This window comes from Quercus lobata, chromosome 8 (genome assembly GCF_001633185.2).
Source record: "Quercus lobata isolate SW786 chromosome 8, ValleyOak3.0 Primary Assembly, whole genome shotgun sequence".
Lineage (NCBI taxonomy): Eukaryota > Viridiplantae > Streptophyta > Magnoliopsida > Fagales > Fagaceae > Quercus > Quercus lobata.
Window position 1 is genome coordinate 14417428 of NC_044911.1, and position 54350 is coordinate 14471777.

A 54350-nucleotide genomic window follows, 5' to 3' on the forward strand; every position below is an offset into this window, starting at 1 on the left:
GAATCCTAATTGACAAATCCCCAAGGCCCAAAGTTAAATCCCTACAAAACCCAATTGATCTAACACTATCATGATACCACTACACTATCTATTGCGGCATTTTTAAAGTACTGTAATATCTCGTCCTTTAAAAAAAAAAAATTTGGTCCTCAATTTTAGACCAATTGTGGTGCTTCCAAACCACTGTAATAGGTTTTTATTTTCCAAATACCTACTGCGGCATTTTAGAACCACCATAATAGCTCTTTTAAAAAAAAAAATTTCTTTTTCTCAATTTTGGAGCTATAATTTGTGGCGCTTTTGAACCGCTATAATAGGTCTTTATAACCCAATTACCTATTGCAGTGTTTTTGAAGCGCCATAATAGGCCCTGTTTTAAAAAATATAAATTAAACAAAAAAAAGACCAAGACAGGCGTTTTCAAACATCCTCAATAGATACATCCAACTAAAGCGTCGCTTTAGGTGACATATAGCGGCGGTTTTAGGAAACTCCGTGAAAAAAACGTTGGGATAGATCTAAATCTCATATCCTAAACTCCCAACAGGGGCAGAGCCAGGAGGGGTCCGGGGGGGGGGGGGGGGGCAATCGCCCCTCATGGCCCACCCAAAAAATACCTTAAATTATTAAAATACCCCTATCTATTTTTTGTTTTTAGGTTTTTTAAATGCCACTTTGTTTCTTTAACCTTGAAATAGAGCATAATTTCTAAATGAACTATTGAGGAATCTTAAGTCCTCCACTAGCATGTTTTGCACTGAAATTTTTTTAGTTTGTTCCTACCATATTATAATTTGAACATTTTATGGAAACACATTAACCAAAATAATGGAAATTCACATATATTGTACTCAGTATCTATATAACTACTAATAGTTGCATTCATGACTTGAGTTTTGGCTCTTAAAAAAAAAAAAAAAAATAGATCACTCATGTTAGAAATATTTCAAATACAATATTATGAGTAAGCTTTTTTTGTTTGTAGATTTTTTTTTTTTTTTGGTATAATTACATTAAATATTACTTAGTATTTAAATGAATAGCTTTTAATTTTTCAAATTGTTCTCAAATATTATATATTCACATAAAAATTTATATAAGTGCATATATTATATATAAATTTTGCCCCCCTCAACTTAAATCCTAGCTCTGCCATTAACACCCAACCACCCAATAAATTTGAACTCAAAACACCTCGTTCCAAATCCTCATGGATTGGTGTCAAAAATCAAAATCCAATACGCTTAAACCCAAACAAACCCCAAACCACCTTCACAACCAACCTTTCTCTCGGTTCTCAACAAGAAACCCCATTGCACTACTACAAACACTATCTTGCGGATGTGGTGAAGATTCTCGTGCACAATGCTTCCCTCTCATGATCTTGAAGGTCTTGAAGCGAGCGAAACCACAAGGTCCACAACTAAAGGTCTTGGGGCAAGTGTCTATGATCATGTTAGTCCTCATCAAGTTTGATTTGAAGCTTCATGATGTCATCACAAGCAAGTGCACTGAATAGACTCGTGCTTATCGTCAAATATGATTAAAAAAAAAACTAAAGAATAAAAATGAAGACTTGGTGGCAAACGGAATGAAGGATTATCAGTTGTACAATGATCACATCAGTGGCGGCTTTGAAGATTCATGATGTCATCACAAGCAAGTGCACTGAATAGACTCGTGCTTATCGTCAAATATGATTAAAAAAAAAACTAAAGATGTAGACTTGGCAAACGGAATGAAGGATCACCAGTTGTACAATGATCACATCAGTGGCGGCTCCAAGATATATTTTGAGAGTAGTCAATAACAAAATGCATTTTGAGTAAAAATAAAGTGAATCTCGCCGTCTATGTGATTTTTTTATTACAAAAAATTTTGTTGTACGTACTAGCAAGAGAATAAAAGATGAGAAATATTACATTTACAATATTTTTATAATACTTTTTTAACAAATTTTAGGTTATAAATTATTATTAGTTCTAATTTAAATTCATTACTGAAATTACTTTTTTTCTCATCAATAACAGTGAGTAACAGTCTGCCACTTAGACTTTATTAATTATGAGCACATTATGAACATAGTGTTTTTCGTATAAGATAAACTATAAATTCATTGCATATTATTTATTAATACGATGAATATACTAATTATTGTTGTTAAGATTAAATATTGGAAATCATCTATTGTTTTTAAATACAATCAACATATGAATTATTATTGTTAATTGAATTCCAAGTGAGATCTCAATACAATAAACTTTTATGTATTAGTTTGTTTCAAATTTTTTAAGATCTAAATGATTTTTTTTTAAGATTTAAGATGAACAAATTTATACTTTTGTTTTTAGGCTTACTATATTTTCCCCATATTTTAGATCAAATTGGTTTGTTAATGGTTTTTTTATTTTATTTTATTTTTTGTGTTTAAAAAGACCAAGATATTGTCAAGATGATCATATTCAAATTCATTTTAGCTAAGCTTAAAACTTAGGTCTAGGCGGTCCAAAATTTATTTTAGGAGGGTCAAATAAAAAAATTATATATAAATTTTTTTTTTTTTTTTGGCTTAGCTCAGGGGGTTCATTTGAACCCCCTGGACTATACCTAGAGCCGCCCATGGATCGCACTCATTTGATTTCTCTAGACCTATGCCAAACAGAGAGAGAATAAAAAGACAAAAGAATAAAAAATACTGTATAAATTTAATGATATAAATTAATAAATAAAAAATATGTCAGGGTTGTTTAGGTGTATTGAGAGATAAAAAGGGCAGTTTAGCAAAAAGCAAAAATCTTGATATTTTAAGCTAACACAACATAGTTTTGAACAGAAAAAACTATGACATTTTAAACTAAGTATGTGTTTGGATAGGACTTATTGTGCGTCTACGTTTTCTATTTCACGTTTCCTTAATCTTTTTTCTTTTTTCTTTTTTTTTAGCACATGAACAGTAAAATCACATGGATTTACTGTACAGGAGACAATTATCACTGTTCACGTATTGTAGCAGCACTGTTCATGCATTTAAAAATATTAAAAATGGGTCCTACGGTACTATTTACACATTTAAAAATTATTTTGCTACAATGTTTTCAGTTTTCAGTTTCAGCAAAAATAAGTTGTATCTAAACGGACCCTAATAACCATTTCAGTTATAGATGGAAGAGCTTTTTCTCAAATGAGATATAAGTTAAGAGCATTCACATTAATTTGTCTAAAAATTTATCTATATTCTAATATAAAAAAATTACTTTTTCTATTCCACACAACAACTTTTCAAAAACACCTATATCAGATTATCAACTTTTATTACTATCTGTATATATGAGTAAATAAGTATTAAAAAATGGAATGTGAATAGTAATCGTGTATATTTACATAGTTATTGTAACAATAATGTAAATTTACACACTTTTAAATTGACTGATGTGGGTGATTTTTAGGCTTAAATATGCAAAATTAACACTTATCCTATTTTACACACACTAATGGAAGTGGTCAAGGGTATGAATCTAAAACTTAAAACTTTGGAAGACAAATTTAAAATAATTCAAACTTTAATTATATAAATTACAATTAAGCCGGTTAATAAATGGAGACTAGAGAGCAAGACCACCACATCATTCGGGCGAGTCAATACATCCTAAGCCTGGCTTAGAAAAGCAGGCAGAGATCGAGCATGGGTTCTAGCTGCGGGTAGATTATATTTAGTCTATAAGTATTTCTAACCATCTAAGAAAATGGATTGCATGATTGAGAGATTTTTATTTTATTTTTATTTTTGTTAAAGTGCAGATTACATAGCTCAAGTTTGAGAATCTTTAGATTTTACATCTAAAGTTTCAAAATTTGGATTTATCTTGTGAAGTATATTCTGTTTGCATCCATAATTCCTCCATCCATATTTCTCATTAAGAACCACATAAATTTGCTACTCGTGATTAGTTCTTCTAAAGACATTTTCGTAACCTACAAAAAACTTTAAATTATTAAAATTATTAATTATTTAAAAAAAAATCAGACTACAAAAAGGACTTGACATAGTGAAAGTAACGTGATATCATTATATTGGATAAACTAAAAACTTGTGCCAGGTTTATGTAGTAGCACTTAATATAAAAATAAAATAAAATAAAAACATGAACATAAAGACTATTGATATAAAAATATATATATATAACTTCAGTGAATAAAATTTAAATTTTAAAATTATAGGGTGTAGGCCTATTTGGTAAAGGAGTTTGAGTAATATTATTTGGGTGTTTTTATTATATGTGCGGATGAAAAAGTATGTGATAATATATGTAATGTTATTTAAAATACTCAAAAATGTGTTTGAATTTACCTACCAAACACCCTCCTTACAATTTCAAAACATAAGTTTTGAGGGATGTAGTTTACGCTATACCTTTTTATTTTTAATTGAAATGATAGGGCATGCTTGAGAGATAAAAGGTTTAAAAGTGGTTACTTACCACCAGTAACCAAAAAAAAAATAATAATAATAAATAAAAATGGGATAAAGCTAGTTTGAAACAACGTGTGGCAAAGTGTCAAAAGTCCAGGAGAAAATATAGTAGAGCCAGTATAAAATACCTAAGAAGATGATGACAAATTCATCAAAAAAAGAAGATGATGACAAGAGTCCCACCAACGTGGAAACACAATTTACTTTAGAAATTCCAAGTCTCAATGTAGCCTCCCAAAACCAATAGATTCCAAGAACATTCCTCTTTCACCTTTAACCTTTAAACCATGCCAATCAACGTCTAATCTTGCCCCAAATCCAACGGCTCTAATACTGTAATACCTCCACGTGTCCAATCTAAATTCAATAAGCCACCACCACCACAAGTGTATATATATTAATAGTCCGAAGAAACAACAAAGTACCACAGTAGAAATGGCGGACACGACAGCCTCATCTGATCCCAGGGACGTGAACTCGGAGCTCCGATCGCCACTTCTGGAGCCGGGTAAGAAATCATCAGAACCCGAGAAGCTCTGCATCGACGAGATGCTCCGGATGTATTGCGGCGAGTTTGGGTGGTGGCAATTGAAGCACTTCGTGTTGACGAGCCTCGCTTGGGCTCTGGAGGCTTTCCACACCATGGTCATGATCTTCGCGGACCGTGAACCCGGTTGGAGCTGCGTTTCTGGGTCGGGTTGTGATGCCACGGCAAAGACCGTCTGTGGGTTCGAACCGGGCTCGTGGGAGTGGACCGGCGGCTCGTCTAGCTCGACTATTTCGGAGTGGGGTTTGGTTTGTGGATACAAGTATAGAGTTGGGCTCGCCCAAGCCTTCTTTTTTGGCGGCTGCATGATAGGTCAGTTTTTTCCACTTCTCTCTTATTTTGTTAATATTAATCACTGCTTTAAAATTTTAAAGAATAATACAATGGTTTTTCAAACAAGTTGCAGTAAGAAGTTGTGAGTGTTAAAGAATAAAACAGTATTAGTTGTGAGCCACGTGAAAATATGTCCAGCCACTTACATTTTTGTGGGTAGGGTTCTTTTATTTTTATTTTTTTATAGTTTGTGAATGGGTTTAATTGAAGAGGAAAGAGTTCCGTTTTTGACCAGCAAGTGTGATAACGATTGATTGTGTGTGTTTTTGTTTTGTGACATGTTTTTTTTTTTTTTTTTGATTGGATTTTTGTGACATGTTAAGTGCATGCTAGATGGGATTTGATTTAGATGCATGAACAGTATATTATAATAGTTGTGTTTTGTGTGTATTATTAATAAATGGCTAACTAGAGGAAAAAGATAATATAAAGAAAGAAATGGGAAAAGGGTATAGATTGTCTTGTTCTGCATAATTAAGTGAGTTCACGTTCTTGCACACGCATATCAATGCGGAAATGGAATCTATGGCCTTTTATTGTTGTTTTTAACTTAGTATAGTTAGTCAGAACATGCGGCTAAGGTTTTAATGTTTTTTTATGCTGCTAATTGAGTGGTACCAAGTTGAGTTACGAATAATCACCATCACCAGTTGGCAGATTTTTTTTTTTTTTTTTTTTTAATGGAAAATTAGTTGGCAAATTATTTTGCCTTTTGGGAATTTATAAGAGATAATGAGGTTTGGTTTCATTTATGGAATTCAGATCGTATTCACTATCAAGAAGAAAAAGGTGTTTGGTGCACATAAAGTATTGTAACTACCTTATCATCAGATGTGTTTAGTGCTAGCTATTTGTTAGAATAAAGCTTTGGTTAATGATTTCATACATATGAAATTTCAAAGAATTGCTTAATCAATAGCAATAATGATGATAAAAACAAAAGCAACTAAAATACAAAGTCAAAAGATATGGTAGGACAGACGCGTATTTTAGGAGACCAAGGAAAGTGATACGCATGTCTGAAGAGGGCGGGGGGGAAAGATCCTGTTCTTTTGGATAAAGCTAGAACTTATAGAAAAATATTTATTGAATTTGTTGTCGGTATGCCTATAGTCTTAGCATCTGTCCCTTTACCTAAAGAATATTGAATAAGAAATGACCTCTAGATGGTAGATAGCTCATGTTCTGCTACACAAAAGACATAGTAATAATATCTTATATTATAATCAATGTGGTTTGAATTTCCATAGTTGTGGATAAGGAGTAAGGCTTTTTGTATCTGGTAGATAATTTTGCAGAGTGTAGCTATTGACAAACCTCCAGGAACTGTATTCTTGCCTGTTTGCATTTATATTTCTCGGAGCCTCTATCCTATTACCTTAACTTTCCCTACAAATTTCATTGTCAAAATTTCAACACCAGGCATGAATATTTGCAGGAATTTATGTCCATTATTTGTAGTTTCATGTTCTTTAATCTTGTATACTATATGTTATTTGAAGGGTGAGGCTTAAGTCCAGTGCATGTAATGTACTGAACCCATTAAAGATGATGACATGTATTCAAAAGTGGACATGTATTATAATCTTAACTTGTGCAATTAGACACTATACCCAAACCTCACCCTTATTTGAATGTCAAAAAAGGTGGTGACAACCACTACTGTGTTCCGCAGCATGGGCCAAAATGTGTTTGAGCCCCATGAAAATTTGCCTGTCTTTTAACATGTGAACTTTAAATATCACTTTTACCAAAAAAAAAAAAAAAAAAAAGAACTTAAAATATCACATGTGAAAAGCCCCCATGACCTTTTTATGTTGTCTTTTTAGCTTGAATAAGTCTTGTGCCACTTTATGTGGCACTAGGAGGACTCTTTTAGCTGTGCTCATTTCAAGGATAAAATGGTAGAAAGAACAAATGAGATAAATCACTTATGTTAAAGCGCATAAACAACGAATATGTGGATAAATGATCACTAAAGTCATTGTTATTGTTATTGTTATTTTAATTGCTTATGCGCCTCCATACATTTTCTCTAGCTGAGACTGAAAGTAGCCTTGCTGTGGTAGTTTGTGCACTTTTCTCTTCTTTTCTGCTTTTCCTTTTGCCACTACTTTTCATCATATCCATACTGAAAGTAACTAAATAAATTTGATGATAACTTCTGTTCCAATTTAGGATAAAGCTTACCATTTGTTTGTGGCTTCATCTTAAAAGAGTGAGGCAATATAATTCCTTTTCAGCCAAGGAATGTGCCCACACTATATTGTTATTGGAATTTTGTAAAGAGGTTTTATCATGGATTTAAGTCTGGGACCAAATTTGAGTTGGACGTTCACAGGGCATCCCAACTTTTTGAATGAAATTGATCTATAAGTCCTTTTCAGCCATGAAATATGCCCACACTATCTTGTTATTAAACTTTTGTACCGAGGTTTTATCTTGGCTTTAAGTCTGGGACCAAATTTGAGTTGCACTTTTCGCGGGGCACCCCAACTATTTGAATGAAATTGAATTGCAGGATTTTTCACCAAGCATCAGACTTGGTCATATATATAAATTATTGGCTAGATTGTTGATATAGCTTTGTTTCCTACCAAAAAGAAAAAGTTGATAGATATGTGGGTTTGCTTCTCATCAAGAACATATGATGGTCCTCCATTTAAAAAGATTATTTGAACTTTTTGATTTTGCTTTATCAAATGCCTCACAAAACCACAAATTCTTTTAGTCCCTTTGTATTATGCTAGGACAATAATGACTCTTTGTGCAGGCTGGATCCAAAAAAATGCTAGCAATAGATCATATATGGGACATTAGGACATTGAATGAAACTCTTGCTATTGAAAAAAAAAAAAAAAAAAAAAAGCCCCCCCACAAGATTCATAAAAGAAACTAACACTTATAGGTTCTTTGCATGTATGTACGTATAAACATTCTTGTATGTGTATTAGGCATTAGCCCCCATCCACGAGTTAGAACCCAATTATTTGGCACGATTATTGCTTGAATTTGTCTTAAGATAATTCAATTAAAATCATGGCTAACATATTTATATTCTATTTTCAGGTGCCGGAATATTTGGTCATCTCTCAGACTCCAAATTAGGAAGAAAAGGCTCCCTAACAGTAGTTTGTATCTTAAACGCTCTCTTTGGTTGCTTGACAGCATTTTCCCCAGACTACTGGACTTATGTCCTACTTCGCGTACTAACTGGTTTCAGCACAGGCGGTGTTGGCCTTTGTGCTTTCGTCCTTGCCACCGAACCTGTTGGCCCCACAAAGCGCGGCGTTGCTGGTATGTCCACATTCTACTTCTTCTCAACCGGAATTGCATTACTCTCTGGCATAGCCTATATTTTCCGGTCATGGCGTACCCTTTATATCGCTTCTTCCATTCCCTCCCTTCTCTTTCTTGTCATTGTCCTTCCTTTTATCTCTGAGTCTCCAAGATGGTACCTTGTTCGAGGAAAAGTAAAGGAAGCCATGACACTTATGCACAACATAGCTAAAACCAATGGAAAACACCTTCCTGATGGAGTTGTGTTGGCACTTGATGAAGAAACAAATAAAGATTCAAACTATGAACAGCCTTGCAAGGAGCAATTGGAAATTAAAGAAGCAATAAGTGGTTCTCTCATAGATGTTGTTCGATCACCAATCACTCGTACCCGTCTAGTTCTAGCTGTGGCCATTAACTTCTTGTGCTCGGTTGTATACTATGGTCTTAGCCTAAATGTTGTCAACCTTGAAACCAACCTTTATCTCAACGTGCTCCTTAATGCAGTGGCTGAAATGCCAGCTTTTACAATCACAGCAGTTTTGTTGGACAAGTTTGGCAGGAAGCCATTGGCAATAGGGACATTATGGTTTAGTGGATTTTTCTGCTTTTTGGGAAGCTTAATGACCAGTGTTGGAATATGGAAGATAGTGAGGATGGCCTGTGGGATTTTGGGAATTTTTGGGATGGCTGGGACTTACAACTTGTTGTTTATTTATACAGCTGAACTGTTTCCAACAGTGGTTAGAAATGCAGCACTAGGATGTGCAACACAGGCAGCGCAAATGGGAGCAATATTAGCACCATTTGTTGTGGTTTTGGGTGGTGGGTTGCCATTTGTAGTGTTTGGAGTGTGTGGGACTTTGGGAGGGATACTTGCCTTTTACCTGCCAGAGACATTACATAAGCCATTGTATGACACTATGGGAGGAATGGAGGATGGAGAAAGTGCTTGCAGAGTTGTGTGAAGATGTTCACAGTGTGTGTACTTTTTGCTTCTTTTTTTGTACTTTCTACGTTCATCAGAATATGCATGTAAGCTTCTAATGATAGGTTTTGTGTGTGTGTGTGTGTGTGTGTAATATAGCATGTTTCACATACCTAACTCTTGAAATGAAAGATGAAATATAAAAAAAAAAATTTGTAGAAAGATAAAGTAGATGTAGGAAAATTGTAGAGTGAAAGCATAAGAGAAAGAACACGAAGAGAATTACTGGTTTGGCTTGTGAGCCTACGATATTGTGTAAAGCCTTAGAGGTTACATTTTTACTTGATATTTTTATATATTTTCTGTGTTATAATGAATCCTAAACTGGTAGATATAAAAATTAGGGTATACATTAATGAAGGAGATGAGGAGATACATTAATAAGAAAAGATATAGTATCTTTAACATTAACCATGAGTGTTGATAAGCATTCTACAGCAAAGTTCCTCTACTTGAAAAGGCAGGGCAGCAATTTAATGGCTATCACATGGTAACTGAAGCTGCAATCATGTCTTAATTATCCAACCAAAAATCAAAGAACAAACATGAGGCTAGTCTTTTACAAATCAAACATCCAGTCACCAATATAATATAAGCAAATGCAGGTGATGATCCAATACAATTCATGCAACCTTTTTTTTTTTTTTTTTTTGAAAGCAATTCATGCACATATTATAGGGGTACCCCATGAATGTTAGCATTGATTATAGGCAACCTTCTTTCAAGCATTCACTCCTATTAATTCTCAAGCCTAGTAAAAGCATTTGCTGCACTTCTTGCAATATATTTAGAACTTCAGAATATTTTTATAATGCAATGTAGTATTGGATACAGGCATCTTTTCAAAGCCTTGATTTTGCAAAAAGATTTACTGAAAATAGTTTAATCAGATTCCGAAAAACTACTCAAACGCATATTTATCAGCATCCACATAATTCTAATGAGAAATCTATCAAATGCAACTTGGGATTACCTTTTCATGCCCCCCAGAGCTGGTTCAGGCTAGCATTATGGTCCTGTTGATTCATGGTTCTAACTTTAACCATTTTTTGCCATTTTACCAAAGAACATAGTTGATTTTTGGAGAATTTGAAAGAACCAGAATGAAGAATTGGTTAATGGAAGTCAGCAGACCCCATGGCAAGGTTTACTGGTTTTCTTCTGAGCTGTACATGAAAGACAAAATTTGATAGGTTTAGATTATAAGTTGGTTTTATTTTCTGAGAGTCATATTCAACTTTTCCTTGGCACCTCAAAAAAATAAAATAAAATAAAATCACATTCGACTTTCTAAAGCCTTACTCTTTTTCTCAGTACGACTATTTTTTTTTTTAATCTAGTTCTTTCAAAACCAAATAAACTAATGATTTTGTAATTTTGTTTCTCAAAGGAAAAAAAAAAATATATATATATATATATATATATATATATAAAAACTAATGATTTTAGGCTATCTCAAACGGAGACTAAGCCTGCGTTTGGATTGCGCTGAAAACCAACGCATTTGCGTTTTTCAGCTTTTTTTTTTTTTTTTTTTCACGTGTTTTTTAGATTTGCGGTTACTGTTTATGTACTATTCAATGAACAGTAACCACAAATTTTGACTTTTAAAACTTTTTTCAGTCAATCAGTGTACATCGTGTACTGTTTATGGACCCACAAATTTCACTTTTCAGCAACTTTTTCATTAAAAATGGGTCCCACGGTACTATTCACACATTTAAAAATTATTTTGCTACAGTATTTTTCAGTTTTCAGTTTCAGTTTTCAGTTTTCAGCGGTATCCAAACGGACCCTAAAAATAAGGCAGTAAGCAACCAATTGCTAATTTGCTATAGGCTGAGAATGGCTTTGGACATGTTGCTTGCTGGACCAAGCACGATACTAATCCTGTTATTCTCTTGGGCTATTCTTAAAGTTAAACCTAATTCTGTGACAGACTGTGGTCCATTTTGTCCGATTTCAAGAATCACATGGCCTAACGTTGTGCATATTGCACTGAACCAAATTACCATAACCCGCCAAAAAAACTTACAGTTCACTCTAGTATTTTCAATAGTAACGTTCAGGTTCAAATTCCTCACCTCTAACTCTCAAGAACAGGGAAAAAAAAAAAAACAACAACAACCACAACCCCTGCTCTGCGCTGCATAAGCCTGCCACTCATATGTGCTTTCATAAGCATTGCAATTTCTTATCTGAAAAAAATGTAATAATAAACATGTGTTCAATCGAATCAGTGATCAATCCTACCACGGGTCAATGGAGAAAACACGAAACTATACCTTATCCCACTTGGACAACACCTAGTACAAACAATTTATAATTGTTTGGTGGTTCTGTTTTTTGGGGGAGGCTTATTCCACTTCCAATAGCTACTGCTGAGGGTGCAACAATTTACGTCATATGTGATTCAAAGTCACTTTATTTGAGCTGACCCAGCTGGGCTACACGGAAAAACACACTAATTTGTACTTTGTAATATGCAACACTAACTAGCATTATCCACTATAATATTCAACCCAAAATCCAATCCCATTTGAGTTTTACAAGAGTTCACTTAATTTCTCAATTATCCTGAGTCCCCACAGTTAACGTACATTAGGAAGCAAAAGAATGCAGAAACTTGTCAATTACTACAATGAAACTTTACCCCCCCAGTACCCACTAGATTTGCCACAATAATTGAACTCTTCCAATTAGCAAACCACCACTAAAGACCACGATCATAGTCCTACATTATTATATGGGATACTATAAAAGATTTTCTTTTACTTTTCAATGCAAATTGGGTCCAATATAATATTCATGGGCTTATCGGGTTTTATTTCAAGTCTCTTTTATTCTTTTTCTTTAAAAATTTCCAGTTACAAGATTCTTACTTTGTCACCCCCAACCTAATCAATTCTGACTCATCAAGTCATTGTCATTTATAAATGGTTTTACATTCTTAAAAGAAAAGGTAGATGATGGACCATTAGACAGCATGAAACATGGCCAGAAATCCTATCACCGATCACTTGCGATTTTTGCATCAGCAATGCAATGTCATGAAGACCTTGTTCCATATGAATCAATCTTTGTATATACGCATTTTAGGCCCTATCTATCTGCAGTATTAGAATTTAGAATCATGAAGGAAGAACAAGACAAGAATATTTGGGTTTGTGAGAAAGAACCATACGAGTGTGGTCAATGCAATTTTACCAAAGATTGTTTTGAGTTCAGACTTGTTCTTAGTTCTTTCACTTTCAAAAACTAGGATTTGTTGTTTTTGATAAGCTATATAATAAAATAAATCGTATTTAAACAGATGACTTGGTTAATTGTATATCGTTTAATTGGTTTATGAAGAATACTGCATAACTCGAAGTATGCCCGATTAATTAATAAAAGAGTGTAAAAAAATTAAATGAAACTGTGGGGGTCAAAAACATAAAAACCAAAGAACTAGTCTTGCGTTTAAGATCAACACAACTAATTTCATAGGAATGAGAGGTAGAAATCTACAATGAGAAGATCAAAAAGATAGTTGGAGACAAATATCACTGAATTACAACTTTATATGAGTGGAAAAGCATTTTCCCAATGTACATACAAGAATTCTAAAGGAAAAATACAAGTAAAGACTCATCTCACTTTCCCTCTCATATTCTTCCCTCAATTTTTCTGGATCCGCTTTCTTGTTGTTTTCCTCTTCCAGTTGTCCTGCTATTAGTTGAATTTAGGGGATACTTCTCTCATGAGCAACTTCTCCTACCACTTCTTGATTATAAAGATAGACTTTTAGGGGTGTTTCCAATATTCAGACCAGTCATTCAACATTCAATGTAACTAACATTAGGTAAGGAGAGTTCATTAATGCAAAGGTGACTGTTACATTAGACTCTACTTTTTCTTTGACATGTTTTCCAAGAAAGTAGGTGAAAAAGGGTGTTTTCGATTAAGCAAATAACCACTTCTCAATTGTGTTATATTTCCTTGGGATGATGGGTTTCTCGGATTACCTCAATAATGGGCCCAAATGATCTCTTCTCGACCAGGGGGTGGGGGCAATCATCTCGTGCTGGCACATGGGCCAGACCCATTCCACGGGTAGGGCTTTGTGGAACGTTTTCTTCATTTTAAGGTCTTCAGCGCAAATTCAATCTACTCCCCCACATAAACATTTATTAAATTTCTTTAAAAATGTAGTGATGGGACTGATGGCATTTCATCTAGAATAATTTTTAAAATTTAGTAATAGAGATTCATTTCAATAAAATTATCTTAATAATTTTAATTAATGAGTGTTGGAAAGAAAAACCATAAGCCAAGTTGTGGTAGTAAAAGAACAATGAAAAGAAATAAAAAATTATTGTTAAGAAACTTGTTTTTGTTGTTGACATAATTTATAAATCTGAAATTTTAATATATTATATTAGAAAAAGAAAATGTAATTAGGGTAAAGCGGTATAGTACCTTAGGTCTCAATTAAACTAATCCATGTGGTCATTTAATCCACATTAGCACAGACGTATTAAAATCATTTTAACCCTAATTTTCTTTTTTTTCTTTTTTGGTCCAATTAAAAAAAAAAACCTGCCATGTTAAGTTCTCAATTGGGAGGCGGCTTTGGAACCCTTTCATCAGAGGTGATAAAATTGACCTCTCTGCCAGTTACCCCTTCACCACCAAGCCACAAAATGGCCAGCCTCCGACGACCTTATGTCGACAAACTCTTTGGGTTTGTGCACAACAAAGATCTGACTCCAGTAAAGAGAACGACGCCAAAATGAGATTCACAAGGAATGGCAATTTTGAGACCACAGGTAAACCATCTTTGGCTATGGGAGTATTATTTCTAGTGAAGGGAAGATTCCACCATTTGATTTGTTTTGTTACTGGACACCGATTGAAATGGTTGGTGTTGTTGTAGAACAGATTACTAATGGTGGTCTTTAAATTACTTCGAAGGTGATTTCTTACTAACAGAAGATCTTACAGCCTACTAATTATGCTCTAAATGTCTCAATTACAAATATTAAAAGATGTTAATCAATTGAGTTACAAAGATTTTGACTGATAAAGAAAACCCTACAAGCCTGAACATCAAATCCATACTAAAGAATAGATAGTAAGAGCACATACAAAAAATTATTTGCCATATATATACATGATAAAATTGATCTATGACTAACATAAGTATTCAAAAGTCTTCGAGCACCTAACTATTAACAGAGTGTGTATAATCCCATAAGATCTCAAAAAATCTTAAGAACCATCAATCAATCCCTTAAGGTTGATAAGTTTTATTTAAATATAACACATTCTTTCACTAATAATTATTCGCATAAAAATTGCTATCATATAAATGTATTTCTGTTGAAGACTACCGCATTTTATAAAATGCAAAAACTGGTTTAAAGCACTACTATTAAATAATAATAGCATTTATTTCCAGAATTTGCACTTAGATTCATAAAATACGATTAACTTATGTACACTCTCGTATAACGAGAAAGCTCAGGTGAACGCCATCAGAAGATTCAGAACATGAATGGTGCCGGAGCAAATGTTGGAATAATCGTCGGCATGTGATTTCTCCTGAAAATTTTTCCACAAAAAATTATATCCAATTTAACCAATCATCACCAAACATGTCTAAGATTTTAGTATTTAAAAATCGCAATTTCAAAAATTCTTTTTCAATAAGGCATAAGTTCTCTTTATCCAGATTGTAATATTTATATATATATATATATATATATAATTCCAATCCATAAAAATTAATGATCAGTAAAATATAACTAAATCTTGTTTATAATTAGTAAATTATAATTAATCTAACTGATAAAATCTCTAATAATTAAATAAGAGAAGACAATTAGGATTTGAGATTATACCATCTTAATAAGTTATAACAACAAAACCTTAATCCTAAAATTTGGTGTCTTTAACCTTTTATCCTATTAAAAAATATTGCTTGTAATTATCCACACCTATTATATATATATAATTTTTTTATTAAGTCAAGATATTTGTTTGCTTATATAATAAAATCACGAAAATTTCAAAAAAAAATTAATTAAAAAAATAGAATAAAGTTAAAGCTAAACTCTTTTAAAATATTTTTACAATGATATAATAACTCACTACATCATCGTCCACTGTTTATTGTAAAATAGTTTGTAACACGTGTAGTTTGGAAACATACTCGTAGTCATCGCTATAGCTACGAACGAGAACACGGGCTCGAGACGGAGCAGTACTAGTCTTCCTCTTGGAGTTGGCGACCCTTTCAGAACTCGCCCTCTTCTCCTCCTCCTCTTCCTTTTTCTTCTTCTTTTCTATCATCACCATGTCCTCCGATATCGCGCACAGACTTGGCTTCCACTCCGCCTCACCCGCCGAGGCTCGCCGCACCCTCCTCCGCCTCGGAGCCGGAAACAGCGGCGCCAGCCTCGTAGTCTCCCCTTCCTCCTCCTCCTCCTCCTGCTCCTGCTCCTCAACCTCACTTTTCACCACCCTGTCAGGGCGCATGACCCCCCAACACAATAGAAACTTCATCCGTATATGAGAGACACTAAAACACTATGATGTTATTTGTTGTTGTTGTTGAAATCTGGGCTTAGGGTTGCGAGTAATCACGAATACTGCCATTACTGTGCAGCTTTCCTGGCCTTCTCATTTCTAATTTCTTTCTTTCTTTCTGTTGAGACATGGAAGAGAGAGTAATAGTATTCCAGTTTTTATAGAGGCGAATAACTAATTCGATGTGTGTCAGTGTGTGGTGGATTTTGTCTCTATCTATAACGGTATAAGATCGCCCATGCTTTTCTCATTTATTACCAAAATGTCCCACTACGCCCAACTCAAATCAAATCATGGGCGGCTATTTCCGTAGGTACTCCAACTTTTTTTTTCTTTTAACTTAAAAGTAATTTTCAAAAGGTAATGCTGTTTTTGCAAACTGTTTATAACATTATTATTCGTTACAAAAATTTCGTTATAAGTCCTACCTACGTAGTCAGTCGTGGGCCAGATTAAGATTTGTTGTAAATTTGTTAAATATGTAACATTATTCTTCACAAATAAGTTGAATTTATATTTATAGAAACTCTTTTTATAGGTAAATGTAACTCACATCACAAGTTCATGGTATGAAACACCTCAACGTTCAGTCAAAAAAAAACACCTCATCGTTTAATATTTATCCTTATTTACGCAAAGAGTGGATATAGTGAGAAATTATTTTTCATTTATTGGTCATAACTCAGTAGTAGTATTAAACCAAACTATAATTTTGGTAAATTTACCTTTGTCACGGTTTCAACTTAATTGAATCAATTTTATCCTTCAAATTTTACTCCTTTGATTATTAATTTTGTCAATTTTGTTTCTCAACTTTAAAATCAAGTTAGTTTTATCCATAAAAGAAGACTTGACTAAGGATTAGATTAACTTGATTTTAGAAGTTAAGTATGCACTTGGTATCAGCTTATTTATCTTTTTGTTAAAAGTGTGCCAAAGTATAATTGTACTTTGAAAAAATGAGAAAAAACGAAGTTTTAAAATGTTGTACATAAAAACTAAAAACTAAAAGAAAAAGAATTTGAAGTCAAACGGACACTAAGAGACGAAACTTACATGATTTATGTATATAGAAGAAATTGAACTTATCCCCTTTATTGAAGGACCAAAATGTAGTTCAACAAAAATTTTAATTTTAGATATTTATTAAAATGAAAAATGAGAGCATTATTTATTACTTTACAAGCCTGCTCGAGTGAGACCACGATGAGAGCATTATTGCATCGTGGTCTCACTCGAGCAGGCTTGTACCCTAAAGAAAAATTTTCTTGTAAAGCATTTGCAAACTCTTGTGTGAGGAATATTATCTTAAAGCTTGCAACTTCATTTGTGTCTCTAATTCAATAAAGTTTTCTTGTTTCTTTCCATGTCACCCCATGAATTGCAATATTAACAAATCCCATAACTAATTCCATGGGGAGGATTTCACCCACCACCTCTTAGAGCACTAGTATCATGTGTGTTAAATGCTAAATTTCTAACATTTAACACACCAAACATTAAAAAACCACCTATATGAGATGTGTCGAATGCCAAAATAATTATTTGGCACAAGCTACAGTGCAATTCTAATTTTAGCACGGTATGATGATCAGAAATTGTATTATTATTTGGTTATATTTTTTATTCCAACATTCTCACTCTTCGTGATTGTTGGAATTAATTTATATTAATTATTTTAACTTTCTCTCTCTTAATATGTCTTCAATGCATTTGGGAACAACAAAAAAAGAAAAAAATTGATTATAAAAAAAAAAGAATAAAGAAAGAATATTTAATTAAAATTGTAACAAAATAGAATATGTGATATAGGGTATATTGTAAAGTGGTGTGTTAAAATAGATAAAATAACTTTTTGATGTGCAAAATAGCATTTTTTTTTTTTTTAAAATGCCTGATACTAATGCTCTTATAGAAGACTATAAAAGCCATTCTCATTGAAAGAAGATGTATTCATTCTTTGCTAAAACTCTATTATTTAGTCTTCATCCTTCTTCATTTTTTTTTTTTTTTGATTTCTTTCACTAACTTATTAAACTAAAGACCAACTCCACTAGTTGGTCTTTAGTTTAATAAGTAGGTCATTCTTATTTTTCATACTTTTCACCGATGATCCCTAAAATGTCTAGCCTCCATGTTCATCATAATCTTTATATTTATTTCTATATTCATTCTTCCCACTTACAGGTCGAAAATGGAGTTTGTTTTTATCTATATATATATATATATATATTATGGATTCCCAAAAATCATATTTAACTCCTTTTTTTCTACCCAATACATTATAATTATATGAAAAAAATGCACTTGAGGCTATATATATTAGCACGACCATCTTATAAGGTCCAACAAGCCTATAAGAAACCTGATCTATCGATGATTTTCGCCATACATTATAATACGTACTGTATGAAATAATTTTAAACATCATAGACACGTACGTAGTAGGGTTGAATTCTATATATAACTAATACATGTATGTGTGTGACTGTGTGTTGAGATTACACCTATCCTTTGTTATAATTACTCATAAAACCGGTAGGTTGTTTGTGTAAAGCCAATTCGTCTTTAATGAGTTCTATATTTATTTCTCACCCAATTACGTGTGATTTATGTCAATTTGGTGTTGACAACCTTGATGAAGACCACGCAAAATACTTGAAACGCCTTGAAAATATAAAAATTAAATAAATAAATAAGAGAGAGGGAGTGAGGGTGTATTGTGGGATCCATATTTTGTGAGTGAGGAGATGCATATATTGGATGCATTCTCCTAGTGTAGTAGTTCTTAATTAGAACATAAGTAAATAAAGTATTATGTGTGTATGAAAAATTTAAATTCGTTAACTTATTTTACTTAAATAAAAAAAAAAGTTAAGAAAAGCATTATCGTATATATTTTTAAAATAAAAAAAAAATTAAAAAGAAAAAAGATAAAAATTCAGAAGACCGTATATAACTATATATGATGATTTAACAAATAAGTCAACTGTTAATGATCGTGTTGGTCTAATAGCACCTTCTTAGATGCTAAGAACATAGGGGTTGAAGCCTTGAAGTGGAGGAGAAAGATTCCTATAGTAATGTAGGAGATTTCTAACAAAAATAAAAATCAAAATAATAAAACAAAAAACAAAAAATTCAGCTTATAAATTAACCAAACAGGTCCTAGGGAAGGTGGCCAATTCAATTGCTGCATGAATGAGGAGATGCCTAATAAAGAGGTTGTTGATAGAGTTAGGTTAAGAAATTGCCATTGGTATGTGGGAGGTGGGACCTTTAGCATGACCCTCCACCTATGATTATTAAATTAAGAAAGAGATATATTGATTGCAGAACGAATTAGACAACTACTAATTAATATTGTTTTCAGAGTCACGCTTGACACTGTAGAAGAACGCAAAATGTGTCTAGAGAACAAAAATCAATTACTGAAAGTGTGCAGATTTATAAAGTGAGATATCATATTATCTTTTGCAACTATGGTGGCATGAGCCGCATGAGACTCCATTATTATTGGCCCTTTACTTAAAATATATGCAGGTAAATTGCAAGTGTCATATATTTAAGCAACTTAGGTGAAGTGTGTTGTCAAGGTTCCATCAGTTGAACTTTTAATACATTAATATAGCTGACCTTTTTTTCCGAGGGGAAATCTGCTCAACAACTTAAACATCAGAATTTCAAATTCAAAAAAAGACCCAAGAATTTCACTAAAAAAAAAGGTCTTTAAGGTAAACTTATTGACACCATATTTCGGGATGAAAAAGATAATACCACGTGTACCACTGAGACCTTGATGAGTCTACCAAACCAGTCAACTTCTGCTAAATATCATGTAAAGTAAGATGAGAATTCCTACCATCAATCCACATTCCGTTATGATTTTACTATTTTATTTTAACATTGTTTATGCTTGTAAATTAACCGTGTGCCTCGATATATATTTTGATGGCAGTATTTCCTATTTAGTCAATATATGTGATGTGTGGTTTACAACAGGCAACTTGCTGTCATTCATGGCAAGGTTCTCATTCTTTTATTTTTTCTTTATCAGTAGGAAAAAAAAATTACATTAACAAATTCAACCATCCATTCAACAAGGCTCTATCAACCCCAGGAGAGAGAGCTGTAGAGTAACATTAATCTATTGATAAGAGACATCAACCATTTTATGGCTAAACGATTCAAGAGTACTAGAGTAAAGTCATTTGCGTCTTTGTTACTCTAATCCATCCAAGCACTGCACATATTTGTCATTGTTGGACAACCATTTACTCAATAGTCAATTCCCAATAATGTTACTTTGCCACCAATGGTGCCTTCCCACACCATTACCTAACCAGCTTAATAATTCTATGTTAATTGCCCATGAAGTCCATTCTCAAACCTTTTTATTTTCTTTCGGTAATTGTGATTATCAAACCTAATCATGTTAAAATTCAGTAAACTTAGCTTTGAGGCTACATATACCCCACCAAGGAGTGTCTGGCCACCATTTGAAAGTGAATTCACAACATATAAAGGCAAAATCCACCTTTGGGAAAGAATGGTGCTTATCAATCATCAATCCAACTTCATTTTCACCCAATGAAGCCTCCTGATTTTACTGGCTTCATCCAGAAAACAAACTCGATAAAACTAGTAAAATTGACAGGACTAATCGATCATCTCCTGTATAGTCAAGTTTCGAGAATGCTAGCTATAGCTTTTGAGTGTCGGGGATGTTAACCAAAATGCATTTAGTTTGATCGACTTCAATTCCCTCCTACCAATTCCAACTAACTAAAACGATTTCTTTGTCCTAGCATGGTGACAATGCACCTCAAATTCAAAATATCAACTGTTGAGTTATTTTCAATGTTATAAATTTGCTTCGTTTGCTTCAAAAGGAAGGCAAAGCTGTCCTTCAGCAATTGGCTCATTGGGAAAAATAATAGACACGGCATTATATGGTCTTGGACCACATGTAAAGAGCAATTAATATAGTCAGATAAACAGCTGTAGGGAACGAGAATTGTGACTCACAACGTCGTTATGTATCATGTGGCACAAATGTCCAATCAAAGTAACATTGGCTCAAAATGAAACCTAAACCAAATGCAACACTACATTAAAATACATGTGGTCTGGAGAAAATTGTGGCAAAGGTTAACTCGTTTTGCAGAAAGGAAGATATGAATTCTGTGGTGAAATGTGAAGAGCTTTGAATAAAAGGTTAACTCACATATTTGAGCTCCGAGTTCAAACTATTTTGTTTTGAAATTACTAGAACTTTAACTTTAGTAGTGATGGTACCTGTCACTACGGTTTAGGATATTGGCATATTGGGAGTGAATCAAAATCCTTTACTCCATTGGACTTGGGCCACTTTCAGTTCCATCAATCAATACTAAACATGGTTTTTTTTTTTTTTTTAATTATAATATAACTAAAATTGATTCCATTGGTTCCTCATGGACCACTCCTAAAGTCCCAAGTTTCTCTTTCAATCTTCCTCACACACTAATTAGCCAAAACAAAATTCTCACCTACAGTGAGTTTGAATGGAACAGAGGGAAGTTGATGAAAAGAGATGGGGTAGTTTAATTAGGGTCTCTTTGGCTTGCTGTGTCTTGGTTTTGTGATTTCAACCAAAAAAATAAAAATAAAAAATAAAGACCAGGTGTTTTGAGAATTTCAAAACTAGTGTTTTCCTACTAAAAAAAAAATTTGATGAATATTTTTGGCATAATCTTTTCTATAATTCTAGTTCCCTATCCGCCTCCTCAAACCATCACAAGACCTATCAAACTCACCACCATTGCCGTGGCCACCCGTCCACCCAACCTAGCAATCCCAACAAAAATTAACAATATATACATATTAAAAATTGTCTGAAAATTTTATTTAGTTTAAGCATACAACAAAATGTATTCTTTGTCCACTAAGAAATAAGTATTGAAATCTTATAAATAGACAACACCATAAAGAGTTTGGTAATATAGGTCCAAAAGTCCGTCCACATGTAAAGAGACTTTGGATTAGTTTGAGAGAGCCCTAGAGAGATTTTGTGAGGCCTCTTAAACAAATTTCTCCATTCTTTTTTTTTTATTTTAAGATCTTTCTAAAATCTAACATATTTTTTCTTCATTCCTTTTTTTTTTTTTTAATCTTTCTAAAATCTAACATATTTTCACATTCAATTTTGGTGTTTGAGCTTCCCTCTGTTTACAAGTTACAACATAACAAACCACCATTTGCACTTTACAACAAACAATTGTACCATAGACGACTCTTTAGGTGTTTATGCCATACTTGCCACAAAGTCTTTGGCTTCGAATTTCCTCCCGACCTCCATGTCAGTCTCTCAGCCAACTTACCCATAGACCTCAACTTTCTCAAATGGCAAGCACCTAGTGTTTAGTGCTACCTTCGCTTGCCACTTGACCTTTCTACTGTCGCGATTGCATTCCAGATCGCTCGGAATAAGCATGAAAAAAATGATGGATGCATTCCAAATACTCCCAACTGTTTCACTAGAGTTTCTTTTACCTGTCCTTGTTGCCTTGGTTTTTCGTCGGCATCGAATATGTAAAGAGGGAAATTTTTTTTTTTTTTTTGGTGATAAATATTAAGAAAGAGACGAGAATAATATGTGAGATTTAATGAAATGGTTTAAAAGATATTTTTTCAAACTAGTTTGAAGAAAAACTTTATTATTAACAAAAGTCAAAATGTTTGGTTCCAAACAAGTTTAGAGCATTAAGTTCCAACCATCAATAAAAAGATAACATGTGTCTAATGTTTAGTTAAATTAAGTGAGTCATATTCATTACATAATAAGAACATGTTTAAAGCCAATTTTTGTCTTTGTTGTAAGGAATGGAACATGAAGGGGGAGGAAAATGCATGGAACAGAATTTTTGGTTCGAATTGGAGCAGCCACCACAAAACTTTCTTTTGAATTCCAAAACTACACCATCCAAATTGATGGCTAAATGAATTTAACATGCATCATTGAAAATCTAGCCACAAAATAAGTTCTCAAACAAGAAGCCTGCTGTTCTAGATCAGCAAGAGATTCTAACAATAAAAAATAATAGGATCAAACTAAATGAATTTTACATTGATGGGGGGTTCTATAGAATGTATGCATGTTACCTGCAACTTGGTAACATGCAATTCCTACAATATGTCACATTTGATCCAACAAAAATTAGTCACTCAAATTAAAAATTCAAGTCAGATTCACGCTAGTAAAATTTATTAAACTATATCTTCTCTTCGTCATTCATCCAACTTTCTTTCCTTGAAGCTGATATGCTCCCTAAGAAATTTGGGCCATTGATAAATTTCTTATTTAATTACAGCATCCACCCTAGCTAACTATAGTAACGGAAGCATTTGTAACATGCATATTAAACCCTTTTTTTTTAGATACATGCATATCATATATAATATATTAAAATGGAGACTCAATCAAGAATCCGATCATAATTTAATAGAACTCTAATTTTTTTGTCAAGTGTCAGTTGAAGACTTAACAATTGCCTAGATTTGTCTCTCTAAAAAAAAAAATTAAAAAAAAAAAAAACCCCTAGATTTTGCCTTTTATGCACAGAAGGATTTGGAGGTTCAGTCCAAAAGTTTAGATGTGGGTGGGCTCTTGATTATACCTCAGTAGTATTAAGACTTGAATACTGAGGATGGTCCAAATTATCTTTGGTTCATACTGAAGGTTTTGCCTTGCTGTTTTAAATAAGAAATCATGTTCCTTCTTAATTGAGTTTTACCACATGTTTGGGTTAGGAGACAGGAGATACTGTTTTAAACAAGAAATCATGTTCCTTCTTAATACCGTTTTACCATATGTTTGGTTAGGAGATAGGAGATTAGAGGGAAGAGGGGAATCCTTTTCTCCTCGGAAAAGGACCATCTACATTTAAAATGGATGTATTTTATTTTAATAATTATGAACTTTATAGTTAAACAAGTTTTAGCTACCAAAAAAACTTGGTTAATGTTTGCACACATGCTTAGCTATTGACTAAATATATTTTAAATGTAGATGATCCTTTTCCAAGGAGAAAAGGATCCCCCTCTTCTCTCTAATCTCCTATCTCCTAATCCAAAGATATGGTAAAACTCTGTTAAGAATCATGATTCCTTATTTAAAACAAAAAAGGCAAAACCTACAGTATGAGGCAAAGACAATTTAGACCATCCTCAATATTCGAGTCTTAATACCAGTGGATGACTCAAACTGCATATGAAGGTATTATACCAGTCCCAAACTGCAACTAAACTACTGTGGTATAATCAAGAGCCCATCCACATCCAAACTTTTGGACCGAACTTCCAAATCCTTCTGTGCATAAAAGACAATCTAGGCAATTTTTTTTTTAGAAACAAATCCAGGCAATTGTTAACTTCAAGTCTTCAACTGATATTTTTTTAACAAAGAATATGACAACAAATCCAAATGCACCATAAACAATTCCATTTATGGTGCAAAGATTAAAAAAGATTTCACAAAATTATTAATAATGGAAGTTTGACAAAAATTATCATAGATGGCAAACCCAAATCTTGCACATTAGAGTTGCAACATACAACAATTAAAGATCCATATATTTCTCAGTTCAATCTGCTGATCGGCTCACATATAAGGCTAAATATCCCACCACCACATGAAAACTTCTAGGCAATGGAAGAGAAACCATGCTGTCACTTTAGAAACATAGAGAACTATGACCCACAAATGCTACTTGTAGACCAGGCAGTTCAGTGGATCACAAACTTGTTCCCTTTAGTAGAGGAGTCACTGATGGCCATATGGAGGATACATATTGTTCTCAGGTGGGGTAGGTGGTTGTCTGGGTCTTGCATACTCCGCGAATATAACCCAACCATCCAGAAACTATTCAACACAAAGAAAAATAATGAAATAAATGAATATAAAAATATAAAATAAAATTTAAAGAACCAAAAGAAAAGACCAAAGTTGAATAAAAATCACCACCGTCACTCAGTTGCCATGTTGGCAAGGACCCTTTTTGTTAATTAAGTAATAGGAATTTTGTTGAAAAGAAAAATATGGAGAATGTACGTAGGATGCATACAACAACGAGACATGGACATCTAGAAAAAGAAAGAGAACATAGATATTGGAAAGCTACAAGTAAATTTTGGCCCCAAGTAGAGGGGCAAGGGAAGATTTAAACTAGTGACCTCCACTTCATGAGAAGACCAGGGTTTATGAAGGCCTTTTTTCTGAAGCTTTTTTTATATTTTGAAGATTTGCTGTGCCTTAAAGTAACTTGTATCATCTTCTAGGCATTCATAGACAAGTTATGAAAAAATTCCATGACCTTGCATTGTTTGTCTCTAATCCAATAGGAAGTTGTAACTGAAGACAAAAATAAAATAAAATCCTTAAGACTGGAGATATACTTTTAACATAACAAAGGGAACCTGCTTCCATGTTTTAGCACGCGAATGTGTGTGTTTGTACTCGTGCTTGTTGGTTAGATAATTAAAGGCGGAAACATTGTTTTATCCTTATGTTCAGCATCTAATGTCACAACAAATTCTATTTAACATCTCAAGGGGAAAAAAGCATTGTGAACAATGTCAACTAACCTTCCCATCCATGCCCTCTATTCCTTTTGCAGCATCTTCAAGAGTAGCATACCTCACAAAACCAAAACCCTTAGAATATCCCGATACCCGATCAGTCACCACCTTAGCTGTTAATGGCAAAAGGTCAATTGAGAATTTTATAGTCACTACAAAAGATAAAAGCATAAATAAAAGGAGACGAACAAACCATGAACTACTTCACCAAACTGGGAAAAGGCTTCATGAAGCTTTTCTGTGGTAGTACGCTTACTAAGCCCTGTAAATATAGAGTAAACCACATAAAAATCATGAAATATGAACGGCAATTCAATCATCCAAAGCGTGCAGGTAAGTTCAAAAGCTACATCAATGAAATATCATCATCATACATGTATTAATCTAACAGACACCTCTGTGTGTGAGGGGTACAAATGGACTGCATGATGACCAAGAATTGAAGTTTGAGCAGAAACTTTTAAACATCTCAAGAAATAAAAGACATTTAGAAATTTGACTAAAAGAAAACGGAGTATCACATTAGGCCAGGGGGATATTTCTAGCTACTGGAAAGAGCAGTAAATGAAACCATCTCCCCCCCCAGGTCTGGAAGACGAGAAAAAACTAGTAAGAGACAGAAATTAATACTTTTTTTCATATATTAGCACAGCAACTAATACTTTTAAAAGGTATGCTTCATAGAATGTTGAATTAAATGTGAAGGTTCATATATTGTTTATCTTTTAATGGTAAGATACACACTCACCCATTGGGTCTTGACTCTTGAACCCATGACCTTACCCTCCACCTAGCACTTATAAGTTATAAGGGAGGAAGTACTAGTAGAGCTAGAGCTCATTGGCATGAATGCTCACATATCTTGATCCCCCTCTTTTAAAAGAATTGTGATCCGTTGTCTCATTTGTTTGTAGAGCCATATTTTACCCTTCTTGTGTAGATGTGCATGTGTTTATAAAATTAGACTTCACAAATACTGGTGAAAACAACTCAAGAGAAAAGCAAAATAAGAACTACAACTAGAAACATTTATACTTTAAGAAGACATCACTAGGCAAGCTTTAATCATTATGCCACTCTTTTTAACCCTAGAGAATTCACTTTTCAGATAGAATATTTTACTTCCTAAAAAATTTAGATAGATACCAATCCCATCCCAACTCAAGAAATGAAGGCAAACTAAGCCAATTACTGCTCATCTACATCAAATCTGCTTCTCTCTAAAATCATCTAATAATGTCAATTCTTACTTAGCCAGAACACTCTCCAAAAAGATGACGACCTATGAGCTCAATCTATTTCAATTAGGAAGTGTGCTAACCACCAAAATCAATGGTCCAAAGTGTTAACAACATGTATGCTGAGCCAACAATATCTCATACAAGCTTTAAGAGATGGCAATTCAAAAGTGCAAGTTGTATCCAACAAGAAGAGTGCAATGTTCACCAACAACAAAAAGGGTAAAATTTACAGTACAAAGCATTAAACAACATGTATGCTTGACCAACAATATCTCTTACAAGCTTGAAGACAAATTCAAAAGTGCAAGTTGTATCCAACAAAAAGAGTGCAATGTTCACCAACAACAAAAGCGGCAAAACTTAGATAGGTACAGTAGATTAGATTCCCCAATTGAATTCAAACATTTGGTTGTTTCGAATTTAATTGTCATTGGAAAAGATAATAATATTTATGTCTTATTGGTCAATGCAACCAAGTGTTTGAATTCAATTGGAGAACCTAACGTATTGCACATAAGGTACTGTATCTAAGTTTCATCCCCACAGAAAGACAGTAGTTATAGCTATAATGTTATCTATATTGCTTATAGCTACCATCTGAAAACATTTCTTGCAAGGTCTAAGTAAGGAGTAAACAAAACTTCCGCCCTAAACCAAAAACCCTTAGAATGCACTTACAAGACAAAATGTTACAAATCCAATCGCTGACCAAAAAATCTATTAATTTTTTCATATCAGGTAACTATCTTATATCTAAATGTGTGTCATAAACCAAAAATAAAAGCACACAATTGCTTCTAGATTTACCACACATTCTAATCCTACTGCACCATCCTAAACAATTACAGCTACAGTTAGACTACTACCAACTAGACGTCCAAATATAAATTTCCAAAGGGCCAAAAATGGTAACCTCCAATGACTATTATTATAAAACTCATGGAATCTATAGCCCAAAGCAACAAAACCCAATACAGTCAAATACCCATCAACATAGTAGAAAAAGGGAGTGATTAAGGAAAACCCAGAAGAGAACACAGAGAAATATGATAATAAATGAAGGGTATGATGGGAATAAAGAGAGAGGGGCTTGCCGGAGACGAAGAGGTTGGTGCTGGGCTCCGCCTTTTCGCGCTGCTGAGCAGCCACAGAGGCTGAAGGAGGATTGAAAGGTGGGGTGAAAGTGGTGGAGAACAAACGCCTGAAGCCGCGAGGCGCAGCAGCCGCCGCCACCGCGGTTCTCAAAGCCATGGCCATGGGTTTTAGTTTAAACCCTCTATCTAAGACCAAAGATGAGATTTTTCTAGAAAGACAGAAAGGTGGGGTTACAACTTACAACTTATGTAATGTATAAGAGAGAATTGGAGGGTACAACTGAAATTATCAAAGTGGCCTCCATTTGATTTCTTTTTCTTTTTCTTTTTCTTTTTTTTAATAATGGATTTTTCTTTTTTTTAGAAACCAATAATGGAGGTTATTCGTTTTAATCATATGCACTTAAGTGGTAGTGAAAATATTTAAAAAAAACATGTGGGTGATTTTATAAATCATCATATAATGCATTGGAGGGGATTCAAAAAACTTTGTCTCCTCTCATAAAAGCTATTAAAAGTTGAATTTAAAATGAAGTTAGACTACTAAACCGACATCTTTTATATTATCTGGCGTTTAGGATTCTAAACTCACCTCCCAATTTTTCATATTTACTTTAAAAAATCAAAAACAAAATTTAACTCAAACTTATTGCTTTAAAAGAGTCTTTTACTCATTTGGTAAAAGTTATTTTTCAATTTAAAAAGGTTAGTACTTAAAAATAAATAAATAAATAAATAAAAAATAATTGTGTGATAATGCATTACAAAATGGGTACTCCTCCAATATAGAGTCAATATGTCCAATTTGAACTTCATCTCTTTGAGAGAGTGAGATGCCCCTGGACTAAAAGACCTTTCACTTTAATTTGATAAGTAATGTTACCAACTTGTTAGTGAGAGGACCATTTTGTTGGTGTAGGTGTGTTTTTCAAATACTTTGCCTTAAAGTTGTTTGTCTCACATTGGCTAGAAGTGAGCTGCCCTTATGTTTATAAATCATTGTCATTCTTAGCTTAAGTGATAACTTAAGATAATGGGTTAGGTATTGGAATTGGGCTTAGGCTTGTTCGTATCACTCTTGAGATTGTTCTACTCCAAGTGGCGCAAATTAGTCTTTAAGGACAACATCATTGCTGTGACTCTATAACTTTGTGAAATCTTTCTTAACTCTATTTATTTTTCTGTTATTGCTAATTTTTAGGGTTATATTGTTGAATCAAAACTTATTTATTCATAGCTATTTTCCAACACATTCAACTAGTGTTCATATGCATTGAACTTTTTTATTCAGCTTTAAAATTATTTCATTATGTACAACTTTTTAATATATATATATATATATATATATAAAACTAGTGTTCATATGCATTGAACTTTTTTATTCAGCTTTAAACTTATTTCATTATGTACAACTTTTTAATATATATATATATATATATATATATATTTTTTGGTACAAATAAACTTTAGCTTTTCTGCATACTTTAGCTCCTTTGCATAGTCTTCTGTTGGCAGAACTGATCATAGCGAGTGTTGGAGGCCTCCACCTCATGGGAATTATAAAATTAATTGGGCTTTCCTAGCTTTGAAATTGCATAGATGTTATGGGCTTGGGGTTGGTTGTGGGAGATTCCTGCAGCCTAGTGAGTTCGACAAAAAGTTTTAAGATATCTATGTAGACTATGTTATATGATAATTTCTATGAATCCTATGTTTCTGGTACTCTAGATATGATACAGTTTTCTTTGGACCTCAGGCTTCTTGATATGTTCTTTGAATTAATGGAGAATAGGACTCAATGGTTGCTCATCTGGTTGAAAGATATGTACGATTGAGTTATAGTCTCCACTCTCCAACCCGGTCCTAGGGTGAGTTTGGTTTAGCTTTTTGTAAAAGTGCATAATGAAAAAGTAGAGTTTTGTTAAAAGTGCATAATGAAAAAGTGGAGTTTCAAAAAAATAAGTGTTTGGTAAAAACTGTTAAAAAGTGCATAATGAAAAAGCTGAGTGTTTGGCTAGCATTTATAAAAGTGGCAGTTTAAGGAATAAATTACCAAAAAGGACAATGTATATATAAGGGAATTTATTTCATACTTTTTTTTTTTATGTGAGTTTGTTTCATACTTAAATCAATTACTTCATCATACTTAAATCAATTTTTCTCTTTTTAAAAAAATTATTTTTTTCTTACCAATATTAGCTAATAATAACCTACCACTTAAGATTTATTGTGAAAGTATTATAAAAATATTGTGATAAAAATTTATACTAATTTTAATTTTAACATACTATTAAAATTATTTTTTCTCTTTCTAAAAAAATTATTTTTTTCTCACCAATATTAGCTAATAATAACCTACCTGAAGATTTATTGTGAAAATATTGTGATATAATTTCTTTTTTCCCTCTTTTTTTCTCTCCACACACGTGGGCTCTACTTCTTCTTTTTTTTTCTTTTTTTTTTCCCTCTTTTTTTCTCATCCACCCACGTACCCACACTCTTTTCTTTTCTTTTTTCCTTCTTTCCTCTACCATCTTCAGTCCAGAACATTCCCAGCTCTCTTTCTTTTCTTTTCTTTTTTTTTTTTTCCTCTTAGCACTTCGGTCCAGAACACAGCTCTCTTTCTTCTTTTTTTTTTCCTCTTAGCACTTCGGTCCAAAACATAGCTCTCTTTTCTTTTGTTTTCTTTTTTTTTTTTCCTCTTAGCACTTCAAAACGAACGAAGGAACCAAACTCACCCAACTCATCCAACTCCAGAACGTAACCTTAAGTGCTTGGATCGGGAAGATTGGATGATCGGAACCAACTCCAGAACTCATCCTTCTTCTTTTTCTATTTTTTTTTCTTGTTCTTGGATGATCGGGAAGATTGGATGATCGGGAAGATTGGATGGTCGGTAAATCTCTCCCCCCCCCCTTTTTTTCGTCAGTCTTCTTGATCCGCCAGAGGGTCTTGATCTGCTGTTGTTCTAATTTTCTTGTTGTTATTGTTGATCTGCTGTTGATCTGAAAGAGTTGTTGGTCTAATTTTTTTTTTTCTGTTCTTGATCTGCTGTTTTCGAAAAAGTTGTTGTTCTATTTTTTTTTCTGTTCTTGATCTGCTGTTTCCAAAAGAGTTGTTGTTCTAAATTTTTTTTTTCCTGTTCTTGATCTGCTGCTGTTGTTGTTTTGATTTTAGATTTGTTGTTTAATAAAGGGTAATTTGGTAATTTTTTGTGAGCCCAACAGCTATATCAAAACGCTCCATTCACGTTTTGATTTATGGACTTTAGGAGGTCCATAAATTTTGCGTGTTTTGGACGTTGTTTTTGCCTGAGTCCAAAACGCAGCTTTTATCAAAAAGTTGCATTTTGGGATGAGCCAAACGCCATTTTTCTACCGCTTTTTCTAATATGCGCATTTTCAACTCCTAAAAGTGCAAACAAACGCACACTTATCAGTTTCAGTTGGTGTCAAAGTCTAGTAATAGGGTAGCACAGTAATTAGCCTTACTAGCATGTAACTCGTGTTTATGCACGAAAACATTCAATCATATATGATGGAAAGGGAAAAAAATTGAAGAAATACAATGACACTAAAAATCTCATCAAAAAAAAAAAAAAAAACATTAAACCCTTTAAAATATAGAGTATCATAACAATTAGACAAAGAATGATGCGCAAAAGGTAGAAGTCTATTTTAATTTGACAATTCCACTCCCATATCATTGAAATAATAATTTTACTACCTTCATAATTGCTAGTGATCAATCAAAAATAACACGAGATCGTCATTCCGTGTCTATGACGATCCAAACAAGCGTTACGCATTTATTGCATGCATTGATGATAAAAAGTAATGGACAAAACAACAGTAACAAGTGAGCTGTGTACTTCAGTGCTTCCATTCATGACACACTAGCTATTGCCCATAAATGCCAGAATTTATTATCCATAAAGAAGGGAAAACAACTATAAAAGAAAGGGACAACATAATCCAAAAGTACGCACAAATACTCACCCAAAAACTACTCCAAGCCATTTTTCTATACATCATTCTCTTCCTTTCTAACTTAAGCATCGAAATTTTTTTGGCAAACACCACACCATTGTATTACACTTCTTTCTCAAGTTTTCTTATAGGCTTGGACTGAAGACATGACACACTGTGAGATCATCCGTCCTGTGAGACGAGGTCCCCAACTTGGTGATTTTTTGCATCATCAGTTTGGCACCGTCTGTGGGGACACTAATCATTCAAAGCCATCTTCCCTAAGTGACAAAAGAGAACCTCATAGCACGAGATGGATGCTGAACGCTGCACAACAAATCCAAGCCCTGACAGCCACCTTGGAGGAAGTGACTCGCCAGAACGAAGAATTGAGGAAAGCCGCTAAATCCTAGAATGAGGAATGATAATGGATCCTGGAGAACCAGAATGAAGAAGAGCGTCGAAGGATCGAAGGAAACCATAATGAGGAAGGATTGGATGGCCAGGTGAACAGAAGGACGAGAACGCTAGAAGAAAACTCGTCAAGGATGGAGAGCAAGCTTCACAACATGAGGAGTGAGGTGGACGAACTCAAGAATGCGGTAAAAGACAGAGTCGTGGAGAACTTGGACGGAATGATTCGAAGGACGAACTCACCATTCACCACAGAAGTGTTAAACAGTCCACTCCCACCAAAGTTTTGTTTTCCCCAATTGGAGTCCTTTCATGGCTCAAGAGATCCCTTGGATCACATTGACTCATTCAAGACTTTGATGCTCTTATAAATGACCTCAGACGAAGTAATGTGTAGGGCCTTTCCAACAACGCTGAAGGGTGCAACCAGGGTGTGGTTTGGCAAACTGCCTTCAAGCACCATTGCGAGCTTCGATCAACTCAGCAAAGGTTTTGTTCGTCATTTCATTGGCAGACAACAACACAAGAAACCAACTGGGCATCTTCTCAACATACGCCAGGTAGAGGGAGAATCATTGAGACAATATGTGATGCGCTTTAACAAAGAGTTGTTGTAGGTGGACGAAGCAGAAGAACAAGTAATCCTGATGACCTTCTAAGCAGGATTGCTACCAGGAGATTTCTTCTTCTCAATCACAAAGACTCCATCGAGAAAACAGTAGCGGAATTACTTCACAAGGCCCAGAAATATATGAATGTAGAGAATGCAGTAATAGCCAAAGGAATGACAACTAAAAGGAAAAGCAACGAAAGAACCAGTCATAACCCTAATAGGAAGAAGGAAACACGGGGTACTGGGCATGCATTAGATAAAAAGAAGAACTTCCCTGATCGAAGACCTAAGTTTACTAGTTTCACTCCTCTGGTGATGCCTATCAAGCAAGTATTGATGCAGTTAAAGGACGAACCAGCTCTGAAATGGCCTAAACCTATTCACGCCCTAGTAGAAGTAAAAGACAAAAGCAAGTACTGCAGGTTCCACCAGGACCAGGGGCATTGCACTGACAAATGCAAGCACCTGAAGGACCAAGTAGAAACATTAATCCATCAGGAAAAATTATAGAAGTTCATACGAAGAACAAATTCGTATAGAAGACAATAGAAGGACGACAAGGAAAAGGAGCTAGAGACGGGGGGCAATAAGGCCCCCATAGGAGAAATAAGGATGATCTCAGGAGGATTGGTCACAAGAGGATCCTCCAAATCACTGAAGAAGGCGTATGCCAGAGAGGTAAACAGTGTACACTCACGGTTCCCACCTTCAAAAACACCTAGATACAGCAAACCAGACATCATCTTTTTTTAGAAGGACGCTCATGGCGTTAGACAACCCCATGATGATCCGTTAGTTATAATATTCAATATGGAAGAGTTCAACATGCATCAAGTACTGATAGATAATAGAAGCTCAGCAGACATTATCTATCTGCCAGTCTTCTAACAAATGAAGCTGAACAAGGAAAGGTTACAACCATTCACTTCCCCACTGGTGAGTTTCACCAGGGACAGGGTTATTCCCAAAGGTGTTGTTAAGCTAACCATAATTGCAGGCACTTATCCAGCACAAGTCTTCAAGGAGATTGACTTCCTCGTGGTAGATTGCCCATCGACATACAACATCATCCTTGGACAACCAACGCTCAACAAGTTGAAAGCGGCAACGTCGACCTACTACCTAAAAGTTAAATTCCCTATAACCCATGGCCTAGGGGAAGTCATAGGAGACCAAGTTCTAGCAAGAGAATGATATTAAGCTACCCTAGCATCAAGGGAAAACCACACATAGATGATAGACAAACCTGAACCAGTACCTAAATCGTCAGAAGTACCATACGAAATTGAGGTTGTTCCTAGAGATCCATCCAAAGTCTTGAAAATAGATTCAGCACTCTTGGCCCCAAAGAAGACGAAGATAATAAACTTCCTGAGAGAGAACCAAGACGTTTTCGCTTAGAAGCACGAAGATATGCCATGAATTGACAGAAGAGTCATCTAGCATCGTCTCAATGTTAATCTGGAGTGCAAACCAGTATAGTAAAGACAAAGAATATTCACACTTGAACACAATAAGGCAATAGCAGAGGAAGTTGAAAAACTCTTAGAGGCAGGCTTCATAAGGGAAGTGTTCTACCCCAAATGGCTTACCAACATAGTGATGGTAAAGAAAAACAACGGCAAATGGAGAATGTGTGTCGACTTCACAAATCTCAACAAAGCATGCCTAAAAGATAGCTTCCCCCTACCTAAGATTGACCAACTGGTGAACTCAATTGCTGGACACAAGCTTTTAAGCTTTATGGACGCCTTCTCCAGCTACAATCAGATCATGATGAACAAGGAAGATTAAGATAAGACCTCATTCATCATTAGCCAAGGGTTATACTACTACAAGGTGATGCTTTTTGGACTGAAGAACGCGGGGGCCACATACCAGAGGTTGGTGAACCACATGTTCTCTTATCAGATAGGAAGAAATGTGAAAGTGCACATAGATGATATATTGTTGAAGAGCAATGATGAAGCGGACCACTTGGACGACCTGAAGGAAACCTTCAAGACACTGCGTAAGTACAAGATGAAACTAAACCCTTCAAAATGTGTCTTTGCTGTCTCATCAGCGAAATTCTTGGGATTTGTGGTATCCCAACAGGGCATAGAGGCTAATCCAGATAAGATAAAGGCAATAAGGGAGGTAAAGTCCCCTAAAATAGTAAAGGAAGTACAGAGCTTAACTAGAAAAGTCGCGGCGTTAAACAGATTCGTCTTTCGAGCGACACATAAGTGCCTACCCTTCTTCAAGGTCTTGAAGAAGGCCTTTTAGTGGATAGACAAATGTGAGGAAGCCTTAACAAGGTTAAAAGAGTACCTGATGCAGCCGCCATTGTTAAGCCCTTTAGTAACTGGAGAAAAGCTACAACTCTATTTGGCAATATCCAACACAGCCGTAAGCTCGACACTGATCAAGGAGCTAAAGCAAATTACCCAAGGTTAGAAAAGATTGCTTTCGCCTTAGTAGTTGCTTCCAGAAAACTGCATCACTACTTTCAGGCACATTCCATCATCGTCATGACAGACCAACCGATAAGGAAGACGATGAACAAGATAGACACAGCAGGGCAACTCATCCAATGGGCTATAGAACTTAGCCAATTCAACATAGAATATCGGCATCGAGTAGCAATCAAAGCCCAGGTCGTTGTTGATTTCATTGCAAAATTCACTTATCCTCAAGAAGAAGAAGAGCCCCAAAAGAAGACATGGAAGATCCAGACAAATGGGTCCGCCATCAAGAAGGCCGGAGAAGCAGGTGTGGTCCTTATATCACCTGAAGAAGAAATTATGAAGTACGCAGCTAGATTGCAATTCCCAACAACCAACAATGAAGCTGAGTATGAAGACAAGATTGAGTCTTGCAAGAGTCCTCGAAGCCAAAACCTTCATCGTCCAAGCCGATTCTCAGCTTGTAGTTGGACCGCGTAAAAAGAGATTATGAAACGAAGGAGGAAAGAATGTAGAAGTATCTAAAGATCGTCAAAGAACTCCTACAACACTTCGATAGTGTCGAGTTCCAGCAAATCCCTCATGCAAGGAATACTGAAGTTGATTTCTTAGCACGTCTAGCCTCGTCGGACAAACATGGCATATCTCCAGAGTTGTGCATGGAAACAAGGGGGCAGCCCAACATAAAAGGAGAACAGGTGATGAAGATACAAGAACAGGACGAATGGATGACTCCCATCATTCATTACTTGAAAGAAAGTCAACTCCTAGAAGACAGGAACGAAGCACGAAAGGTACAAATCAGAGCTGCTCACTTCATCCTTATTGACGACACCCTTTAAAGATGAGGATATCTCTCCCCTATCTCCGTTGTGTCAACAAGGAGGAAGCCAACTACGTACTTTGAGAGATACACGAAGGGGTCTGTGGTAACTACACATAAGCGAGATCTTTGGCGAGAAAAGCACTTAGATCAGGATATTACTGGCCAACGCTACAGAAGGATGTATATGACCTCGTCAAAGCATGTGACCAGTGCCAATGCTTCGCAAACGTCCAAACAAGACCAAGTGAGCCAATGACACCAATAACCGCTCCGTGGCCTTTCACTCAATGAGGGATTGACATAATGGGACCATTCCCCATAGGAAGGAAGCAGTACAAGTTCCTCATCGTCGCAATCGACTACTTCACAAAGTAGGTCGAAGCCGAGCCAACACGGACGATCACAGAAGCCAAGATTACCAGCTTTATATGGAAAAACGTAGTCTACAGGTTTGGCATTCCAAACGTAATCATATCAGACAATGGGAAGCAATTTGACAACCCCAAGTTTCAAAAAATTTGCCAAGACTTAAGCATCAAAAACCATTACTCTTCTCCAAGACACCCTCAAGCTAATGGTCAAAAAGAAGTGATGAACAAAAGTCTGCTCAAAATTATCAAAACTCGGCTTGAGGGGGTAAAGGGGGCGTGGCCAGAAGAGCCACCTAACGTTCTATGGGCATATAGGACTACCACAAGAGTGCCAACAGGAGAAACACCATTCAGACTTACATTTAGAACTGAAGCCATCATACCAGTGAAAATATGACTGACAAACATTCGGGTCAAAGCATATGAAGAGTAAAGGAACCACCAAGAACTTAACAATAATTTGGATCTGATTGACGAGGTGAGAGACGAAGCTTCAAAGTGGATGGAAAAGTACAGGGGAGCGATGGCCAGATACTACAACAAGAAGGTGAAGGTGAGAAGATTCAACATAGGTGATCTCGTCCTTAGGATAGTCTCGCAGGCAACAAAGGACTCGTCCCAAGGGAAGCTAGGCCCAACATAGGAAGGACCTTACTAGGTCATTCATCATTCTAGAGAGAGATCATACTATTTGAAGACACTGGATAGCCAAGAACTACCTCGTCCATGGAACATAGAACACTTTAAGAGATACTACCAGTAAGAATAGTCCCCATATATTCTAAAATGTTTACAGTATTTACTTTTATTTTTCTTCTTTTTGTTGTTATCTGCTTTACATAGACAAATGAATGTTTTGTCTCTCTATCAATGGAATATACGCAGAAGTACTGTTCAGGAATTATACATAGCAGATTCTTCCATTACAAACTATTGGCCAAATCGTCATTAATACATGACATTGAAAAGTATTAATACATATTAACAAACACCACTCATGCATGAAATAAAGTTATTAATACATAACGAGATTTTCATTCATATATGACTTAAAATAATGTTACTAATACATAACAAAATCGTCATTCACACAACTTAAAATAAAGTTATTAATAGATAACAAGACCGTCATTCATACATGATTTAGAGTAAAATTATTAATACATAACAAACTTAGAGTAAAGTTATTGATACATAACAAGATCGCCATTCATATATGACTTAGAATAAAGTTATTAAGACATAACAAGATCATCATTCATACATGACTTAAAATAAAGCTATCAATACATAACAAGATCACCATTCATACATGACTTAGAATAATGTTATTAAAACATAGCAAGATCGTCATTCATACATGACTTAGAATAATGTTATTAAAACATAGCAACATCGTCACTCATACATGACTTAGAACAATGTTATTAAAACATGACAACTTCGTCATTCATACATGGCTCAACAAAGGCTACCAAGATCATCATTTATACATGAAGGAAGTCGTTTAAGGCACCTCATCACTCATATGTGACCTAAAAGAGAAGATAAAAATAAACGACCTCTTCATATGATAAAAAGAAACTTTTGTTGACACATATGTGACCTAAAAGAGAAGATAAAAATAAACGACCTCTTCATATGATAAAAAGAAACTTTTGTTGACACACGATGAAGACGTCATTCATACATGACGTAAAAATATCATACACAAATAAATAGCGTCATACTTGGCATAGAAACAATTCAAAGTAAATCATGTACTTTGAACAGACGAGCCCAATGAGTTGTTCAAAAGACTGTTCAAGAGAAAGCAAGCAGACATTCTCAAAACAGCGAGCCCCAAAAAAAAAAAAAAATTAATGAATTTTTCTAAGACAATAGCTGTTTCACCACCTTTTCCAACTCCCTCCACGAACTAACGATCAGCAAACACCTCCTTTTCAACCATTTCCATATCAAGGTCAACGAAGTCCAGCTCTGGATGATGCTTGCCCAGATATTTTCTGAAGAGTTCAAAACCCTCTACATAGTAGTTGCACAACTTGTTCGAGTACTCATCAGAAGCTTTGAACTTCTCCACCGCTTCTATCCCTGCCTTCTCAACCTTCGAAAGAGCTTCGTCTATCTGCTTATCTTTCAACCTCGAGAAAGCCTTCTCAGTATCAATGCTCTTCTCTAGAACCGTCAAATGATCCTTGTCATTCTTAGCTTCATCAACAAGAGCAATGATCTGACCCTTTAGCAACTTGTTCTCAGAGGAAAGAGATGTAGCCTTGGATTGATCCTCGACCAACTTCCCTTCAAAATCCATGTACTTCCTCGAGATATACAAGGATTCACCCAACACCTATGAAGAAAAGAAGGAAGCATAAGGAAACAAAACACGACACAAAAAAAAAAAAAAAGAAAAAAAAAAGAGAGAGAAGACTTTCACTCACAATTCTTACCTGCATAACCTTATGCACATGAGACAACATTAGCTCATGCGACGATCTCACCCCCAAAGGAGAAAGGTCGTCAACTAATATCATCTCTTAGGCCTTTAGCACTGCAGTTCCTACGTCATCCTAAAAAGAGCCCAAGGAAGCCCTCTCATTTTTCTTGGTTTTGGAAGCACCACTAGTAGAGGCAATTAACTCCAGAAAGGAGGTGGGAGAAGCTAGGCGCTATGGGATAGACGTAGCAATGGGCGAAGTCACCATGGGATTGTCCTTAGGTGGCTCCGCATCCCTTTGACATTTTCTTGTCAAAAGGCCATCGGTTAGGCCAGTCTTAGCCTTTTTCTCTTGAATCTCAACCAATTTGGCTTTGTTGAATCTAGTCGTCATCCCTAAAAAAAAAAAATAATAATAAAAATAAATAAATAAATAAATAGATGAAGGGAAATAATTACAAGTATATTAAGTTTACCCAAACGATGATTCAACAAACTTACTCTTCTTGATGATCTCAACGTTCCTTTGGGCGTGCTGAGATGGTTATGGTCCAAGGAAATGCCAAAAAGAGACCGAGGAGAGATGAGTTCGTCAAAATCCTTGACCGTCTCAAGATATTCTCTAACTTTCTCAACACGAGCATGGTACCTCCTTTTCGAACGAGGACGAGTGGAAGCTACAAAAATGAAAATATTTACATCAGCATCACAAACATCCAGGGAATTAAGCACGTATAAATAGAATAAACTGAAAGACGCACCAGACATAGGAGTTCCCCAACTATGAAGCAACTTAGGGGCATCATTTAGGCCTTCACCTGAAACGAACTCCCAACCATTGCCAGAGACAAAGAAGAAATTGGCTTTCCAATTTCGAAGAGAAGAGGGGGAGTCAAGAACTAACCTTGAGCTATTACCCCATGGCTTAAACTCCCAATAACCCAAGTCCTTGGATTTTCAAAGATGATAACTATGTTTGGTTGGGGTGAAAACAGGGAGGATGGAAAATAGAAGGAGGAAAATAGGGTGGAAAATATTGTTTTCCACTGTTTGGTTAGGGAAGGAAAATGGGGAGGAAGGAAAACCCGGGAGAAAGTTTTCTCTCCCCAGCCCACATTTTTTATCCTCCCAATTCGGGAGGAAAAGGCTAGAGAGAAAACTGAACGCACAACACTTTTACACAAATGCCCTCTCCTACCTACCCTCATTCATGACTTGATGACCCTCTCACCTACCCCACCTGATGACTTTTGCCCACAAATCATCCTCATCACTTTGCCTCTTCTCATCTTACCTTCACAGCACACCAACGTCCAATGGTCCAGGTCTCTTCTCTCTCTTTTTTTTCTTTTTTTTTTTTTCAACGTGACTTTATCAAGTTAATACATTCTATTGTTTCTTGTCCTCATTATAATCCTCATTAATCTATTGTTTCTTGTTGATTTTTTGGTTTCGTATAACATTCAAATTTTTTTTTCATCTATTTATCTACCATGTCCTCGTTAGTTTCCGTTTCTTTTTTGCTCTAGCCAAGGGATCTTTTGATTTCCTCTCCAACCGAGACAGGTATGACCTCCACTTTTTTTGCTATTTGATTTTTTTTTTTTTAATTCCGTTCTTCCCAAATCTTTCTCCTATAATTTTTTTTTTTAATTCTTTTTCCTTTAATACACACACCATTGTGCTATTTTTATTATCTATTTCTTATTTTTTGCAAACCCATTTGGGATTATTGAATCTATGCAAGTAAAGAATCCGTGTATTGTTTGTATGTTTTCTTCTACTTCGGACTTTAGTGCCTTTCACTCTCACTCACTGCCTCTGCTTCTCGCCTTTTCTATGCCTTTGCTTCGGACTTCGATGGTCAGTGGCCGAGGCTCTGCCTCTCGCTTCCCTCTCTTTGCTCTCGGCTTCTTCAAGTAAACACTAAACTGAACTTTCTCTATTTTATTTGAATCTCTCTGACTCTCTCAGTCTCTCTATCTCATTGTTTGCTAAAGGTTCTCTGTTCTTGTTCTTTGCCTTCAAATTTTCAGTCAGTTCAATCCACTACTTCACTGGTAACTTCTATTATCAATTATTCTTTCAATTATTAGTATTTAATGAATTATAGGGCATTATAGTTTACACTTTACAGAGCATAGCATTTTAGTTTACATGTGTGCCTGCCTTTGTGTGTGTTCATAGTTGGTGGATTTTGTTGTTTGGTATTAGTTGTGATTGTTAGAATCTGTTGGCGTAAGGTTTTGATTTATTAGTGGTTGTGTTTTGCTGAATCCATGTTAATTTTCATCCAAGTTTGTGTGTAATGATAATAGCAAACTTACCCCTCTCCACAGTTTCCACTATTTCTTATACATTGTACCAATAAGGTTCAATGTTGAAATTTACTCCAATAACATTAGCAACACGAGTTCTTTGTTTGTTGTCTATACTGTACATGGTTGGCTAACATTCCCTACCAATAATTTGTCTCAGATTAAGAACTTGAGCTTAACATAATTTCTTACATGATTGGTTATGTGTATTAGTTTTTTTTTTTTTTTTTTTTTTTTTTTTTTTTTTTTTTATAGTGTTTCTTTGCTAGTTATGTTTGGGATGATAGGAACAAAAAAACAAGGGTAAAGTTTTTTAATTAGTAATTATTATGATCAATGTGTTGATTATTTTTTACTTGTGATGGATATTTGGTAGATAGATAATCCAACTGATTGGGATAATAGTCCATCAGAAGATTTGAGTAAGAGTTGGGAGGAAAATTGTCAAGATCAATTAAGGAATATTCATGAATTGAACAAATTTGGTTTACAACTTTTGACTGATTGGCAGAGAAGACGAGATGTAGCAATTTTTCAACTTCTTGTACATGTGGTGCATGGAATATGGATAATGGGCATATATTGTAGTCCACATTATGTGGATAGAGTACTTACCGAAAGTAGTGCGGAAAGAGAAAATGTTTGGCAAGAACTACTAAGTGAACTTAGATGTAGTAAGAAATGTAGAAACATAATTCGAATGAGGCCTTATGCCTTTGCTAAGTTGTGTGAAATTCTTCGAGGAACTGGCAATCTTAAAGACACTAGAAATGCTTCTGTTGAAGAGCAAGTAGCCAAGTTTCTTTACATTTTAGCACATAATGAGAGAATTCGTACAGTTTCCTTTTTCTTCCATCATTCTAATGAGACCATAAGCCATCATTTTCATAATGTGTTAAAAGCAGTCATCTACTTAGAAGATCAGTTCCTTCTACAACTTAATGGGGTAGAGGTTCCCTAACAGATACGAAATAGTTATAGATTTTACCCATACTTTAAGGTAAACATATTTTCAAGCAACTATATGGATTGCTTTAATATGAATAAAAAATTCTTGATTTAATAGATTGCTTTAATTCCAGGATTGAGTAAGGGCTATTGATGGAACACATATTCGAGTAAAAGTGTTAGCAACAAATGGGTCTAGATATTGAGGGAGGAAAGAGTACACAACTCAAAATGTAATGGTAGTATGTGATTTTTACATGAGGTTGACATATGTTTTAGTTGGATGGGAAGGGACTGCCTCTGACTCGAGGATAATTAAAAACGCTTTAAGTAGGAAAGACAACTTAATCCTTAGAGGTAATGTTAAGTTATAAATTCAAAGTATTCTTATAAAAAATATAGAGAATTACTTATATGTATAGTGAATTACTTATATAAATTATTTTCTTAATAGGTAAATATTATTTAGTAGATGCAGGTTTTATGCTGAGAAGTGGACTTATGGCGCCATATAAGGGTGTACGTTTTTATTTAAAAGAGTATTCAGTACATGGCCCAGAAAAGGCTGAGGAAATATATAATCATTGGCATTCCTCTTTGCGCAATGTCATTGAAAGGACGTTTGGTGTGTTGAAGAAACGATTTTTTATTATATCTAGAATGACAGAACCTTTTTTTCCAGTTGATATAGTTACTGAGATTATCTTGGCTTGTTGTATATTACACAACTATCTTATGGGAGTTGATCCAGATGAAAGGTTGATTGCAGAATTTGATCAAGAGATTTTGAATGGTGACATACATAATGAAGCTAGAAACAATGCAAATGATAGTAATGCAGATGCTAGAAGAGGAGCAATATTACGAACTAGTATAGCAACTAGAATGTGGAATGACTATGTATCGCATGATTAATAATTTTAGTCATTATGTTATGAGATTTGACTTGCTTATGTGTATCTTCTTTATGGAGTAGTTTCGAATGGAATGACTGTTGCTGAACATTTACCAATAGTTACTTTTGTACAACTATTATGTGTACCTCATTAATGTTTTAGAAGAATGTTCAATTACTAGTTTATTTATAGCAACATTATGCTATGTCGTATTTTGTTTTGTTGGTTTGTTTATAGTATTTGTATGTAAATCTTAATTTTTTTTTGTAGTAGTTGTATGTAATCTTGTGAAGACTAATATGTTTAACATGCAGTCTTTAAAGATGTCTAAAACATTGAAGAAGACAACTGATAGCGAGTCTAAAGCGACTAACATGAGATGGACTGATGACATGGATGGCTTTTTATTTAATGTCATGTTGGAAGAACAAAACAATAAAAATAGGCCCAATGGAACATGGAGTCCTCATACTTACTCAAATATAGTGTTCAGCATTGTTCGGTTATGCAGTTAAGAAAGGGCACATCAAGAATCGCATCTAAACATTGAAAGGTACTTTCCATTCATGTCATGACCTTTTTAAGAACATGAGTGGATTTGCATGGAATCCTATAACTGGACTTTTTGAAGCTGAAGATGAAGTGTGAGAACCTTTAATAGAGATTAGTTGTATTTATTTTGATATTGTTAAATGTTTTTTAGATCAAGTTGATACATTTTGTTGGTACTCTGTTGAAATAATAATAATACTAATAAGTGCATATTGTATTCTTATAGGCAAACCCAAATGCTAAAAAATGGAAAAGAACTCCAATTCAACATTATGAGAAGCTGTTTGATTTGTTTTCCAAGGATAAGTGTGTATTGTATTCTTATAGGCAAACCCAAAAGCTAAAAAATGGAAAAGAAATCCAATTCAACATTATGAGAAGTTGTTTGATTTGTTTTCCAAGGATAGGGCAAATGGTGAAAGTTCTTTTAAGCGCAAAGGAGAAAGTTCATCGATGGGAAAAGGAAAGAGAGGATAGCGTAAATTTGGAAGAAAATATTGATTGTTTTGATGAGTTTAGCATGCCAAATGTAAAATCATATTCTCCAATGGTCTCTCTTTCCTACTCATGTGAGACATTGTCCAAGAAGGCAAAGAAAACACCTTAAATGGTTGAAATGCTTGAAAAGCAAATGGAAATTTTTCAATCCAGAATTAATAATGTGGCAGCAAGTATAAGGCAAGAAAATGAGATTACTAAGGAGGGACTTGCTATTATGATGCAAGGACATGAAATTGCTAAGGAGGGACTTGCTTTTATGGAGAGAGGACGTCCATATTGTTACTCTCAGGATGAATCATTTTTTGAATTGGTGAAAATTAGAATACAGACGAATGTGCAACTTGATGCTATGCTCTTCCTAATTAAGGATCTAGCCAAAATGAGAGCATTTTTTGGTGTTCCAACTAGTGAGTTACGTCGAAAAATATTATTGAAGATGATGTATACTAAGGAACCTTAGTGGTCCTCTTCTTTGTCAACTGACTTTTGGTAGTAGCTAACTTTTGTGGGTTGAATGTAGTATAAATTTGATTTGCTAACTTTTGGTAGTAGCTGACTTTTGATTTGTTAAATTTTGTGGGCTAAATGTAGTATATTACATAATTAGCAATATTTGATGAATTTGTATTTAGGTTAAGACTCTAGAAGATAATGTAATATTTTAACTTATACTGTGCTATGGATGAATGAAATTAATATCATTTTACTCCAAAGTTTTGTACTTCTTCTTGGTTCAGGTCTGCATTTTGTCTAGCCTAGGTGTGTTGGATTGAGATGGTAAGTCATTCATTCTTGGTTCTGATGAAACCTGAGTAAGCGCATGTTATTTTATTTTTTTTTTTTTTGATAAGTCATCTACATATCTATGTTGTTGTACTTATATGAGTTTTCTTATAAATCTCAATGAACTAATAAGCATGGTTAAAAATAGTGGAGATGAAGTAGTTACTGTGATTGATAAGAGTTGGGTGTTTATGTCTTTTTGTCTAGATTGTGTGTTCTTGAACATTGGATTATTGTTTTATTCCATCAAGCTTTCCCTTCTAGCTTGAAATAATAGAAAGAAGGTCCAACCGTCCAAGGTTGGGAAGTCTTTGCTCTATTGTCTTTGGCGATAATCTCGAATTTTATTATGTATTCCTCTTCTTATAGCCTCGTTCTTTATATATTAGATTTCCAAAAAAAAAAAAATGTTGCTAAACTTTTGGTTACGACATAAAAGGACTCAATTGTCTCTTTGAGGTGCGTAGCATATGCTAACCACGTTAAATGGTTACAAATTCTTTTGCCCACAAAAGTTTGTTGAATTCCTCTTTGCTAGCCACGTTTTTGTGGGCTAAATATAGTGTAAATTTGCTAACGACCTTTTTGCTGGTTACAGAATCCTTTGCCCAATTAAATTTATATGTACACTAATGTAATTTTTACATTATAATAATAAAAATAATAATAATAATTTATATATATGATGTGGTAAATTTTATATTATCTAATGAGTACAAATAAATCTATTTCTTACATATTATGTAATAAGGGTATAATAGTCAATTTATATAAATTACATTTTCCATCATTCCCTTTTTCTCTCTAACCAAATAAAAGAGTTTTCCACCCTCCCACTTTTTCACCCCTCCCACTTTTTCACCCCTCCAACCAAACACACAAGAGGGAAAACTAAATATTTTTCATCCTCCCACAATTTTCCATCCTCCTACTTTTCCACTCCTCCAACCAAACAGACACTAAAAGTGTAGAAACTCATCTATCCTAATCATGTCTTCGTTATTAGCAAACATCTATATCACCATACAACATACCGCTATGAGTGGGGGTCGTGCACGGGAAAACCGAGGAAAACTAACATGATGAGGACATCCTAATCATACACGTGGTGCACAGCAGACAAGACATCATTTCGCAATAAATGTGCCGAACACGGAACACAAAGAGACGGACGAATATGTTCTTGCCTTGTCCTAAGGACGAGGACACGAACAGGGGGGCAATTGATGAGTCAAAAATAACACGGGATCATCATTTCGTGTCTATGACGATCCAAACAAGTGTTACGCATTTACTGCATGCATTAATGATAAAAAGTAATAGATGAAGCAACAGTAACAAGTGAGTTGTGTACTTTAGAGATCCCATTCATGACACACTAGCCATTGCCCATAAATGTCAAAATTCATTATCATAAAGAAGGGAAAACAACTATAAAATAAGGGGACAACATCATCCAAAGGTACACACAAATACTCACCCAAAAGCTACCCCAAGCCATTTTTCTCTCTACATCGTTCTATTTCTTTCTGACTTAAGCATTGGAGTGTTTTTGGCAAACACCACACCGGTATATTACACTTCTTTCTCAAGTTTTCTTACAGGCTTGTACCAAAGACACGACACACCGCGAGATCGTCCATTTGGTGAAACGAGGTCCTCAACTTGGTGATTTTTTGCATCATCAACTAGTAAATCTAATGTGGCTACAAAGTCCCTTTCTTTGTTGGGATTTTATTTTTGTTCCTAGAACTTAAAGCTTTTTGTTACACAATGTGGTATGTTGGCCTGTCTTTAGTAACTGGGATGGTCCCACCTCCATTTCCTCTCTTTTAGATTGGGTCATTTCTCCCAAAGTTGGAGATGGGCTAGACCTTCCCCCTTTCCTCTTAACATATCATAATTCTTAATTAATAATTAAGAAAAAGTGTCAATCCAATAAAACACACATCAACAGTTTTTCACAGTTCTTTTTTAGATGAGTTTTTCTCAGTTCTAAAAGCCCATTAATCTATCAATCAAAATGGAACATGCTGTGTTCACTATGTGGGGAAGAAATATGTATATACTAAGGATTCAATTCAGGGTGATATTGACATTGCATCTCCCATTTGAGATATGTTAAGCATAAATTAAAGATTGATATTTCTGTTGGTATATTACCATTATCAAGGTTAATTCGCAAACACACACACAGTTTAAAAGACTTGGAGAAATTTGATATATCCAATAGATGTTACAATCAATATATGTAGCTTTCATTAAGAAACAATGTTGTAGTGAGGAGAAAAATAATCGAATGACAATATTACATCTTAAGTTTAAAAGGAATTCTATTGAACATATGGCATCCAACACCGGATGAACATATATAGAATATTGAAAACTTTTGTCTTACTCTTTTTTTTTTTCTTTTTTTTTGAGAAGATGTCTTACTCTAAATTAGAAGGTGAATAGATTTGAAAAAAAATAAGTCTCGTAATAATACCATATAGACACCAAGAAATTGAACATATCAAAGAATATGATTTTAGTTAATCGTTTTCTTTCCTCAACGAATGGCCATTATAATCGGGCAATAAACCAAGAAAAGATAATGATAATTTGATTGAGGCAGACTACAGTGACATAGTTAGTAAAATACGGTACGTGTATGATACAGAAAATATACGGACGTGTATAATTCGGTCATTTTAGGAAAAATATGTTTCAAAAATTCGGCAAAAAAATACGAGAATGGATAAATAACTGTACATGTATAGTACGTGTATAATACGTTTATATTTTAAAAAAACGCTACAAAAAATACGGAAATATTTGTCAAGTATTTTATTTTATAGATACAATAGTTGTTTTATTATGTTTAATATATATATATATATATATGTATAATTTTTTTTTTTTTGAGAATGATATATATGTATAATTGATTCAATAGAATGTAAAATTAAATCATAACTATATATTATAATAAGGAAGATTCAAATACAATGGTATAATGGATGAAAGAGATTTAAAAATAATAATAACTAAGCATAAAATATAGATTGCACTTACATTAACAGTGGCGTTGGATGGCTGGATGCATAGACAAAGCCTTAAAGGCTCAATTGAAATTCTCCTAGTGTAGTAGAATGGAAGATAGCTTTTTGAGTATAACCTTCACAATTGAGTATAATAGGCTATAGCCTATGCCTACACGTACACCTTAGGTTTTAGCAGCTTTATTGTTATCAATCAGTGTAATCACTTATCAATTTATCAGATATATTCATATATTAGTCTCTTCAATGTGTTAATAGATTGACATGAGTCCGGGGAAGTAATTATCACTGTTGTGAAATTTTAAAGTACTCGTAAGTGTACGAACCGTACCGAAGTATAGTTAGACAAAAACGAGGTCGAATCCACATAGACTTGTAAGAATGTAGGAAAATTAATTAAACCTTAACCAAATTAATCCTAATCTAGTTTAATAAAAATAAGGAAAAGATATAAAAGCAATAAAAAGATGTAAACAATCAAGGGAAATGAATTAAGGTTTTGGAATCCGCCTTGTAAGTCATATCAGCATATATTTATGATCATTAATTTTTCCCAACTCACTACATGATAATCTAGAAATCAATCTTGCTATCATGGAAAAAATCATCATCAAACTTATGTTTAAAAATCTAAAGCATGTTCTTCTTCGCTTTTTAAATATAAAATTAAATCATAAATTGTATACGTAGTCAAACAAATCACAAGATATATCCGATTTTATAATCAAGAATTAATAAACCAAGCATTCAATTAATTAAGACAAATCCTAAATCATAAGAAAAACATGATTGAACTCATATCTAGAATCTCATCTTAGTCAATTGATATGAAGCAAGAACAATTTAAATCATTAAAGAACAATTATTGTGGGAAAAATCAAATCACATAAATATTACTAATAATTCTTAATAAGGTTTCATCTTCAACCCTAATTATAAATTTAGCTACTCATAGTAATTGAAAGAAAACATAAAAAATAAAATACTAACTATTAAACTAAAAAAATAAAATAGAGAAAAAAATAGTCACAATGCTAGAGAAAGGCCATAGAAAAAAAAAAACACGTTTTGCTCCTACGCACCAGTCCTAGCCGCAGCCTCTATATGTTCAGCCCCCTTATTTTTCTATTTTGCTCTCTATTTATATCACACAAAGACCGACCTATACCACTTAAAAGAGAGAAGCCGCCTGACACATTCCTATTACAAGTCGGACAAGGACTTTATTTATTATTAGTTGTAGGCCACACGTCTAGGACATTAGAATTGGGCTTCACTTCTCATTCTCTAACTTTCAATCTTTCTTTTCTTTTATTCTTATCTACACATCACGCCTGGATTGGGCCTTCTTTCATTCTTCTCTTTTCTTTTGTTCTTTACTTCCCTGGATCTCTTCAAAGCTTGGCTTGACTTTGGGCCCATCTTGTAGCATTTAACTTCCACGCGAATTGCTTCTTCAATGATTTTTCTATTCCTTCTCTTTCATTAATTCCCTTAATCATGTAAAACCTTTATCACCTATAAAACAAGGATTCTTTATAATCAGTCACGAGATAGCTTAAAAGTATGGCCAAGAATGCAAATATGAGAGTATTTTATTATATAAATTTCATGCACATCAATCACTTTATCACTAACTTTAACAGCTTTTATCCTTTACTTTAGTTTTGTAATTACTCCGTCTTTTTTATGTCAGTATTTCAGTCTACGTTTCTTACGTAGTCCGTATTTCACGGCAACTAAACTCCTCATTTCAATAAAACGCGTTATTTACCGTAACTTTGGAATGAAAACGTGAAACGGAAGTCATTTTGTTTGTCACGTACGTTCGCGAATGTTTCGCGTAACTTCTGGTGGAGTGAGCTAGTCCATTGTTTCTTTTGTGTTTTTTTGTTAATCAAATTTTTTAAAACAAAATCTTTAGAAGAAATTAAAAATTAATGCATTTTTATCATAATAAAGCATGAACTAAAAGAACAAAAAGTATATCAATCAAGCAATTTTATCGGTACTCCCATTGCTTTCAATTTTTCAAAAACCAAACAAACAGTCATTAAAAAAATTCCAAAACCATTAGAGATATATATATACATATTCTATATATTTTTTAATTGAATCGCTCAACAAACATACTAATTAATGCTCTCAACAGAGACCAACAAATTCAAAGAATATGAAAAATAAATAAATAAATAAATATCTTATTTGGTAGGATTAAAAAATTATACAAAACATCTTCGGTCTTCCAAATGCGCATTTTCTTCGCTCCTTTATAAGGGCCTGGCATTTGGAGAAGGGAATTAAGCGCGCAATCAACTGAAGAGTGTTGACTGCTAAGGACTAAGGGTCACCAAATTTGGCAGATTTATATAGTTTCTGTGTAGTGGAGAAGAGGTGGAAGTAGAAGAGTTAAAATGATCGATCTAAGAGACCAAGGTGAGGATTCTTTTTTTTCTTTCTATTTTTTAGGAACAAAACATGAGTTTCATTGAATTTGGAAAACAGAGGGGGAGGTTACTTGGGAGTTATTATTCTGGTATCCTTGTTTATAACGTTGGGCAACAAAATTAATGGTACGTTTGGATTGTGGGGGAGGGAGTAAAAGTAAAGTAGAGTAGATATAGCCAAAAATTAGCTTATTTTTAGCTAATTCTACTCTACTCCCCTTCCTTTTTCCCTCCATCCAAACAGGCCTTAAGAAAGTTAAATGGACAAGTGGCACAAAATTAGACATCTAATTAAAAATTTAATTGAATTTTCTCTTAACTCATTTGACACAAAAATTAAAAATTAGATGGGACGTATGACGCAAAATTGAGAATCCAACTAAAATCTAATTGGATTTTTTCTTGACTAATATATATATATATATATATATATATTTTTTGCTCAAGATAATATTGCTACTATGGTGTGAATGGAGGGTTTACGTCTTTGTTTTTTCTGATGTATTGGATCGTGAGGTGTATCATTTATGGATTAATAAAATATTCTTATTTTTTTCTCAAAAAGAAAAAAAAAAAAAAAAAAAAAGTGTCATAAGCTAGTGTTTTTACACAACACACACAAAGTTGATGTCTTGACTCTTGACTTGTCGTCGTTTTTTTTTTTAATTTTTTAATTTTTTTTTATAAATTTTTTTTTAACGATGTGAACGCTCTAAAAGAGTAATTAAAGGCATAGAAAAGCATAGCCTTGGAGTTGGTACCATTGGATTCGGACAGGTGAGCTAAGACCCAGTGGACATCAACCCAACCCCATTCTAATTTTGTAAAAGTGACGCATTGGACGACCACAATATTAAAAAGTGAAGCATTGGGCCATAACGGGCCTTTCGAGAACCCAAAAAGTTGGACATTAATGGACCTAAAGTTTCGTATATTATTATTGTCTTTTCTCTCTCAAAGAACATATCTTTGATTAAACTCCACTTTTCTTTTATTATTGGATAATTATTAAATATTTTCGAAATATCATAAATGTATATTTTTTCTTCTTATATAATTATAAGTCTTACTAATTAAATTCACGGTAAAACTTACAATTCATTTGAGGGAGAAAAATACACATTTATTATACTCTCAAAGTATTCAATAATTTTCCTCATTAACAGGTCAGGTATTAAATGTTAATTAAATAGATTCTTTTCATTGTGTAGAACATGGACCAAACAAGTCACAAAATATTTTTTTTTTCAAAAAAAAATCTTAGAGTGATACAAGCCAGTAATAATAATAATAATAATAATAATAATAATAATAATAATAATAATAATAATAATAATAATATGCAAAACATGCATCATGGATTGTTGCTACAAGGTCCACAACTTAATTATTCTCATTCTTGGTCTAGGGCTTGTAACTTTGGGTTATTACCTAATTTTTTTTATGAATATAATCAAAGTTCGAATCCTCTTACCCCATTATTATAACAATTAAATTATCAAAAAAAAAAAACTACTCTCAATTTTAACGTGAGTAAGAAGAGGGAACAACCATCTATTTCATTATTTTCATTAGTACAATGTTAGAAAGCTGTTAAACACCCATCAAATAAAAGAGAAATTATTCAGTATTCTAAATAGACCATATATCAATCATGTTTAGTGGTTCACCCAACTTCACCCATCAAATGAAATTATGCCATATGCCTATGAGTCTAGGACAGATTGATTTCACACATGCAACGAATCAAGGGTTAACTCAAGCATTCTTTCCCTATTGTACGTTATCAACCTATCGTTCTTGCTAATCTTGTTGAATACCTATCGTTATTGGACCTGCATGTCCTTTCGTAATTGATTTTCTTACACAAAGTTTTATAAATTTACCAATCAACCCATCCAAATCGTTCTCTCTCCTGCTAAGAGTAACACTAACACTGCCTCAGAATTTGTGGTCACTCTTCCAGTGCTGGTGCACCACCCCATGCGACAAATCAGCATGTATTCTAGTCTAAAGTCTAAACTGATGCCTGCAACAATATTAGTGCTACAGTCAATTACTCAAGGCTACAAAACATGGAGAATAGGATTATCACACATGGGCTATAAGTTGCGTTGTTATTCTGCTGTAACTAAGACTTGTTAGAACAGTTAGGTATCAAAGCCAAATATGAGTTCAGCCATGGCAGCAAACCTACTCTTTTCTTCTTCAAACAAACAAGCTTGCATCAAGTAATCCAAATTCACAAGCACCATTGTTGTTACTCTTTAACATGGCCAACTTCATGTCTATCAAATTGAAAACCAATTCCGACATTGTCAAAATCTTGGGGGCAAATGGGCAAATGTCCCGTGCAAAAAAATCAGCGTTTTGTCCCTTTTCCCAAACTAATTAGGGAAATACCCCTCTTTTGAAACTCGATTTTCTCAAAATCGAGTTTCAATGTAAAACTCAATTTGTAGAAAATCAAATATGGGGCGATCAAACTTTTTAAAAAAAAATACATGGAACTTGAGTTCATGGAGCTCGAGTTCAATTAAAAACGCCACTATAGGGCTCCCGATGGAGCGATCAAACTTAAGAAAAAAACTTGCATGTTAAAACACCACTATAGGGCTCCCTATGAAGCGATCAAACTTAAGAAAAAAACTTACATGTTTTAAAACGCCACTATACGGCTTTAAAAAATTGCATGGAACTCGAGTTCCATTTTTTTTTTTTTTTTTAATTTTTAGTTTGCTATAACTCGATTATCCAAAAATTAAATTTTAAATTGAAACTCGATTTTGAGAAAATCGAGTTTCAAAAGAGAGACATTTTCCTAATTAATTTGAAAAAATGTGCAAAATTCTGATTTTTTTGCACAGGACATTTGCCTAGATTCCCCCAAAAATCTTGACCTTTACAGTGCGGCAATTTGGTTTTTATGAGAACCAATAGGTTGGTGGGATTCAAAATTGGCCACATTGATCGATGAGCACCCATGTCAAAGTCTATACACTAATATTTAATCAATTTGACATAAATTAAAAATGATTCTCACCCTTGAGATTTGTACAAACTAATAGAATTTTTTTTTAAAAAAAAAATGAATATCTCATTATGGAAGTAACGAAGTTGAAGAGTATGGACTAATTATCTGTTATATTTAAATAAATGATGGAGGTTCGTGTCATTTTATACTAACGAGAAAAGTGTTATTTTAATAAATCTCAAGAAAGATTATTGTAATTTACCTACTTTTTTTTCATCATATCTAGATTATTTTAAAGTTTCTTCTTAAAAAAAAGATTATTTTTAATTTATGTCATTGTCAGTAAACAACTAACGGGATTTAATCCTTTACTTAGACAAAGGCATTGGGTTTTCGTGCAATTTATGTAATGAATTAATCTGATGCAATTACACTTGCTAAAAGATTCTGTGAAAGCTCTGGGGAGTTTGGCAGAGATTTATTTAATGAATTAATCTGACGGAAGTATAGAACTTTATAGTTTATACTCAATTAGCTTGAAGGTGTGCGAGAGCTAAAGTTAAGCTTTAGCTAAGCAAGTACGTTTTAGTCGTTTATCATGTAGTGAAGATTTCCGATCTATTACTCAAAAAAATAGTAAATAAAACGTAGTCAAGATTCAAATAGT

The 54350-nt window shown here is 34.1% G+C and overlaps 3 protein-coding genes and 1 long non-coding RNA gene across 4 annotated transcripts; 2 read left to right on the forward strand and 2 right to left on the reverse strand.

The window, feature by feature from the left end:
- The first annotated feature begins 4672 nt into the window (after positions 1-4672).
- On the forward strand, positions 4673-9787 carry LOC115954777 (organic cation/carnitine transporter 4). The gene is made up of 2 exons (XM_031072707.1): positions 4673-5330; positions 8421-9787. The coding sequence occupies exons 1-2, from the start codon at positions 4907-4909 to the stop codon at positions 9596-9598; spliced, it is 1602 nt and encodes a 533-aa protein (XP_030928567.1). The 5' UTR covers positions 4673-4906; the 3' UTR covers positions 9599-9787.
- Positions 9788-14628: 4841 nt separating this feature from the next.
- LOC115957644 lies at positions 14629-16334 on the reverse strand. The gene is made up of 2 exons (XM_031075940.1): positions 15815-16334; positions 14629-15204 (listed from the first exon to the last, which is right to left on the reverse strand). The coding sequence occupies exons 1-2, from the start codon at positions 16165-16167 to the stop codon at positions 15147-15149; spliced, it is 411 nt and encodes a 136-aa protein (XP_030931800.1). The 5' UTR covers positions 16168-16334; the 3' UTR covers positions 14629-15146.
- Positions 16335-24690: 8356 nt separating this feature from the next.
- On the reverse strand, positions 24691-28383 carry LOC115958371 (organelle RRM domain-containing protein 2, mitochondrial). Its single transcript, XM_031076786.1, has 4 exons — positions 28145-28383; positions 26003-26071; positions 25816-25922; positions 24691-25093 (listed from the first exon to the last, which is right to left on the reverse strand). Exons 1-4 carry the CDS (start codon positions 28305-28307, stop codon positions 24995-24997), a joined length of 438 nt encoding a protein of 145 aa, XP_030932646.1. The 5' UTR covers positions 28308-28383; the 3' UTR covers positions 24691-24994.
- Positions 28384-40475: 12092 nt separating this feature from the next.
- Positions 40476-41074, forward strand: LOC115955692. Its single transcript, XR_004084180.1, has 3 exons — positions 40476-40545; positions 40750-40786; positions 41017-41074. It is a non-coding gene; the product is annotated as an uncharacterized LOC115955692 (long non-coding RNA).
- The last annotated feature ends 13276 nt before the right edge of the window (positions 41075-54350 follow it).

Coding starts and splice junctions, on each gene's coding strand:
- LOC115954777 (XM_031072707.1), top strand. CDS start 4,907: ATGGCGGACACGACAGCCTCATCTGATCCCAGGGACGTGAACTCGGAG. Junction 5,331..8,420: donor TTTTGGCGGCTGCATGATAG/GTCAGTTTTTTC, acceptor TTCTATTTTCAG/GTGCCGGAATATTTGGTCAT.
- LOC115957644 (XM_031075940.1), bottom strand. CDS start 16,167: ATGAAGTTTCTATTGTGTTGGGGGGTCATGCGCCCTGACAGGGTGGTG. Junction 15,205..15,814: donor AGCTATAGCGATGACTACGA/GTATGTTTCCAA, acceptor AAAAATTTTCAG/GAGAAATCACATGCCGACGA.
- LOC115958371 (XM_031076786.1), bottom strand. CDS start 28,307: ATGGCCATGGCTTTGAGAACCGCGGTGGCGGCGGCTGCTGCGCCTCGC. Junction 26,072..28,144: donor CACCAACCTCTTCGTCTCCG/GCAAGCCCCTCT, acceptor CTATATTTACAG/GGCTTAGTAAGCGTACTACC. Junction 25,923..26,002: donor GTTTGGTGAAGTAGTTCATG/GTTTGTTCGTCT, acceptor TGCCATTAACAG/CTAAGGTGGTGACTGATCGG.